General features: G+C 38.8%; 1 protein-coding gene across 1 annotated transcript; it reads left to right on the forward strand.

Moving 5' to 3' along the window:
• The first annotated feature begins 25,542 nt into the window (after positions 1–25,542).
• On the forward strand, positions 25,543–49,968 carry LOC101516677 (alcohol dehydrogenase 1-like). Its single transcript, XM_004590621.2, has 8 exons — positions 25,543–25,581; positions 26,537–26,638; positions 44,770–44,908; positions 45,763–45,850; positions 45,968–46,187; positions 46,369–46,629; positions 47,023–47,158; positions 49,826–49,968. Exons 1-8 carry the CDS (start codon positions 25,543–25,545, stop codon positions 49,966–49,968), a joined length of 1,128 nt encoding a protein of 375 aa, XP_004590678.2.
• The last annotated feature ends 22,121 nt before the right edge of the window (positions 49,969–72,089 follow it).

Here is a 72,089-nt window from a genome sequence, read left to right on the forward strand (position 1 = left end):
GCTGTTTCGTGTATCATTGCATGGTAGGTATGGACAATAGAAGATAGACTAGATCCTATTGCCAAGATATATATGTAAAAGTTTCATTGGGAATCTTTCTTTAACTCGAGTACAGATGCATACTGCAACACGTCTTCTCTTGTTGTTATGCTATTCGCCATTATACAGTTTCTCAAGATGAATATTCATATTTAAGTTATATATCTAATTATCTTGCATTTTCCATGAAAAGCAATCAGAGAGAAAATATGACACTTGTCCTTTTGGGATTGACTTATTTCACTGAGCATAATGGTCTTCAGTTGGGACCATTTTGTTGTAAATGGTAGAATTTCATTTTTAAATTTTATACATTTTATTTTTCATGATCTTTACATAGTCAATCAAGGTGGGAAGGTTTGAGGACTAGGAGAAAGTGCATGAGACGATTGTTCCCAAGTTTTCTTTTTCTTCTTCCTGTGTCTTAGGAAAGGAGGGAGATAGGAAGGTAAGCTGCTCCCAACCTCCCACCCACCTCAGTACCTGGGGATGGGGAACAGCCACCCAATGTCATCCCAGGGTCCTCAATGTGGAGCATGCTAAAGTGGTTTGAATAATTCAGAAAGGCTGTTGATCTCTTTTCCAAGGATGAGGAAATCCTTCCAAGTTCCACGAGCTGACATAGTCCATCTTAGAGTCTCCATTCAACTAGATATTTGCTGTCAATACTTGGCTAGAGGAGTTGCCCAATCTGTTCTCCCCTGCTTTATCTGCTACGGTCCCAGAGGTCCTCTGCAGGCTCCAATGAATTTGTCACATCCTCTGTGTGCATCTGTGCACGTCATCCAGTGTTTCATTTAAGACACTAAGGAGACCCAGATCTGACACACACACTCCAAGATAAGATCACAGATCCTGCAATTCTCTCCATGGTTGGAGTTCTGAGGCTAGTGGCTCAGTTGGGGGAATACTAAAAGAAACCTTGTGTGAAGTGATCTCAGACCTGAGTCTTAGGTGTGCTTGCCAGTACAGGGTCTGTCTCTGTCCATCACCCACATCAGCCTATGCACACGCTGCTGGCTGCAATTGCTAGATCAGTTCTGTCTCCAAACCCATATCTTATGTAATTCAGTGGGTGTTGCGGCTCAGCCCAACCCTACCCAGCACACATTTAGCCTTCACGTATGCCATCAGGAACTGTAACCCACTCAGAGCAAACCCAAATAACTCCCACCAGGACTGCCCCCAGGCCTGATTCCTATGCTTGTCAGTATGTTTTACTCAAATAGTTTGATAGTTAAAGCTAATTTGTTTTGTATATGTTGACAGGTGGAGGTCTTGGCTCTAACTTCCGCAGGCTACTATCCAGTGGTCCCACAGCATTTATTGAAGAGACCATGCATTTTCTCTGTATTATTTTCAGACTTATTGTTGAAGATTAGTTGGATGCATATATTTTGGCCCATTTCTGGGATTGTTATTTTGTTCCATTGATCTTCTCTGTTTCTGTACCAGTACCATACTATTTTGGTGACCATTGCCATGTAGTATGTCTTGAGGTCTGGAATTGTCACTTCTCCAGTTTGATTTTTATTCTTCATGATAGCTTTGCCTATTCATGTTCTATTGTGTTTCCAGATTGTCTATTCCTGAGCATGATGTTGTTACGATTTTTATCTGTAATCACATTGAATTTGTATATGGCTTTCTACTGAGCCAGGAACATGGTAAATTTCTCCATCTTTTAATGTCTTCTTATGTTTCTTATGTAAATCTTTTGTACTTTCATCACACAGGTCTTTCATATCATTGGTTGGGTTTACCCCAAGATATTTAAGATATTTCTCTACTATTAAAGGGGGCTGTACTTACAAATTATTTGTCAGCCACACAGTTAATTGTGTATATTAGGATCATTGATTTATGTGATTTATGTGATCATTGATTTATGATTTATGCTACCTTGAAAAGCGCTTAAATGTCCAAGGTCTATTTATTGAATCTTTTGGTTCTATGTACAGAATCATGTCATCTGTAAACAAATACAATTTTCAAATTTGAATTCCTTTAACTTCTTTGTTTTGCCTAATAGCTCTATTGAGGACTTTCAGTATTATGTTGAATAGTAATGATGATAGTGAATATTCTTGTCTAGTTGCTTATCTTAATGGAAAAGCTTCCAATCTTTCCCCTTTCAGAATTATGCTGGTAGTGTGTTTTCATAAGTTCTTTGATTGTATTGTAGAATGTTCCCTCCATGCCTATCCTGCTTATGGTTTTCAGCGTGAAGCGGTGTTGGATTTTATCAAATGCCTTCCCTGCATCTGTTGCGATAATCATATGATGTTTATTCTTCAATCTGTTAATGCAGTATATCACATTTATTGATTTGTATATGTTAAACCACCCCTGCATGCCAGGGGTAAATTCCAATGATCTGTGTGATGTACTATTGGTTGTGTTAGCAAGGCGTGAGGATTTTTGTGTCTGTGTTCACTAGTGATAATGGTCTGTAGTTCTTTTTCTCTGTTGTGTCTCTGTATCATTTTGGTATTAAGGTGATGTTGGCTTCATAGGCAAAGTTTGCAAGGATAGCCTCCCTTTCTGTTGTTTTCAATAGTTGTATAATTTCTTCTTAGAATGTTTGATAGGATTCAGCAGTAAAGCCATCCAGTCCCGGGATTTTTTTTTTCTTGAGAGGTATTTAATTACTGATTCAATTGCCATCTTTGTTATAGGTGTATTTTAGATTATTAATTACATCATGATTCAATTTTGATAAATTGTGTGTGTCCAGAAATCTATCCATTTCTTCAATGTCTTCCAACTTGTTGGCATACAATTGCTTGTAACAGCTACTAATTATTTTCTTTGTGTGATGTATGTCTTGTTATGTTCCCTATTTTGTCTCTAATTCTATTGATTTTCATTTTTTTTCTGCCTCTTTTGTTGATTAGTTGAGCTAGTTGGGAATCTATTTTGTTGAGTTTCTCAATGAACCAGATCTTTGATTCATTGATCTTATGTATTGTTCCTTTTGTCTCTATTTGGTTTATTTCCTCTCTTTTTTGCTTTTTTTCTCTGCTAATCTTGGGATTATTTTTCAATTTTCTAGCTCCTTTAGACATACTACTATGTCTAATGTTAGTCCATGGTGCCTTTCTACTCCATGACACATGCACTGATGCAGTAAACATTCCTCTTACCAAGGTTTTGACTGTGTCTGACAGGTTGTGAAGCATTGATGCCTTCATTCACTCCTAGTAGTTTTTTGTTTCCTCCTTGAATTCTTCTATAATTCCTTGTTCACTTAGCAGCATATTGTTCAGCCTCAAGGTATTTACATATCATATAACATTTTGACTTATTGGTCTCCAGTTTTATTCCATGATGATCTGAGAAGATGCATGGTATGATTTCAATTTTTAAAAATTTCCTGAGGCTTTTTCTGTGGTCTGTAAAGTGATGAGTTCTGGAGAAGGTTCACATGAACTGACAAAAAACAATTGTATTCTGCAGGATGAAAGGTTTTTTAGTCATCAATTAAGACCATTTTTTCTATTGTCTTGGTGAGCTCATTTGTTTCCTTTCTGAGTTTCTGTTTCATAGATCATTTCACTGATCTTAACGGGATGTTAAGATCCCCCACTACTGATTTTGAGGCTTCTCTCCCAAAAGTGCCCATAAACCTTGATTGAGGGGATAGAGGAGTTACATTTATGTATGCCAATCAGGTAAGAAATAATGAAGTGAAAACAAAACACATAAAATGGAAAGGATTATTACACATACCACAAAATTACATTATGGGAGGATGGTCGGACATGTGAAAGAAGTAAAGAGCTCATCATCAAATTGGGAACTGGACGGCTTTATTAAGGTCCGTGGGCATTACTGCATACGCTTTCCTTCAATAATTTTGAATTAATTAGTTTAAATAAAAAATGTGTTCAGAAGTGGGGATTTACCTAGTTAACTCTGGTGTTGATCACTAAGTTCTATCGTGGTCAGAAGTTATGGGATATGTTGGGTTTTGGACCAGCAGTATCAAAGGAACAAATAGAACATGTCATAAACCACAACACAGGGATGGAAAAGTTTTAAGTAGGCCAGGCCACTGGTATGATAAGGTTTAAAATTCATGTCAGACTTTTTCAAAATGCCAAGGCAGCAATTATATTAAATATGACACACCTTTACACTGAGAGGGTGTGAACAAGTTTATTACTTCTATAATGAGATTTTCTGGCAAGAACAGAGCAAGCTCTCAAGCACATCCAAAAATAACTTGCTATAGCAAATTAGAATAACTTGCTTGGGCTTTTATTTCAGTTAAGGGGTGGGGTTTAGGGAAATATTTCACAAGCTGGAGCTTGTATTGTTTGAATTTCAAGGCAACACCAATGGGGAAAGTCTACTTTCATACAGGTTTGTCTGGATGTGAGGCAATAAGGAGAGAGATGGGTACTCAAAAGTTCTTAGTACTCAAACACCAAATTGGAGTCAGATACTTTATTACAACATGCTTTACTGCTTGAGGGTTTTTATATGACAAGTATCATTTAATTTAACTTGAACCCAGGGAAGTCACAGGAATCTATGTGGCCTGCAGCACGACACTAGGAAAGGAGGTGAAAGTTCTATTGAATGCTTTGTTTCAAAACTTTGTATTGTGCATCTTGAAAAGTGAAGTGCAGAGCATGGCCTCTATTAATAATGTCTGTCACTCTGAGAAGGATAAGAAGTATCCCAGTGAGGTAGCGTGGTTTTAATATGTATACATCTAGGTGATCCTTTGCTTTATACTTTTAAGATCTGTGAAACAAATTTTTAGAGTACTTTATTCAAAATAGAGCAACCTTAGACAAGAAGTTTCACTGCATCAGATCAAATGCAATGTTATCAACAATATAGAAATTTATTTTAAAAACTATTAGATTGTGTCACGAGAAACTCTATCCCAAACATTCTATGTGCTCAAGCAATTTCCACTTAATACAAGATAGTGTAGGCTCTAGGAAGGAAGTTCCTTGTGTTAGAAGTCAGTATTAGATAAGTCACATGCCGTTCTATGGACTACAGCCTAATGCTGGTACAGAAGGTAGATTACTTGGGCGACCATGGGAACCCCGAGACCTAGTGGAGGTTGCTAAAGCTTCTACTGTGAAGGAACGTTTGGTGGACACTAGTGGAAGTGTCTCATATATTGTCCTTTGATAGACTACAGAGCTCTGTCGTGGAGGATATAAACATAACAGCATAAATACTCATGTCAAACTTACATGTGACGAGCATATTGCTTCTAAAACATAAAAATCCTTAAAATACACTGAGATTCTTTTAACACTGTTGGTCTTGGAAAGGATAGTTAATATTTCTTGAAAATATAGTGAATAGAAAGACCCTTAATTGGTCAAATAATGCTCTGAAATGTCATTAAGGTAGTACCAAGATTTTTTAAAGATTTATTTATTGCACTTGAAAAAAAAATTACAGAAATAGAACAGGACAGGGAGAAACAGAGAGAGAGAGAGATCTTCAACCCATTGGTTCACTCTCCAAAGAGCAACAACAGCCAGAGCTGGGTTGATCAGAAGCTGAGAGTCAATAACTTCTTCCATGTCTTCCCTGTGGGTTCAGGGATCCAAAGTCCTGGGGCATCTGCACTACTTTTCAGGCTATTAACAGAGAGATCGATGAGAAGTAGAGCAGCCAGGATTATAACAGACTCACCTGTGGGATGCTGACAACTTCAGGTGGATGATTAACCTCATATGCTACCATGCTGGGCCCACCCAGTACTATTTTCAAAAAAGATTTTATTTATTTTTATTGGAAATTCAGATTTCACAGAGAGAAGAGACAGAGAGAAAGATTTTCTATTTGCTGACTCACTCCTCAAGTGGCCACAACAGCTGGAGCTGATCCAAAGGCAGGAACCAGGAGCCTATGTGTCGCCCATGCAAGTACAGGGTCCCAAGGCATTAGGCCATCCTCTACTGCTTTCCCAGGCCACAAACAGGGAGCTGAATAGCAAGTGTAGCACTGAGGATCCAAACCGGCACCCATATTGCATCGCAGTGCAAGCAAGGTTAGGACTTCAGTCAATAGACTACTGTGCTGGGCTCAGTACTATGTTTTTAATATGAAAATTTAATGCCCACTGCAATTCTATTGACAGGTGAGGTCCAATGTAAAGTGTTTAGGACTTCAGGGATTTCACTTTGTTAATGAATTGATGTCATTATCAGGAGAGTGGTTAGTTTTTGTGAGGACATGCTTCTTATAAAGCTTAGTTTGCAATTCTCTTACTGTCTCACATTCTCTTGTCTATCCACTCTCCACTATAGAAAAACAACACAAAAGTCCCTTGACCTTGGGCTTCCCAGCTTCCAGAAGTGTAAGAAACATATTTCAGTTTAATAAGCTACCCAGTTTGAAATGTTCTGCTCCAGCACTACAAAACGGACCAAGACAGGTTGTAAGACTCTATTACATAATGTGGCGCAATGGCCTATCTCTGTTTTGAAACGGACCAAGACAGGTTGTAAGACTCTATTACATAATGTGGCGCAATGGCCTATCTCTGTTTTGAACTTGTTAGTGAGTACCTGAAGGTCTTTAATGAATGCAACCAAAATAAAAATGAAAACAAAACATAACAAAATGGATAAGATGCAGTCTGCTACAGCATACATCATTTTGTTTATTTTGATCATCAGAATCATAGCTAATTTCCTGTTTGCATTTTCAATAGCTGTCTTGTTTCAGTCTGTTACATGTTCGGTTTTTTAAAATTTTGATTGCACCTATTTAAGCAGTATAGCATTATAATTTGATACACACATTAAACATGTGATGATCAAATCAGGTTAGTTCGCAATATAACTTTCTTAAGCCATTAAAAATGTGTTCAACGCTAGAAACTGTTAAATACTAAAATTAAAATAGACATGAGACAGCTGAATAGTAATCTATAGCCATTTTAAGGAGTATAGAACCCGGTTGTATATAAACTAAAATTGAAATGTCAATGAAGAAGTCACAGGATGTGGTTCAGAAATTGCATTCATTTTTTTAAGATATTGGTTACTCAATACCATGTCAATTAATTCCATAACGTTATAAATTGTTACTGATGTTATGTCGGGGCTTTTAATTGAACGGGATGATACTCTGCCGGCTCTATCTTCAGACCAGAGATGGTCTCCCCAAGAAACCGTTGAACCTATCTGGACAATAAGATGCTGGACTTTATGCTCAACTGAATTTGAACTGTGGTAAAGCAACAAGGTGGAGGAATCCACCATGGGGGGAGGGGTTGAGAAGGGGTGGGGGGAATCCCAATGCCAACAAAACTGTGTCACATAATGCAATGTAATCAATAAAAAATGTGTTTTATTATATAAGTGTACATATATCTGGTATATAGTATGATATTTCAATAAATGTATACAGTGTAAACTACTGATCAGAGTAATTAACATTTATTTTTACTTGTTATAACTTTATGTTAGTAACCTTTGAGCTCATCTCTTCTATTTGTTCATAAAATATGTAACAGGTTATTGTGTGTTACACCTGCACAATGTATAGGTTATGGAATAGTAGTAATGTATTTCTTCTTTCTTTCACTACTTGTTCAGTTGGATATAAAGGGTCAATAAATGCTTTTCTAAGAAAAAAAAACCTGCAGGACGCTACTGTTACATGTCAAGGGATTAAAAACAAAAGAAAATAAGAAGAAAAACTAAGCCAAAATTCAGTAGAAGAGAAAAAACATTAAATAATAGAGTCAAGATAAGCAAAATACCTACTATAAAACATCCAAATAAAATCTCAGAGTTGAGGTTTTTTGAAAAGCAAATAAAATCTATAAACCTTAAACTTAGTGTAAGAAAAAAGAGATAAGATTCAAATAAATAAAATCAGAAATGAAGGTACATTTGGTATTGATATAAACAGAAATGTCAACAACATTACTCTGAGCAAATGTATTTAACAAATCAGATAATTCAGAAAAAAATGATAAATTATTAGAAAAATATAAGACTAATTCAAAAAAAGAAAATCTGAACAAACCAATAATGTGTAAAAAGATTAAACTAGTTTTTATCTTTCCCACCAAAGTTCAATTCCTGATGAATTTGCTGATGAGTTACATCAAGCATTTAAAAAATTAATATCATCCTTACCTAAAATTGAACACAAAGACTGCTAAACTCATCCTATGAAGAAAGCACTGCCCTGATACCACAGCTAGACAAGCATACTGTCAAAAAAACAAAAAAAAACTATAAGCCAATATCCGTGCTGAACTCAGATGTAAAAATTCTCAACAAAATACCAGCAAACTGAACTAGCCATCAGAAAGTAAAAGATTTATTGCTGTGATGCAAGAACATTTCAATACATGTAGATCAATATATGTGATATGCCACAGTAACAGAATGAATATCAACACCATACAATTATCCCAATAAATCTTGAAGAGATATTTAGCAAAAAAATGAATGTATTTCCATCATAAATTAGGTGTAGAAGTATATCCTAACCTAAACTTGTCATGTGAGATAGGCCCCATGGCTAACATCCTATCTAGTTGTGCAAACTCAAAAGACTTTCTTATAAAATCAGGAATAACTCACTGATGACTCATGGCTTAACATAGAACAAGACATATGATTCAATCTTTTTTGCGTGATTTAATCTTAAATACACAGGTAAAGGTCTTTATCAAGTTACAGCTAAGGGCCACTACCAAGAGGGCTATAAATCCATATTAGTTCCCCAAAATATAAGTTATCAAAACTTATGACAGGCCTGTCAAATTTGTAACTGATTCCCCTTAGGATTTGACAAGAGTGGCACTACACAACATAGCTCAATGCACAAGTTAGCCAGTAGGCAGCCTCGTAGATCAATAAAATATTAGCTACACAGCAGTGGTGCCAAAGGCAAGCTCTCCAACATGTAGTAGAGCCAGTAAACAAGAAAATATCCTGGTGACACAGGTCTTCATCAAGCAATATTTTTGCACCACCAATTGTCTTCATCATCCACCACTGAGTGATGGGACGATCCACCCACCCAAAATTGGTTTAAGTGTACAACTGATGATGCTACACATGTTCCAGAGGAGTATGATAAAGTGTGTTACTGGCATAAGGAAGCTTTCTGGATAGAAAGGAGCATGCTCTCAAGCTGATCCAAGCTCTCAAGCATACTCAAAAGCGGTTTGAGAGGGCCCGGTGCGATGATGTAGTGGTTAAAGTCCTTGCCTTGCACGGGCCAGGATCCCATACGGTCACCAGTTCTGATCCCGGCAGCCCTGCTTCCCATCCACCTCTCTAATTGTGGCCTGGGAAAGCAGTCGAGGATGGCCCAAAGCTTTGGGACCCTGAACCCATGAGGGAGACCCAGAAGATTCCTGGCTTCAAACTGGCTCAGCTCCAGCTGTTGGGGTCATTTAGGGAGTGAACCATCAGATGGAAGATCTTCCTCCCTGTCTCTCCTCCGGTCTGTTTATCTGACTTTCCAATAAAAATAAAATAAATCTTTTTTTAAAAAGTGGTTTGAGAAAGCAAGGTGAAGCTGCAGCTTTATTGTGGTGTAGGGGTGGATTAGGGTCAGAACATGCAAGGGTGTATTGTTTGAACTGTTCACCAGCACTGAAGGAGAGAGTGTACAAAATTTATTATAAGCTTCATCACATGTGAAGTGTATGGGAAATACAGATGGGTGAGGCTTTAAAGTGGTCAACAAACATAAAAGAGGATTAAAGCAGACTCTCCCTCTCATCTCTCATAAACGACTGTCAGTTTGACACATGCTATAGTACCTTTGACTTCTATGATGTCTCTTATTTCCTATTTGCACTAATATCTACTTTTTTCCCCCGTTTCAAAAGTGTCTGGCCTGGCGGCGTGACCTAGCAGCTAAAGTCCTCGCCTTGAACACACCGGGATCCCATATGCGCGCTGGTTCTAATTCCGGCAGCTCCACTTCCCATCCAGCTCCCTGCTTGTGGCTTGGGAAAACAGTCCAGGATGGCCCAATGCTTTGGGACCCTGCACCCGTGCGGGAAACCCGGAAGAGGTTCCTGGTTCCCGGCTTCGGATCAGCACAGCACCGGCCGTTGTGCTCACTTGGGGAGTGATTCATCGGACGGAAGATCTTCCTCTCTGTCTCTCCTCCTGTCTGTATATCTGACTTTGTAATAAAACAAAAAAATCTTTTAAAAAAAGTGTCAACAACTTTTGACTCTATTATCAAATTGACGACTTGCTCCCTGAATCAATATAAATCCACTTACAAGGCATAGTTTGTCATTAGACAAAACCACTAAAGAATTTCAAGTATATTAAGCCAGAAAATGCTAAAAAGAATTGTTTGGTAAAATCCTAAATTCCTCAAATTTGATTTGAAAATCTTAGTGTATATATCACATGGAGTCCTCTGACAAGAATTACCAAGATGGGATGAGAAGCATCACATGTTTATGGGGCTATGCCTATGAGGATCAAGTAGAAAGGATCAGGAAGCCTTTAAGACACAATGATTATTGACTAAAGGAGAGGAAAGACAGGACTGACTGGAAAGAACATTGTATCACAGAACAGCTTTAAGAAAAATCATAGGCATGTTGATAGCCAGTCCCCAGTGAAAAGTTTCCCATTTTAGGAAAAGTTGGCAAATTTTTCTTAACATGTCAGTGCTATGGGTTAATTGCGCCCTTCTAGATAAAAGATATGCTAAGGTCCTACTTATTGATGCCTCAGAATGTGAACTTACAGGTCAGGTGTGATTGGCATGATTGAGATGAAGTCATACTGGAGTGAGTTCCTTACCTGATAAGTTTTGCATACTAATAAGCAAACAGCCATGTGAAGATAGAGGCACACAGGGAAAATATCATCTGAAGAAGAGGACAGAGACTGCAATTTTTGGCAGCAGTTCAGGAAACCTAGAAAGCCAGGCTGGCCACTGTTTGCTAACAAACCATCAGAAGATAGGAAGATGTCAGGCAAAATTTCCTTGCAGTTTTTCAGAAGGAAACTAGCCCTCCTGACAGCTTGATTTTGTACTTCTATCATCCATGACATAAGACAGTAAGTTTCTGTTGTTTAAAGCCACTGGATTTGTGGTGTGTTGTTACAGTACATCAAGGAAACATACACAGCCTAGGAGTGACTAATGTAGGCTTCATAGTGCATGTTGTATCTGTCTGATATGGACTAATGTTTGTGTCTCCTGAAAATTAATATACTGTCATTCTAAATGCAGAGGAAGTGGTAAGAACTTTAAGAAGTAAGGTTATTGGATCATAAGTAGATCCCTCATAAAATGGATTAGTGTCTTTAGAGTGGAAAATCACCATCTACAAACCAAAAAATAGGCCTTTCTCAAACCAATGTACCTTGACCTTTGTTTTTCACTTTTTTAACTGACAAAAGATACGTGCTTATTATGCACAGCATGTTGATTGAAATGTGTAAATACTGTAGAATGACTAAAATGAACTAATTAGCATATATATATTGCCTTGCACATTTCCCTTTTGTGGTAAGTCCACTGGGTCTAGCCTGGTGGCTAGTACCTTAATGTTGATCAGAGGTTTCCTCTGGAAAGATCTAAGCCCATCTCCATTCCAGCATAGTCTGCCCTTTGCATCCCACAGAACCCTTTCAACATGTGTGATTAGGAAAAGTTCCTCTAAGAGAAACTGGATGTGGCTGATTGCCATATTGCAGTTTGTGTCAGGGTCACAGCCACTACTGATAGTCTGTCTCTGCTGACTCTCCACAGTCACAGCTCTCATCTAGTAATCTGATAGATCTGGACACTTGGAAAGCATAGTATTTCTGGACAATGGTCGTTGCATGTGCCCCTTTGTTGTGTCAACTAAAATAATCAGAGTCTGCTCTGATTATTATAATCAAATTTACTAGTAATATAAGTTCAACCATATTCATCTAGTCAAACTGAGAATTTAAAGTAAGAAACAGCTAGTCAGTTGCCTGAATTGGTTGTTCATAAGCCAGAGCTGGGTACAAATTTACTATTCTCTTACAAGGCAGGGTGCATGTGTCAAATTGGGTTTAAATAACACAAATTTGTGTGTGGCTACCAATCACACTGAAAATCAAAAAACAATTTTCAGACTTTATGGATTAAAGCCACATATTACATTCCGGGGCCCGGCACAATAGCCTAGCAGCTAAAGTCCTTGCCTTGAATGCACTAAGATCCCAAATGGGCACCAGTTCTGATCCCAGCGATTCTGCTTCCCATCCACCTCCCTGCTTGTGGCCTGGGAAAGCAGTAGAGGATGGCCCAAAGCTTTGGGACTCTGAACACACGCGGGAGACCCGAAAGAGGCTCCAGGCTTCTGGCTCAGATTGGCTCAGTTCCAGCCATTGTGGCCACTTGGGGAGTGAATCAGGGAATGGAAGATTTGCCTCTTGATCTCTCCTCTTCTCTGTATATCTGTCCAATAAAAATAAATCTTAAAAAAAAAGGCCACACATTCCATTCCTAAATGATACATGATTCATATGTAGAGAGAGGCAAACAATGGGTCGTGAAACAGTCTTCTCACTTTAGCCTTAAGTCGTACGTCTCTCTTCTTTATAAAGTAGAGAAAGTATTTCCTTGGTCACAATTATGGTTGTTGATAGGTTTTGTTATTCAGAGATCACCTGCAAGGCATCTTCACACCAAGGACAGTCTCGCATTTGACTTTGGCCTCTGCAATCTACAATCCACTCCTTTTAATTAATTAATTAATTTATTTATTTATTTATAAGTATTTATTCATTTTTACTTACACAAAAAGAAGACTGAGATAGAAAGAAGGAAAAAGCGAGAGAGAGTGCACCAGAACCTCATTGCAATGATTCACTCTCATAATGCCCACAACACAGGACAGGCCAAAGCCATAAGCCAGGAGTTTCACCCACATGTCTCCCAAGGACTACCTCTCCAGAACTTTAGCAAGAAATTATAGTGGAAACAGAGATGGGATTTTGTTCAAGGCACTCCAACATGGGATGCAGGAATTAAGCCCATTAGTGTCTTAATCCACAGAACCACAATGTCAACCTTACCATTCATCTCTTAAGATCACAAATCTTCCCTTGTCGTCGGAAAGCAACTTAAAATTGCATACCATGCCCACCAATCAGTGCATCCTCATCATAATGTTCATTGTGGATATGACTGGAACATTAAGAGCCTCAAGTTTTCTTTCCCTACTGAATATCATAAACTGCATTATTTATCATTTCTAATTTTTTTGTTAACATGACCAGGATTCCCCATTTCTGTCACCTTTTCCTGTATCCAGGTAACATCTGATTGGAATCATAAAGTAACGATGCCATTGCAAGGAAGACAGTAAGCAACAGCTAGTTGTAAACATTTAGAAATATAAAACATGATTGATTTGAAGACACAGAAAGTAGTCAGAATTCCCATGAGAACCATGATCATCATTTGTAATCCTTACTAGAAAACTTTCCTGAGATCTGAAGGTAGTTAGCTAAACAGGTCATGTAGCACTTTTTCTTTTTCTTTTTTTTAAGATTTATTTTATTTTTATTGCAAAGTCAGATAAACAGACAGGATGAGAGACAGAGAGGAAGATCTTTCGTCTGATGGTTCACTCCCAAGTGGCCGCAATGGCTAGAGCTGAGCCAATTCCAAGACAGGAGACTGGAGCCTCTTTCGGGTCTCGCACAAAGGTGTAGGGTCCCAAGGCTTTGGACCATCCTTGACTGCTTTCCCAGGCCACAAGCAGGGAGGTGAATGGGAAGCAGTGCCACCAGGATTAGAACCGGTGACCATATGGGATCCCAGCGCATTCAAGGTGAAGACTTTAGCTGATAAGCCACCACACCAGTCCTGCACTTTTTCTTATAGCTTGTCATCAGTTAGTTTTGGAGTGACTTTTTCTAATCTAATTTCCATACATATATATTTATATAAAATTAACAGAAGTCATAAATAATTGTATAAATTTTATCTTGATTTTTACTTGTTATAATCTGCTTTTTGTGCAAAATTAACAATAATAAGTACTTTGAGGCATTGCATTTCTATTCACCAGATATCTAAACAGCCATGAGTCCAGCCTTGCTGAGGCAAATCATTGCCTATATCATATATACTTACATATTTCTAAAGATAGCCAATTTAAAAATAAAGAAGGTAACCAGTGTGGTATAGTGTAATCAAAATTAACAATATTTTTAAAAATAAAATTGCTACATCAACTATAAAAAATTAGAAAATTATAAATAATCATAAAATATCCCAAACAATTACATATAGTGTCATTCAATAGTTGTGGGTCTGCCACTATGGCTCAGTTAGCTAAAGTCTCCTCTTGCAAGTGCCGGGATCCCATATGGGCACCAGTTAGTGTCCTTGCTCCTCTACTTCCCATCCAACTCCATGTTTATGGCGTGGGAGGGCAGTAGAGCATGGCCCAAGTGCTTGGGACTTTGCACCTTTGTGGGAGTCCCAGAAGAAGCTCCTGGATCCTGGCTTTGGATAGGCTCAGCTTTAGCCAATGAGGCCATATGTAGACTGAACCAGTGAATGGAAGGTCTTTCTATCTATTCTTTTCTCTGTAAATCTTCCTTTCCAATAAAAATAAATAAATAATAAGACTCAATAGTTGAGCTCTTAGAAGCTCAAATCCTAGAAAAGACCATCAGTGACTTTCTTGTCACTTGACCCTTAAGGTCCACGGTGAGACACTGCACCATTTAAGCAGTGAATTTTCGTTTTCTTTTTTGTGGAAAATACAGATAGGAGCAGCGCTTTAGATTGTTTACACAGATTTACAAAATGTACCTGGAAAGGCTATTTTTAGTGGGGTTGCATGGAATTGTTATAGGATATCCTTTTAAAGACATGAATTTACCAAAGTAGATTCTGTGATGTAAGAGATATTTTCTAGTATTTCCCAAAAGACAATTTTATAAAAAGAATAATTTTAACATCATTTTAGCTAGTTCTTAATAAAATATGATTATCCTTCCCCCTTTATAATTAAGGAGTCAAAGGTTGCAGGGGAAAGATGCATAATTAATTTTGTTTTGCTTGATGTTGGGCTAGTAATCTTCAAAGTCCAGTTTAACTTTTGAAGTTTTTACTTAGCCCAATAACAGGTCTCAAAGTTATCAGAAAATTGTATTAGTGGAATTATTACTGTCTATGGAGATCTTTTAAAAGAAACATCACATAAGGCATTTTAATTGTGGACTCTATGACTTATAATAGCCATGATTGAGCCTGCAGCAATGGCTCAACTGGCTAATCTTCCCCTTAAGCGCCAGGATCCCATATGGGTGCTGATTCATGTCCCGGCTGCTCCACTTCCCACTTGTGGAGTAATCCAGCAGATGGAAGATCTCTCTGTCTCTCCTTCTCTCTATAAATCTGTGTTTCAAATAAAAATAAATAAATCTTAAAAATAAAAAGTTGGCCATGGTTGAAGATCTGATAAGAGCTTACTATATTCAGCAATTATAAGGAAATGTTATTATTTTGCAACATTTAATATAATCATAATTAGAACCATTTACTTGTATTAACACATACATATTTAATTTTAAGAATTCTATAGTTTTTGGGCCCGGCGGCGTAGTCTAGCGGCTAAAGTCCTCACCTTGAAAGCCCCGGGATCCCATATGGGCGCCGGTTCTAATCCCAGCAGCTCCACTTCCCATCCAGCTCCCTGCTTGTGGCCTGGGAAAGCAGTTGAGGACGGCCCAATGCTTTGGGACACTGCACCCGCGTGGGAGACCCGGAAGAGGTTCCAGGTTCCCGGCATCGGATTGGCGTGCATCGGCCTGTTGCGGCTCACTTGGGGAGTGAATCATCGGACGGAAGATCTTCCTCTCTGTCTCTCCTCCTCTGTGTATATCTGGCTGTAATAAAATGAATAAATCTTTAAAAAAAAAAAAAGAATTCTATAGTTTTAAAACACATATTTTCAGCATTGATAGAAAGCAAGGAAAATTATCACTGAATTGACATTACTACCCATCAAATATGGAATCTCAGATAAGCCTATTTTCACATTATTTCTTTGTTTTTTTACATTATTTCTTTGTTTGAAAGTGATAGAGGGAGGGAGAGAGAGAGGGAGAGAAGAGAGGAGGAGTAATAGATTTTCTGTCTGCTAGTTGACTCCCCAGATGCCTTCCTCAGACAGGGCTTAATCAGGCCAAAATCAAGAGTCCAAAACTTCACCTGGGTCTCCACACAAGCGGCATGGGCCATTATTTGCTGCCACCCAGAATGTATTAGCAGGAACCTTATTCTTTAAGAGGCAGCATATCAGAGGCTCACACCAGCACTCCAATAAGGGATGTTAGTGTCCCAAGAGGTGGCTTAACCTGATGGGCCACAACTCCTATTCCAAACTAATTAACCTGCCTGATTATTTCAGTATCATTATATGGTGAAAGATACTGCCTTGGATATTTTCCAGAAGCCCAAATGGAAAATCCCAAAGTCAACTTTTGGTCAAAAAATAAATTTAAAATCTGATATGAACAAATCAGTCAAAAATGCTTCAAACATTTACAAAATTAAATTGAAATAACATCACAGGTCTTGTATATTAAATACTTAGTTATTCCTTTAACCATTATGACAATTAAAATAAAACTTTAAAGGAAAATACATTAATTTGCATAGGTCAAGGAAAATAAACCCTGCATTTTTAAACAGAGATGGTTCTGTGCTTCCTTCTTTTTTGAAAGCTTTATTTATGTGCGAAGCAGAGATCTAAAAGGCAAGGAGATCTTCCATTTGCTACTTCACTCCTCAAAGGGCTGCAGAGATCACGTTTGGGCCAGGCTGAAGCCAGGAACCAAGAGCTTCAGTTGGGTCTTCCACAGAGGCAGCAGGGACCCAATGACTTGGACCACCTTGCACTGGTTTTGCAGGCCAGTAGGAAGGAACTGGATCAGAAGTGGAGCAGCCAGGATTGAACTCGTGCCCACAAGGGATGTTAGCAGTAATTAACCTCACTTTTCTAATGTCAAAAATCTTAAGAAAAGCAACACAAAAGCACACAAAATTGTTTTGATAAAATATGTTTTGTTGTTTAAAGGAAAATTAAGCCTCTAAATGCTTTATTATGTACAGAAAATATTTGAAGAAAAAATTTTGTTTGATAGAAGCAAAATAGTTTTCATTTTTTATCCATGTGTATTTAATATCAAAACTTAACTTTTACAAAACCAAAAATGGTTCACTTTCAATAGTTGTTCATTTAGAAAGAAAATTTCTAATATTCTATATTTTATAAACCTGTTTATAACATGATCAGACCTTTATTTTTGTCTAATATATTTTTCCTCATTGGAACTCAATCACTTTGCGTTAACATTAAACTTGCTTTACTTTTTTCACTTTGATTTTATTACATTCTCTCCCATATAAAAATTATTTTAAAAATGTTTTTATAATATGTATCCTTGTAACTTTATTTTCTCTCCCAATTATTTCTTTGTACTTTTTTATTTCTTTTATTTCCCACCAGAGTATTTTTCCTTTTTTTCTTTTTCCTATCAGTTGTTTTCATCTGTTCATTTGCTTTGTTTCCAGTAATTGGTGTTTGGATCAACTGGCATAAATCAAAATACCCTGGTTAATATACCCTAACAGTTAAGTCAATTTTTTTAATAAACATAGCAAACTCTCACACAAGATTTGGAGATTCCTACTATCATATATGTCAGTTCAGGTCAAGTATAAGAGATGTAAGTTGTTAGGAACTTGTATTTACCTCTAACAGGTTTCTGCTTTAGAACAGATACCAATCTTTTCAGCTCTGGATTTTTTCCAGTTCTTCTGAGTTAGGAGAGGGTAGGAGTGAGAGAAACAGAACCTGGCCCCAGCAGTTCAGAGCAAAGGATGAGGGAGTAGGAGTTGGCAAGTGGGAGACTATCATTACGGCTGCAGTGATTGCAACAGTTCTATGGCTCCTCTCATTACCAAGTTTCCTCTCTTGAATTCTGAGACAGTTTCAATTATAGTCTAGCTAACTTCTTAAAAGGAACAATCCTATCATTTTCCCCTTTGATGTTTCCAAGTATCAATCCAAATAATTGTCCCATTCTGGTCCCAAGTATCAATTCAAATAATTGTCCACTCTGATTGCTTAATTTTATCATTGGCCTTTCAAGTTGTGTGCATAAAACAACAGTTTAGGCATATCAAAGGTACCCCTTCCTGGTCATTTAAGGTTGAGTCATCTCTGGTATTAATCCTCCAGTTAGACTGACACTGACAATTTGATTTCCATATGTATTTAATCTGAATGGTGCTGAACTACTGGCAAGAGGTTTGTGGTGTTTTAATATCGGATATGTTGTTTCTTGATCCAGTTTCATAAGAAAAAGTCTAAGGATTTGAAGGTGGAGAATCGAGTGTGTAGCCTTAAGGTCTCTATGTACTATACTCATTCGCTTCTCCTCACCATTTTTTTTTCTGTGTTTACAGTTTATTTTTTTTTAAATGCATGCTTTTTTATTGTATTATTGTTGACAATCTTTACATAGTTAATTGCGGTTAAAAAAAAAGGTTCAGGGGGTATAAGGAAGTGGGTAATACTATTATGTCCATACTGTTTCCATCATGTATCTGAGGTAAAGGGGGATATTGAGGGAGAAGCCCCACCCGGTTTCCCACCCACCCCAAGTCCCGGATGTGGGGCATGCTCTGAGATATTTGCTCAAGTGGTTTTAATAGTTCTCCAGTTATGAATCACTGCCAGTTTTGCTCAATGAGGTCGTCCATTGATTGATATGGTCCATCATAAAGTCACCGTTTGCCCCATATTTCGCTGCCAACATATAGCTGAGATGAATGATTGACCTGTTCTGTCTTCTGTCTTTTCTTGGTTAGAGTTCTGAGTCCAGCAGTTCGATTGGGGAGATCTCCAAAGAAACCTTGAGGTATTCCCAGACCAGATTCTTGTATGTTCTAGCAAGCACAGGGCCCGGCACAGTCCATCGCCACGATCAGCTGGTGGTTGCAATTGCTGGGTTGGTTCTGTTTTCAGTCCCAACTTCCACTGGAACCAATGGGAGTTGCAGTCCAGTCTGGTTCTGCCCAGCACATACTCGGCCCTTACATCAACCAGTGGGAGCTGCAGCCTAGTCGGGGCGACCCACAATAACCCCCATCAGGCCCACCCCCTACCCTGGTTTGCCAGTATGTGTAGCAGTAGACCAGTCTGTCCCCCATCCCATTTGGCTCTTGTACTTGTCAATGGGTATTAAAGCTTAGTTCCATCTAACCAACTCAACCATCCAGCCGTCACGCATGTTGTTGAGTGCCTCTCTGTCTAGCCACCTCAGCCCCCGTCCTAGTTTTCATGCCCTTCCGCGGGACTAGTGACCCAGGAAGGGGGAACCCACTTTTTCCCTCCCAGGTCTCTCTCACTCCCGGTTTATACACTCTTTAGGTGGTTCTGTGATTTGACTTGACAGAATTAGTCCCCAGTGCCAGCTTCTGCCAGCTGATGCTGCGGCCAAGCCCAAACATCCCTCAGCCGCTCTAATTTATGCTTGCACCAGTAGGAATAATCAGCCCAGCCTGGATTTTCCCTAATCTGGTCCACTTGAGGTGCACAGGTGTTGCAGCCTTGCTTAGTCTGGTCTGTCCCCATCCCAGCCCGAGCTCTCCAGTGGGAGTAGCTGTCTGGCGAGGGGACCAGCCCCTTAATCCCCCTGCCAGCTCTGTCCCTCTCTTCCTGGATCTCACGTGTGCTGGTTGGGTGCTGCAGTCAAATCCAGTACAGGCAACCTCACCCTGGCATTCCATAATGTGTACTGGTTTTGTCGCAACCAAACCCGGCTAAACCCACACTCTGTTCTGGTGTTCAGATTTGCCAGTTCTCCTCACCATTTGATGTCTTTCCTGGGCCAGCCAATTTATTACATGTGTCTGGAGGAGTCCCATAAGACTGCTGCTCATCTTGAGATTAATCTGTGTGCCCAAACCTCTAGCTACCTGGAAGTGCCAGCAACATAATGGGAGGAAGCAAAGATATTCTTTAGATTTGGAGTGAGGGGGGTCTTATTTTATTTCATGATTTTTTGTTGTTCATTTATCTCAGTTAAGTAAATTTCTAGACTTTGTTTTGATCATGGTGAAAACCTACTGATTTCTTTTCCCAGCTGACTCCCTTCCTAAGTGCCCTTTTTAACAGATGAATATCTGTACACTAAAATATGAAATTCCTTTCCCTCTCAGTTCAAACACAGGGTCATCTGCCCTGACTACATGAATGAACACAGCATCTTCAACCAATAAGTGATCCATGACTCAGGAGAGACCTCCTGCCAACTGGGGCTCCAGATGAGCCAGTGGGCTGACAATGGGCCATTCCTGGTACCGAAAAACCAGGTGCCATCTGGCACTCAGTCAGTCTCAAGTCTGCTCTGGGTTCTTCTTTAGTGACCAAGATGATTGACTGAACAGCCAAAGTCTGACTGGAAAAGGAAAGTGAAAGTTTATTCTGTTAGTCAAAAAGATAATTTAAACCCAGAAAAATAAAAATAAAAATAACAGTTGCCTGACTTGACTGTTTCACAGCCTGATTTTGTTTATAAGTTTACTTTTCTTACAGAATGAACACATACACAAAGTTAGGTTTAAACAATACAGATTATGTGCAGTTATCAATCACATTGAAAACCAAAGAATACTTGGTACTTGTTAACAAAACACTCCATATTCTGGGAGAAGCAAACAGTGGATCAGTGATCACTCTTCTACAATGCTGATAAGATAAAGCCCACTCCTTAAAGTACAGTAGATGATTCTTTGGTCACAGTGAGTTTCCAGACCCTGTTGCTTGGGGAAAAGCTGCAGGGTATCATTACAACACAAATAGTATTCCTTTGCAGTCTTCATTCCATTCTTAAATCAACAAAAATAATCAGATGGCAGAGTATAGCTAAGTGGATCCTCTGAAAGTCACAAATATCCTTCTCTGCCTATACAGTGCAAAAATAGACTTGCAAGGTCACAGTAAAACTGGCAAGATATGGTTTTAAAACAGGGGTAGAAGTTTAAATTACCAGAGCATCAGACCTGATTGTATGAAATATCAATACAGATTCCAGATAAAAAATAAGCTAATTTTCTCTATATATGCAGTCTGAAAGATAATTTTTCTCCGGTACCTACATCACCCTTAGCCATCTTAAGCAAGATAACTCAAGAGATAAAATGCAAACACACAAAATTAGGACAAAAGGAAACTAACCAAAGATATTTTATTTTCACTATATAGGAATGGTATATACTGTCGTGTAAATCTGTCTGAAACCCCTCATGAATAATGATCTGAGGAAACATAAATCAGTTAAAAATTACTGAAAAGACAGAAAATTACACAAGCATCTAGGGAAAACTCCCTAAGATGCTTTCACCAAGAATTTTGCAGGGGTGCCTCTTTCTGGTCACTCAGTTCTCAGTCAAATGTCAGTTATTCAAAGCAGCTTTCCAAATATTTAGTAAGCCTCCTTATCAAAAGCTGCTTCAGCACTCTGCTTCAGGAAAATGACCCCCCAAGTAATCACTGATTTGTCTTTTTACACAGATTGGAGATGTACAAACTAGAATCACCAACAAAGTGCCTTCCTTCAAAATCACCCTCCTGAGGGACCAGGCTTTTCTGTCTCATCCACTACTGAGTCCCGAGGAACCTATAAGAGCTCAGTAAATACAGGCTAAATGTACAAATGGGAAAAAAAGTAGCACTGCATCCTCTATCCCTCAGGCTGATCAACACCAATTATTATTGCCATTAGAGTGACTTGCTTGCATGTCTGCTGATCCTCAACATAAGGACTCTAAAATGCCTTAGTAGTAGTCACTTTTAACACAGTTCATGAGAACATGATCTGTGTCTTCTGGAAAAAGCATACCCCTTTGGAGATCAGCACCTCCAGTCCTATAAAGATTGGAATAGTAGAAACCAAAAGTACAAAATCTTTGGTGGCTCAGTTTTTTTCTTCATTATTTATTTAAGAGGCGCACACACATATGCACACACATGTGCAAACACACATGTGCAAACTCACATTTGGAGATATTCCAAATGCTAGTTTACTCCCCAAATCCCAGAAACAACCCTCACTGGGGCGAAAGTCAGGATCTGGGAAACCATCCCAGGTCTCCCACAAAAGTGACATGAACTCAATCACTTGATCTATAGTTGCTGCCAAAGTCAAGAGTGGAACCAGGTATTGAACCCAGGTACTCCAACATGGGACGTGGGAAACATTCAATTGTTAGGGCCTACATTTTCCAATCTCCCCACAAGCCTGGAATGAGTCTTTAGGAGTGAGAGAAGATGTTTACTTCTTGGTTCCTGCACTCACATGGTAGTACATCCCCAGTATAACTGGGGACACAGCCCCACTCACATGTTTGTGATTTAATATGGATACTGTACCACAGGGGCTGCTGTCGTGGTATAATGAGAAAAGCCAACACCTGTAACACTGATGTCCCATATCAGAGCCAGTTCAGAACCTCCAATAAACAATTTTTTAAAAAAATACATATCAGTAGGACCTATGTTAGCATTGTAACTTTCATCCACGTTTCACCTTTACACCTGCACATTTATAAGTTTGCTTTCTATGCAATGATCTCATGTACAATCTTCCAAAACAAGAAAGTCATTTATAAATAACTTTTTTGGAAAAATAATGCATGGTTGGAAAGACTTGTTGGAAAAGAAGCCAAATGTGCAGAGAGTCAAAGACAAAGTAAACAAATGGAACTACATCAAACTAACAAGCTTCTGCACAGCAAAGGAGACAATCAAAAAAATGAAGAAGCAACCAACAGAATGGGAGAGAATGTTTGTACAATACACAACTGATATGAGGCTAAAATTTCAAATTTACAAAGAGCTTCAGAAACTCACTGGCAGCAAAACATACAACCCTGTGAAGAAATCAGCAAAGCAAATTAAGAGACATGTTTCAAAAGAACAGATTCAAATAGCTAATAGATATATGAAAAAATGTTCAAGCTCCCTCACTGTAAAAAAAAAAAAAAATAGAAATGAAAATCACACTGAGGTTCCACCTAACTCCAGTACCTTCAGAACTCTGAAAAAGGTACCCTTCTTCATTGCTGGTGGGAATGTAGGTCCATACAACTACAATGGAAGTCAGAATGGAAGGCCTAAGAGAATTGCAAATAAATCTGCCAAAAAACCAAGCTATCCTACAACTGGAAATATACCCAAAGGAAATAATAACTGCTTATGAAAAAGGGATCTGTAATCCTATATTTACAGCAGCACAATCTACAATAGTGAAGACATGGAAACAACCCAGATGGCCATCCATAGAGGAGTGGTTAAAGAAACAGTGGTACATCTATGCCATGGAATACTACTCAGCCATTAAAAAGAATGAAATATTACTATTTGTAACTAGATGGCCCCAACTAGAGACCATTGTGCTCAGTGAAATAAGTCAATCCCAAAATGACCAATAGCATATGTTCTCTCTGAGATAAGGCAAACTTCAGACAAAATACAAGATCAATAGCCCTTTCAATCCTGTTTTTGTTACATCTCAGGGGATTTGATATTTTTGTTTTTATTTTCATTCATTCAAAATAGTTCCTTTTCTCTTATTAAATTTTTAACAGACTCATAGGTCAAACAGGAGCATCATTTTCTCCAAGAAGGTTCTTAATTTTCATTTTCATTTCTTCAGCAACATATTGTTCATTTACTAGTACATTATTTAACTTCATGGTGTTGTTAGTTTTCTAATTTTTCTTCTTGTCATTGATTTTGTTTTATGGCTTTTCACTTAAGAGGGATGTATAATAACTGTGTACTAGAAAATACCATAGCCAAATTTGAATATACAATGCAGTGTGCATCTCTACTTTCATGTCAAAAATGAACTCCCAATAAAAGTGTTAAATAATATCTTGACAATTGGATGCTACACTATCTACCATTGTATGAACCTGCAATGTCAGGATACACTTAATAACAGATTGATGGACTTATGACTGTTTATGAAGAACTATACTACTGTAATAATATAGGGGAGATATGGGGGTTGTGATTTGAGTAAGAGGTAAAGGAAACCCCAGAACCTTTGGACCTGTATCATAAAACTAAAAATAAAATTAAAAGATAATGTATGTTTAAATAATAAAAGAAAGCAGCAGAATAAAAGTTTAAATGAAAATTTTTAGACAGAAAATAGAGTGGCAAATTAAAAATACATGAAGTAAATTAATTTTCTGATAAAGTATACACTGTGGCAAGTTTCAACTAGGTACAAATAGACATGTATATACTTACATCATATTTGCTTATCACTGTTTGCATAAACACAGTGAGTACCTAAGAGATACTAGCAGCCAATAAATATGCATTTGAAGTTTGTCAAGTTTGAGAAAAATATTTTCCACATTCTGCTATTTCTAAAGCAAGATAACCAACAGGTTACATGGTTACCTAAATCAAAAATATCTTTTTTATTTTGCACTAAGCTGTTTGAGTTAGGTTTCTGTCCTGACAAATCCAATTCCTTTTTAGCAATCTACTTAATTTTGTTCCTTAAAGTCATTCTTACTCCCTTTCACCAATATTTATCATTCTTTCTAAATTTATACTTCTCATTATTTCTTACATTTCTCTTCACTGTACTTGCCAGAGAACTGAAATTAAAAACTTTGGGCCCGGCGGCGTGGCCTAGCGGCTAAAGTCCTCACCTTGAAAGCCCCGGGATCCCATATGGGCGCCGGTTCTAATCCCAGCAGCTCCACTTCCCATCCAGCTCCCTGCTTGTGGCCTGGGAAAGCAGGAGAGGACGGCCCAAAGCTTTTGGGACCCTGCATCCTTGTGGGAGACCCGGAAGAGGTTCCTGGTTCCCAGCATCGGATCGGCGCGCACCGGCCCGTTGCGGCTCACTTGGGGAGTGAATCATCGGACGGAAGATCTTCCTCTCTGTCTCTCCTCCTCTGTGTATATCTGGCTGTAATAAAAATGAATAAATCTTAAAAAAAAAAGAAATTAAAAACTTTGTATCAATTCTAAAATTAATACACAACTTCTGTGAAACTCAATTTCCTATGAAGAGGTATCACAGCAATTGCTCAAAAGATTGTGTGAAGGATCCATGAGATTACGGATGTAGAGGAATTTCCAAGCTACAAACCATAGATTCTTTGGGGAAGCTTATTTTTCTTTCATTTCTTTTTCAATTTCTTTTAAAAATGCTTACTTATACTGCTCTTTTGGTTCACTAACCTTTTCCTCAACTCGGTCCCTTCCTTCTCCTTCCTCTTCCATTTCACATCTTCCATTTTCCTTGCTGTGTCGTTCAGGTTTCATTCTCCCATTCCTCCCTCCCACTCTCAATTGGTGCATGGTGCCTGTGAGTCACTCTGAGGTGTGAGGAAACCCTAATATTCTGTCTGGGTTGATGAGAAGAGTCACAGGAGCTCTCATTTCTGCACCATCCAGAAAGAAAAATGGAGCCAGCAAAACTCTCCCCAGAAACTGCTAGCAAAGTAAGTATGGCTTATTCTCAAAATGTCCTGTCATACCTCATCTTATTTGCAGTTACAATTTTATTATCTAAGGCAGTGCTGAAGACACCATGGGAAGATATTGAAGGCATTATTCCTGCTAATTTATAAGTAAAGTTCAAATTCATTATAAGCAGTCATATTTTAATTTATAAAATTTAATATCAAGGATTAAATTGTGGGAAGATTTGAAATTTAAAATGCCACACATAAATAAGTAGTATGACACAGGAACTAAGTACCAAGGCAGGATACAATGTTACACATGTTATTTACTACAATGGACTTCGACTACTGAAGCAGAATTAATACTGTTTCCTTCTTTATTTCCAAAGTAATAACCAGAACTTATCATTTCTTTGTATGATGGATTCTCATCTTCTCTATTATAAGTATGTGATTACTACTAGAAATTACATTGCAGAAAGACAGACTGTAAGAACTTAACTCCATATATAAGTTGATGAATATTAATAATTTGTGACGTTTGTAATTCAGAAAATAAATTATTTAAGAATAAATAGCATAATCAGATATCAGAACAATTTTTTAAAATATTTTACAAATGTGTATATGAGGTATCTTCAAATAGTTCGTGGAAATGCTTATGCATGGATTTTAATTTTTCAGCAAAAGTAACCTATCTTTTAACTTCATTTTTCTATGAACTTGCTAAAGTACATTCATATTAAAGTGGCATAATATATATGAAATTACATATATCACAGATTTCACACAAAACTTGATGTTACTATTCAGACATATTTAAAATATATACAAGATTATTTTCAGTAGATAGGTTATCTGTACTTCAGAGACATAAGCAGAGTGACTAGTGAGTACAGTAGATGTGAATCAAATATATGTCTCACCAGATTTTAGTTTAAAAGCACTGAGCCCACTTCATCACTCTGTCTTTCTATATATATCCATATAGGTCATCACATGCCGGGCAGCTATTGCCTGGAAACCAAATGCTCCTCTGTCCATTGAGAAGATTGAAGTTGATCCACCACAGACTGGTGAGGTTCGAATTAAGGTAAATATGAACATAAGTTTTAGAGGATATAGCTATAAATGTATGGTGGCAATGATTTTAGAAGAACAAGTGGTATATTTTATTAAAAGAGAATAAAGATTTATTTCCTACAATGTATAACTACATGTATGTTACCATATTTATTAATGAAATTATTGCATTTTTAGTGTCACTAACCCCAGAGATAATCACTGAAATTTCATTAAATGTTTAAATACATTGTTATTTTAAGGTATTTTGAGGGAAAAATATACCAATACAAGTAATTGTTGATTCATAAATCTTTGATCTAATATACAGTTATGTAATTTTATTATTTGAATACCCCTCCAAAACTCATGCTGGAATTTAATTGCCAAAATAATAGTGTTGACCACTGAAGTCCTTAAAACTTGATTAGGTCATGGAAACACCACTCTCAAAAATGGACTATGACTATCATTTCAAAAGCAGGTTACTTATCACACAGTGGGCTCTTAAAAAGAGGATAAATTCAGCAACTCTGCCTTATATCTATCATACATCCTTTTATCTTCTTCCACAGCATTATGACACACATAGTAACAATCACCAAATGTGGATTCCACATGCTTGGACTTTCCAGCCTCTAAAAACACAAGCAAAATAAAGTTCTATTGTATATAAACTGCCCAATCTGTAACACTCTGTTGCAGCAGCAGAAAATAAAGATGATGGAAGAGTAGATACTCTATTCCTAATGGGAGTGGCTAAGAAGTTGGGGCTCCTTTTCCCAACCCCAATCCCTCTGTTTAAGACTCCAATTCAGCTATAGAAGATTATGTCACTCTAATTCAAAAAGCAGAATTTCAAACCAGGCAGTGTAAAGGTGAGAAAAAACCTTGGTCTTTTAAGTTTTTCTTATATAGTCTTTTTAGACAATCATAGTAGAACACCATAGATTGTATGGTTTAAGCAAAACAGCTATTTTCTCAAGTTTTGGGACTAGAAATTCAGGATCAAGGTGTCATCAGGGTGAGGTACATGTGAAGGCTTCTTCCTGGCTTACACATTACCATCTTCTTGCTGTGCCTTCACACACTAGAAAGCAAGCAAGTAATCTCTGGTATCTCTTCCCACAAATTTAATGAAGTTTTAGTATACAAAAGCAAAATATAACATAAGCTGCATTAATATATGCTAATAGCCAACTATCTAGAAAGCAAATTAGGGAAGTAATTCCCTTTAAAAACAAAAATGAAAGAACAAAATACCTGAAAATAAAACTTAACTCTGGAAGTAAAAATATTTTGAATGGAAAACCACAAAATATTGTACTTTGACAGGGGCCAATGAATATTAAATGGAGAAAAGATACTCAGTTCACAGACTCAAAGGGTAGAATGGTAGTTTTCAGGGATGGGAGAAGAGGTACTTCTGTAGCTTTCAGTCCACATGCATACTTTCAGCTATGTAAGATTATTTAAATACTATATATATGATGTATAATACTGTATCCAGAGTCAACAACAGTATATCATAAACTTAAAGACCTGCTGAGATGATATAAGTTGTTGCAAGTGTTCTTACCACAATAGAGTAAAATAAAATAAAAAGACAAGCAAAATGGGGAAATTATTAAAAGAAAAAAACACATCTCCAATAAGACTTACAATTGACTTCACAGCAAATGCATTAAATTTCAGAGAACAATGCAGTGAGAAATTCAAAGTAAAATCCTCTACTCTCATGATTAATACAATCTGCATTTAGATATATATGTTCCTTCCAAACCCTTACAATTAATCATGTTAAATTCTCAGGATTTCAATTTGCATTTGCTGAAAGTGGAGTTTTTAATAGGCTGATCAATTTTACAAGAGCAAACACAATGTATAATAGATACTGGATGCCGTTCTAGGAAGAAATTTTTTCTCTGTGTTGCCCACATTCTAATGAAGTCGTTTATGGAGAGGCAACAAAATAAACTGCTTACATAGAAATTACAAAGTGGTAAGTGCTGAGAAAAAAAATAAAATCAAAGAGGGGATCAGAGAGAGAGGTTCCTGGAAGAGAACACAACTGCAATTTCAGGAACTTTTGCGAATATTCCATGTCTGCACAGACTTGACAGAGTTGTATGAGAGACACCCAGCCATCTGAGCAAAGATCCTTCCAAAGTGAATAGGAGACTCCCTCAGAGACTCCCAGGCAGGCTCTGGGGCTAGCAAGGGAAAGCAGTGGACTGGGCACATGGGGGAGCGAGGGAGGAAGGGAGAGAGGAAGTGAAAGAGGAGAACTCAGAGCAATAATGGGGGAGAAAGCTCATGTGAGCACCAAGGCCATTTTGAGAAGATTCTGTTTTTATTATAATTGCAATAGAAAGACACAGGAAGGTTTCAAGAAGGGACATGAGCTAGCCTGATGATAAATGAATTATTCTATCAGATGAGAACAGACTTGTTTTATGGTGAGTTAGGAGAAGGAGGCAAAGGATGCAAAAGATGAGTTAGGAAGCAAAACATGAGAATTTCCTAGCTATAGGCAACTGCCTAGATTGCCTTGTACCTGGGAAAGCATTACACTGCTGAGACAAAAGCTGCAAGTAGCTGATAGGCACCCTGGGCCTGGCTGATGCAAAATTTGTGTTAACTATACCAATGTGCCAGCATAATTGCCTATTCTAGAAAGAAATAAAGAAATGGAATGGAAGGGAAGGGAAAGGAAAGGAAGAGGAAAAATGTGGGGAACGCAGGGAATGTAAAGTCAGGACACAACACCTGGGCCCCAAGGCAGGTAGAGCGAGAGTGGTGTGGAGGCCCTGTAGACTATCCAGGGAGCAGCTGAGGGCATGTTTGACAGGGAAGGAACAACTTCTGGATTCTTCCACAAACAGTAACACTACACTCACATGTAGTGGAATGGAGCTGAAATAGATTGCATTTGATGGGGAGGCTGGGAGGGTATGTCTGGGACAGGCAAAGACATCCTCCAACATGGGAGACCTGGGCTGGGCTAAACAGCATCACCCACTGCCAGTTAGCGCTTACAAAAGCTAGAGTAGGGGCATACCTGGCTGGGCCAGTCTGCAGTATCTAGACTACAACACCTACCAGAACATGAAAGAATGGGATCTGGGGGTAAACCCTTTGGGAGAATTGTGGGTTTGCCTCTGTGAGACTGAAGCACCCACCAGTTTACATACAGAGCAGGGATCAGTGTTGGACTGAGTAAGGCTGGACCATGGAAATCATCTGACAGAAACCCACCTAACATTCATGGAGTTGTGACTAGAAGGAGACCGGGTAAAGCTAGGGACCAGCATCCACTGGCACATGCAAGGGCTGGGGCTTGGGACAGAAAATGCCAAGCAGGGAGGTTGTCCCCACTGGCATGTGTGAGATGAGGCTGGTAAGGGAAATTGAGAAACTCCCTTACTAGGCCAAGCATGGTAAGGCCACAGCACTAGTCAGGGTTTGTGTGGGTTAGATCTGGGGATAGACTAGGCTAGGCCAGGCCTGAACACCTGGTAGCACACAGGAGAGTCAGGACAGGGTGTGAGCTATGCCCAGCTGGGTTAGGTTGCAAAACCCATCAGCAAGAGCTCAATCTGAGGGTGGGCCATGCAAGGCTTGGTCAAAGCTCTTGCCAGCAGGAGCAGGAGCAAGACCTGGGGCTAGGAGCAGGCCTGGTAGGAGTACTTTGGGGACTCCCTTGCTGAGCTGCTTCCACTGGCGAGTATGAGAGCTGGCACTGGGGGTGAACTGGTCTTGTAGCAGGCCAGGGTAAGCTAGGCTGTTGTACCTGCTGATGTACATGAGAGTCAGAATGGGTGTGGACCAGCAAGGCTAGGCCACAGCACCTGCTTGCATGTGCTAGGACTGAGTGTGGGTCTTGTCAGGCTTCATGGAAGGACTTCCTGGAAGGAACAAGATCCAGGGCTTGGAACATTCCTGACACAGTAACTCTGAGCAGACCCTTACTAGACTGTACCAATCGCTGATGAGTAAGAAATAGGGCTAGGTGTGGGCCAGGCTGTACAAGACAGCAGCGCCTGTCACCATACATGAGGGCATGATCTGCTGGCAGGGCTAGCTGAGCCTTAGCAGCTTACTGCAGTACTCATGGGTGTGCAGCAAACTGGACAGGATACTAATTGGGCTGGGCTAGGTCACAGCAGAGGCTGGCACACACAAAAATTATGGCTAGGGTGTGTATGGTGTGGGTTATTGAGGGGTCGCCCCACTTAGGCTATAGTATCCACTTGTATACATGAGGACTGAGTCTGTGGTAGGCTGGCTGGGTTGAGCTGGGATGTAGCACCCATTGGTTTGCATGAGATATGGGGCTGGGGCATAACTAACCAGGCAACATCATCCACTTCAATGTGCATTGGCTGATGCAGGTGATGGGCCAAACCTGATCCAGCACTGGCTGCTTAGCTCACACAAGAATCAAGTCTGAGGCACCCCAGGCAAGTTTTCTTGGGTGAATCCTCAAGTAGACCACTGAAGTCATACCCTGGCCACAGGAAAAATTACAGGACATGTGGTCCAATCTTCAAATGCATGTGTTGAGACTGGGCCTCCTCAGTTGCTAAAATAGGAGGAGGCAAGATGGTGGTTTATGGTACAAACAAATTTGGGATGATGGAGAATCATTAGACAGGGTGAAGCACAAGAAGATTCCAAGAAAAAATAGAGGTTAGGAACTTGTCGTGGGGTACCTGGAGACCCCCTGGAAGCAGCAGCAACAGCAAAGCAGTGTTGCAGTGAATAGAAAAGCCACCAGCAGTCAGTAAACAGCAATCTGGACTCCAGCGATCCAGACTCCAGCAGAAGCCAGAGATCCAGTAATAGCCAGAACACTTGCAGCAACCATGTGGAAGCAGGAATTCACCGGGAATTCGGTAGGCAAATACAGGCTAAGAATTGCCCATCCAGCTGCTTTGTTTAAACCAATAATGAGCAGAGAAAGAGTAGCAGACTACAAGGGGTGGTTCAGGGACAGGATAGATCTCACAACACAGACTCCAAGTAGTGCCAGATCAAGTGACATCTGTGTAGTGGGGCATAGTGTGCAGATTTGAAGGGATGGCCTGGAGCAGGTTCATTTCTAGCTAATCACACTGAGCTGATATTACAGGGAAAGCAGCACCATCTTCACATGCTACAGGACCTGTGTGGTCCCCAGATCTGACAGCCAGCAGCCTCAGATCTCCATTTGTGCCCCGCCGGGAGCCATCTTGCACAGAGGAGCAAGGGCTGAGAGGATGGGATGAGCAGTGGTAAAATGCACATGCACAAAATCAGTAGGGCACAGGAACCATTTTCATGGGACCAGACATTGTTAAATAGAAGGGACAGCAGCTGAGCTGCACAAGCACTAAACTGGGAATAAAATCACTTCCAGCTTAGCACATTGCACAGGCCCCTCAAAGAATACGGTTCCATCATGCCACACTACAGGCTCCTTCCCAAATAGCCCCAGTTGGCCCTCAGATTAACAGCCAGCAGGTGTTGGCAAGATCAGTGCCACTGACAACCCAGCTATTTAGGACAGCTGGTATTTTCCCAATCCGGGACACTGCATGAACATAAAATTGTCTTGTAAACATATGAGTAACACATCTGAGAAACCTGCCCTATGGAGAAGAATCTGCCAACCCAGAATTGCAATGACAGAAGGCAAAGAACAGACAGAGGCACTATGAATGTTACTGAAGATTCTCTAGCAAAGGAGCAAAACCCTCTACCACCCTCAGAGTTAACTGAGGAAAAAACTGAGAAAATGAAGGATACAGAATACAGAAAACTCACTACAAAGCTTCTGAATAACAATGAGAAGCACATACAGCAGTTCAAGAAATTTTAACAGTATGTCACACAGAGAATAGCAGCAATGAATCAAATGAAAGCTGATATATCAGAAATAAAGAACACAGTGGAGGGATTCGGGGCCTTGGGGTTGGGGGCGGATGGCAGCCCCCCACAGAGTGGCATCTGTGGGGGTGCCTCTGCCGGGCCAGATCCAAGACTGAGGACTCAGCAGGCCAAGACCACTGCCAAAAGGCAGTGACTGAGTCCTTGACTTTGGGCGGCCAGTGTGCCTACTGGGCTCCAGGCTCTGCCTGCTTGCCATCCAGCTGCTAGCTCTGGGGTTTTTAGGATATGAAATTGCTGCTTAGGAAACTTTCGAGTAAGCGTGGGGACTGAGACCTGATGATTTGGAGGGGAGTGTCCATAAGATCTATTTGAGCCAGATTGAATCACCAGCCAAATTAGGAATCCTGAGAAGCGCTATTAGCATAGAGCATCACTGACTGCCACACACAGGTCCACACCAAAGCTATGGAGGGGAGCCTGTTTAGCTGGGCACCATTACTTGACTGGGTGGTAGAACAGTGGACTGGTCACATTCGGCAGGGTCAAGACACTTACCAGCATGCCAGAGAATTTGGTCCGGGGGTAAACTCTATGGGGGAAGTGTGGGCCTAACCCTGTGGAAATACAAGTCCCGCAGGTTAGCTCATGAGCTGGGGTGGCGAGGGGCTAAGCTAGGAGTGACCATGTCACCTGCTATCACTTATGGGTAAAGGAACCAATGGCATTCTGGGCAGGTCAAGGCAGCATCACCCGAAGGAGCATCCTAAAACAGGATATGGAGTGGGCCAAGCTGCAACTGGAAGGGGGCAGACTGGGCAGGGCCAAACAAATTTCAACTCACAAAAAAAGAACAGAAATCAGGATGGAGCACATGTCATTCCAACCCAGGCTCTTACCACAATTGGTCTACAGGAGGCAGGGATACTATGCCACAGCATTGAAAGCAAAGGCTGAGACAGGTGAGGTGAACACCTGTGGGCCTCATGTGAGCTAGATTGGGGAAGGGCCTGATTGGGCTGACTGTTCCGAATAGTGCAAGCAAAATTGGAGTGGGCAAGAGTTGGTAGGGCTTTGCCACATCATCAGATGGCAGAGACTGACACCGGGGCAAATTCTGTTAAGTTAAATGCCAGAACCACCTGGAGAGTGCATAATCCAGAAGTTGGAGTGGCCTAGTAGAGAGATAGGGGGCACATCCCTGGTGGATAACCACTCCCACTGGAAAGCACGAAAACAAGGACTGGGGCAGGGGTTGCTAAACAGAAAGGCATCTGCCAGTATGGGTGTGGGCTGGACACCCATAGTGGGTGGTTGGGTTGAACTAGGCTTCAATGTCCATTGACAAGTACCAGAGCTTAATGGGATGTGGGACAGACTAAACAAGCCTGCAGTACATACTGGCATGATTGGGAACTAGGGAAGGGAGCAGGCCTGGTGGGGGTTATGGGGAGTCGCCTCAACTAGGCTACAGTTCCCACTGGTTTACATGAGGACCGAGTATGAAGTGGGTAGGATTGAGCTGGACCACAATACTCATTGGTCCAAGTGGATGACAGGGCTGGAAACAGAACCAGCAGAGACTGGTCACATTAAGCAGGGCCATGACATTAACAAACATGCTAGAGAACCATAACTGGGGGAAGATTCTGTGGGGGATGTGTGGGCCAAACCCTATGGAAATTCTAGCCCCATAGGTTACTTCAAAAGATGGAGTGGTGAGCCGTTGAACTTGACGGGACAATAAGATGCTGGACTCTATGTTTGGTATACGCTTGCAATGGGGAAATCTCAACTGAACTTGAGCTGTGGTTATGCAACAAGGTGGAAGAATCCACCATGGTGGGAGGGTTTGGGGAGGGGTGGGGAGAACCCAAGTATCTATGTAATTGTGTCACATAATACAATGTAATTACTGAAGTTAAACAATAAATAATTTAAAAAAAAAAAAAAGATGGAGTGGTGGTGGACTAAGCTAGGTGTGATCGGGGAGCCTGCCATCGATCACAGATTGGAGAACCGATGGCAGTCTGGACTGGTCGGGGCAGCAGCATCCAAATGTGCATCCTGAGTGGAGTGTGGGGTGGGCCGGGCTGCAACATTCACCAGCTCATGCAAGGCCAAGGGAAGGGCCAGACTGCACTGGGCACTGGCCTAAAGCCCAGTGGCAAGTATAAGAACTGGGTCTGGGAGAGATCAGGGGGAGAAACTTGGGAAGCTCCCCTGGCGAGTCATAGCTCCCACTGGTGAACAGGTGGTCCAGACCTGGGGGTTGGACAGGCTGGGGAAAGTAGCTCCAATGGCTCATCAATGTATGAAACGGTGATGGAACGGGCGCACTGGGCAGTACTGAGCAAATCTTAGCCCACAAGTAAGATTGGAAACCAGGATGGACCACAGGACATGCCCAGCCAGGTTCTTGCACCAACTAGTCTGCGTCAGCCACAGACGCTGAGCCACAGTGTCTAAGGCAGGGGTTGCGACAGGTGATGGGCTGTGCCAAGCTGAGTCAGAGCAACCACTGGCATGCTGCTGAACACTGGCTGGGAACAGGCCCAGCTGGGGAGCTAAGGGAACACCCTAACTGGGTGGAGGTTCCCACCAAGGGGCACATGAGCTGGAAAGTGGCTGCGTTCTGGTCAGGATACAGTTGTAGTCTCTCTTGGCACAAGTGTGGACTGGGCCAAGACGCACCAGGCCGGGCCAGACTGCAACACCTTCTGGTGTTCTGGAGGACCAGGATAGATGTGGGACGGACTAGGCTAGGTCTCAACTCCAACTGAGCCATGTATGAGCTATATGTGAGCATGGACGAGCTGTGGCTGGGCTGAAACATCCAACAGCAAGAACCAGAATGGGCTGAAGGACAGTTAGGAAAAGCCACTGTTCCTGCTAGGACAGGAGGTGAACTGAGTAGTGCTGGCACAATGACCTACTAGTATGCGTGAAATCTGGCATTGGGAGGGGTTCTCATGGAGGAGCCTGGGCAACTCCTCTGGCAGGACACAGTCTGCAGGTAACTGCAAGAAGCATGGAGGGAAACAGCCCAGGAGAGGAAATGGAAAGTGTCCCACTGGCATACATTTGGCATGGGTTGGGGGAAGAGCAGGCTGAATCAATTCTCGTCATCCACTGGCAACTCTGAATGCCAGAACAGAGTGTGGGTTGAGCCGAGTTTGGTTGCGACAAAACCAGTACACATTATGGAATGCCAGGGTGAGGTTGCCTGTACTGGATTTGACTGCAGCACCCAACCAGCACACGTGAGATCCAGAAAGGGAGGGACAGAGCTGGCAGGGGGATTAAGGGGCTGGTCCCCTCGCCGGACAGCTACTCCCACTGGAGAGTATGAGCTGGAATGGAGGCACACCAGACTAAGCAGGGCTACAACACCTGTGCACCTCAAGTGGAGCAGATCAGGGAAAATCCAGGCTGGGCTGATTATTCCTACTGGTGCAATCTACAATTAGAGTGAGTGAGGGTTGTTGTGGCTTAACCACAGCATCAGCTGGCAGAAGCTGGCACTAGGGGCTAGTTCTGTCAAGTTAAACCACAGAACCACCTGGAGAGTGCATAATCCGGGAGTGGGAGAGGCCTGGGAGGGAAATAGTGGGCTCCTCCCTCTTGGGTTACCACTACCACAGAAGGGCACGAAAACTAGGACAGGGGTTGCGGTGGCTAGACAGAGACACCCAACAACATCCGTGAAGGCTGGATAGTTGAGCTGGTTAGATGGAACAAGTTTTAATACCCATTGATATGTATGAGGGCAGAAGGGGATGTGGGACAGACTGGACTAGTCTACCACACATACTGGCAAACCAGGGCAGGGGGTGGGCCTGATGGGGATTGTTGTGGGTCGCTCCAACTAGGCTGCAGCTCCCACTAGTTTATGTGAGGGCCGAGTATGTGCTGGGCAGAACCAGGTTGAACTACAACACCCATTGGTTCCAGTGGAAGACAGGGATGGCAACAGAACCAACCCAGCAATTGCAACTACCAGCTGATCGGGGCAATGGACTGTGCCAGGCCCTGTGCTTGCTAGTACATACAAGAATCTGGTCTGGGAACACCTCAGACAAAGTTTCTTTGGGGATCCCCCCAATCAAAATGCCGGACTCAGAACCCCAACCATCAAAAGATAAGAGGACAGAACAAGTCAATCAACCATCTCAGCTATATGTTGGCAATGAAAATACTGGGCAAATGGAGACTTTATGATGGACTATGTCAATCAGTGGATTCTTCAATGACCTCATCGTGCTTGGAGTGGTGAGATTGTTACCAATTCATAACTGGTGAACTATCAAAACCACCTGAGCAAGACCCTCAGAGCATGCCCCACATCTGGGACCTGGGGTGGGTGGGAGACTGGGTGGGGCCTCTCCCTTAAAATCCCCTTTTACATCAGATATATGAAGGAAACAATATGGAACTAATTGTCTTGCCCATCTTCCTGTAGTGCTTGAAGGTTTTTTACCATAATTATGTCAAAATTGTCAAAAAAAAAAAAAAAGAAAAAGACTAACATACAACCTAAAAAATTAATAAATAAATAAATTAAAAAGAAAGTTTAAAAAAAGAGATTTCTAACTAAAAAAAAACACAGTGGAGCAAATTAAAAATACAGTGGAGAGTGTCAATAATAGATTGAAGAAAGCAGAAGAAAGAATTTCAGAATTGGAAGATGTTTCCTGTCACCATGTGGAAACAAACAAAAAGCTGGAAACGGAGCTGGGTGAAGCTAAAAAAAGTATCCAAGAATTTTAAAAATACCACTAAAAGGTCTAATATAAGAGTTATGGGAGTCCCAGAAGACACAGAAAGATAAGCTGGAATTAAAGATGAAATAATTAATGAAAACTTCTCTAATCTGGAGAAAGAATTGCAAAACAATATACAGGAGGGTCACAGAACTCCCAACAGAGTTGATCAAAAGCAAACTTCACCATGACACATGATAATCAAGCTCTCTTCAGCTGAACACAAAGAAAAGATCCTTAAATGTACACATGAAAAAAAAATTAAGTGACCTATAGAGGAACCCCAATCAAACTCACAGCTGACCTCTCAGAGGAAACATTATAGGCCAAAAGAAAATGGAGCGACATATGCCACATTCTAAAAGGGAAAAATTTTCAGCCCAGAATAATGTATACAGCAAAGCACTCCTTGTTTTAAAAATGAAATAAAATTCTTCCACAGTAAAGAGTATCTCCAAGAATTCGCCCTTCTAAACCTGCCCTACAAATGATACGCAAAGATGTTCTCTTGAAAGAGAAAAGGAAAAGCAACTACAAAAAACAGAAGCAAATGTGGAGAACATCCCAGTAAAAGGACAGGAGAAGACTAAATCAAAGAATAAGCCATTGCTAAAATGACAGGACCAAGCTACCACCTATCCATAAAAATATTGCATGTAAATGGCTTAAACTCATCAATCAAACACCATAGATTAGAGGACTGTATCAAAAAACAAATCCCACCTATCTGTTGCTAACAGGAGACACATTTCATCAACAAAGATTAGAGGAAACTAAAAGTGAAAAGCTGAAAACAAATATTTCAAGCAAATAGTAAGGGAAAACATGCGGGTGTAGCCATTCTTAGATGATATAGATTTTGATGTGAAAAACATTAAGAGTTGAAGAAGGACATCACATGATGATCAAAGGATCCAGTCAGTAAGAAGAGATCACCATAATAAATATATATGTGCCAAATGCCAAACCATCTAGCTATGTGAAACAAATATTAATGGATTTAAAAGGAGAAAAAGACTCTAGTACAGTCATAGAGGGATATTTTAACACCCCTTTAACATCAATGGACAGATCAGCAAAGAAGCAACAGAACTCACCCAGACACTAGAGCAAAAGGACTTAGTTGATACCTACCGAACCTTTCATCCTAAAAGAATACCTTTTTCATCAGTACATAGAACCTTCTCCAATTGTCCGTGTTATAGGCCACAAAACAAGCCTCAGAAAATTTTAAAAAATTGAAATTATATCATGCATCTACTCAGATTATCATGGAGTGAAACTAGAGACCAATAAGTCAAAACACCCAGGAAGACATGCAAACACGTGGAAGCTGAATAATATGCTACAAAATGAGCAACGGATTAGAGAGAAAAATCAAAGAGCAAATTTAAAAATTGCTTGAAACAAATGAAGGTATCAATATAACATATCAAAACTTATGGGACACAATCAAGGCATTGTTAAGAGGAAAGTTCATCTCAATCAATGCTTATGTTAAGAAATTAGAAAAACATCAAGTAAATTAGCTAACCTTATCATTGAAGGAGCTAGAAAAACAACATCAAAACAATCCCAAGATTAGCAGGAAAAAATAAATAATCAAAATAAAGGAGGAAATAAATCAAATAGAGACCAAGAGAATTGTACATAATATCAATGAGTCAAAGAATTGACTTTTTGGGAAAAATCACCAAAATAGACTCCCCACTAGCCCAGTGAATCAAAAAAAGGAAGGAGAAGATAAGCATCAATAGCATCAGAGATGACAAAGGAAACATAACAATAGATACCTCGGACATACAGAGAATTATTAGCACCTATTACAAGCAACTATATGTGAACAAATCAAAAAAGATGGATATATTTCTGGACACATACAGCCCACCAAAATTGAGTCAGGAAGCAATTAATAACCTAAATAGACCTGTAACATAGACTGAGATTGAACTGGTAATTAAAGCCCTCCCAACCAAGAAAAGTCCTGCACCAGATGACTTCACTGCTGAATTCTACCAAACGTTTCAAGAGGAACTTACTCCAATTCTCCACAAGCTTTTCCAAACACTAATACAAAGGAAGGCAATCCTTCCAAACTCATTCTATGAAACCATTATCACCTTAATACCAAAGCCAGATAGAGACACAACAGAAAAACAGAACTACAGACCGATATCTTTGATGAACACAGATGCAAAGATCCTCAACAAAATACTAGCTAACAGGATCCAATAGTACATCAGGCAGATAATTCACCCAGACCAGGGGGATTCATGCCAGGCATGCAGGGATGTTTCAACATTCACAAATCAATACATGTGATACACCACATCAACAAATTGAAAAATAAAAACCAATATGATCATCTCAATAGATGCAGTGAAGGCATTTGATAATATCCAATACCACCTCATACTAAAAATCTGAAACAAGACAGGCATAAAAGGAACATTCCAAAACACTATCAAAGCAATTAACCAAAAAAAAAAAAAAAGCCAGTATTATACTCAATGGGAAAAGATTGGAAACTTTTCCACTACAGTCTGAAACTATACAGGGATGTCCACCGTCACCACTACTCATAAATATAGTATTAGAAGTCCATGCCAGATGTATTAGGCAATAAAAAGGAATTAAAGGAATACATATTGGAAAGGAGAAAACAAAATTATCTCTATTTGCAGATGACATGATTCCCTACAAAGGAGAACCAAAAGATTCAGTCAAGAGATTATTGGAACTAATAAGAGAGTTTGCTAGGGCAGCATGATATAAAATGATTGAACACAAATCAATGGCACTAGTGTACACAAATAATGGCTGAGAAAGAAATTGTAAGTACAGTCACCTTTAAAATAGTGGAGAAGATTTTTAAATACCTAGAAACTAAGCTAACTAAATATGTGGAAGACCTCTATGATGAAAACTATGAAACATTTAAAAAGAAACAGAAGAAATTGAAAAATAGAAACTTACCTTGTTCCTGGATTGAAGGAACAACATCAGCAGAATGTCCATATTACCAAATATACAGATTCAACAGAGTCCCAATCAAAACTCCAACAACCTTCTTCTCATAAATAGAAAAGATGATACAAAAGTTCATCTTTAAACACAAGCTGGAAAGATCAAACTGGAGGAATCACAATTCCAGACCTCAAGAAATACTACAGAGCAGTAGTCATCAAAAAAGTCTTGTACTAGTACAAAAACAGAGAAGAAAATCAATGAAACAAAATAGAAATAACAGAATGCAGGCCACACATGTAAGCCAACTAATCTTTGAAAAAAAAATGAAAACAATCCAGGGGAAAAGCCTGGTGTATTCAACAAATACTGTTGGGACAACAGGATAGCAGCTTGTAGAATTAAGAAGCAAGACCTGCATCTGTCACATTATACAATCATCAGCTCTAAATAAATCAAGGACCTAAATTTACACCCAGAAACCATCAAACTCTTAAAGGAAAACATAGGAAACACTCTCCAAGATATAGGAATGGGGAAAGACTTCTTGGAAAAGAAGCCCAAAGCACAGGCAGTCAAACACAGAATAAACAAACGGGACTACATCAAACTAAAAAGCTTCTGTACAGCAAAGGAGATGATCAATAAAGTGAAGAAGCAACCAACAGAATGGAAGAAAATGTTTGCACACTACATAACTGATAGGGGACTAATATACAGAATTTACAAAGAGCTTCAGAAACCCAGGAACAGTAAACAAACAAACAAACCCTGTGAAGAAATGCGCGAAAGAAATGAATTGACAAGTTTCAAAAGAACAAATTCAAATGGCTAACAGATATATGAAAAGATGCTCAGGTTTCCTAGTCATCAGAGAAATACAAATGAAAACCACACTGAGGTTCCACCTAACTCTAGTAATGTTGGCCTACATTCAGAACTCTGCTAACATCACCGGCTGGCATGGATGTGGGGAGAAAGGTACCCTCCCTCGTTGCTGGTGGAAATGTAGGCTCATACAACTACTATAGAAATCAGTATGAAGAGTGCTTAGAGAATTGCAAATAAACTTGCCATATAATCCAGCTATCCCACTCCTAGGAATACACCCAAAGGAAGTGAAAACTAAATATGAAATGTGGATCTGTAATCTTATGTAATCCTAAATTTACAGCAGCACAATCTACAATAGCAAAGACATGGAAACAATCCAGATGCCCTTCCAAAGAGAAGTGATTAGAAAGACTGGTACATTTATTGCAAGGAATATTACTCAGCCATCAAAAAGAATGAAATATTACCATTTGCAACTACATGGCCCTAACTAGAGACTACTAGCACAGTGAAATAAGTCAATCTCAAAAGGACACTTTATATTCTCTCTGATATAAGGTAGCATTCATGCAAATTATAATATCAATAACCCTCTCCATACTGTTTTTGCTGCATCCCATGTGTTTTGATGCTTTTGTTTTCATTTTCCTTTCTTCCAAATAGTTTCTTTTCTTCTTGTCAAATTCAAAGGTGGCTCATGGATTGCATGGTGGCATCATTTTATTCAATAGGCTTTTGTGTTTTCTCTTCCTCACCCATGGTTTGGTTATTCAGTGGCACATTTTTTGACTCCATGGTGCTATAATTTTTTGTTTTAACTTCATCCCTGTTGTTGACATTATTTTGTGGCTTCTCTTTTAAGGGAATGTATAGTGATGGTATAACAGAGACTATCATATCCAGATGTGAAGATACAATGCAGTATGCATCCCTACTTCCAAATTAAAGATGGACTCCCAGTGAAACTGTTGGACATATCTAGACAATGGAATGCTGGACTGTCTGACATTGTCTGCACCAGCAATGTCGAGACACACTTAAATAACAGACTGTTGGACTTATGATTGCTTATGAAGTAATATACTATTCTATTATATGGGGAATATCAGTAGAGGGGTAAGAATTGGGAGGGGTGGGGAATCCCAGGCCCTCTGGAATTGTACCATAAAATTCAAAATTTAAAAAAAGAATTAAATTTAAAAAGTATTTAAATTAACATACTCAGAACATTCTTTCCTGCATCAGGGTCTCTAAGAGGTCATCAAATGATCGCCCTGATCCCAAGATGCTGATGTAGTTTAATAAAAAGGAGCAGTTTCCTCCCCTCCCCTTCCTTCCTTGCGAACAAAGGAGAAAAAAAAAAAATTGAAACAAATGTATTACAACATATTCCTGCAAACATTAAATAGTAAGACATACTTATTTTTATGTAAAACATATTTGAAATTCATACATATGAAGGGTGTTTTAAAAGGTTGTGGAAAATATATAGTATAAAATGTATACATGAATTACCTACTTTTGCATCAAAATAAACATTTTAATTATATTTTTCTATGAACGTTTTGGAGTATTCTCACATATCAAGTTGATCTGGCATTAAAAGAAAAGTTTGTATCCTCCCACTGCCGCTCCCTTATACACACATATTCAGTGTAACTGTCGTAAATCACAAGACAGACTGTCCAGTCTTTTTCTTGACCTTTCACTCTGACCCACTCATCTATTAGCCTGTTAATCTATCCTTGCACTAATGCCAAATGAGCATAATATTGTAGCCTTATCACAAGTCTTGGTAACTTGTGAAGTTTCTTTATTTTTCCTTGGTATTTTGTTCTGTCACATTGAAATGTCTTAGAGCATTCTAATCTTTTATTGCAAATTTTATCAGAACTGTCTTTTGTTTCATAGCTTCCTCTCCCCTACCTGTCACTAGAAAATGCTATTTGACCATTAGACATTTTTAGATAAATTTCACACTTATTCTATAGAATGACATTCAATTCACTTGGAATGTAATCTCCCAAATAGACTCAAGTTTTGTTCATCTTATCAGTTGATTGGTATTATATTTTATTTATTCTGTTACTAATGGTGCATCTACTGCACTGAGCTTTCCTACTTATCCTTAAAAGAAAGTTGAATCCAAAAAAGCCTAGCTTGGCACAGCTGGAAGCTGAACTACTTATGTATAATTGTTAAGTTATGCTTAACAAAAATCTTGCTAGTTCACTGCTAAAAAAAAAAAAAGGTTTACCAATAAGATACCTAATGTTTCTATATTTTCAATTACTTTATTGAAAGAGCTGAATTCTGCCAGCATGGTGGCAGCAGGAAAAAGGCCATGACTGCAGCGCCAGCATCCTACATAGGTGCCAGTTTGAGTCCCGGCTGCTCCTCTATTCCAAATCCCTGCTTATGGCATGTTTTAGGAAAGCAGCACAGACTGGCCCAAATGGAAAACCCAAAGGAAGTTCCTGGTTCCTGGCTTTAGATAAGATCAGCTCAGTTCTGGATATTGGTAGCCAGGTAGGAAGTGAACCAGTGAATGGAAGATCTCTCTCCCTGTTTCTCCATCTCTAACTCTGCCTTTGCAATAATAAATAATTCTTGTTTTTAAAAAAAAGGAAAAGGGAGCTGAATCCTAATCACTATACGACAATGGAATTCTTTACTAGTTCAGTTGTAATAATAAAAATGTAACAAAAATCCATTCAGAGTACAAAAATTGGGAGAAGAGCCTAACATAGCTTAGAAAACAGACATAAATAGAAAGCAACCTAATTTTAGTTACGGGATGCAGAGCTAGCAAGTTGTTTCTCTCTGAGAACCAAACAGGATGTTGAACTCCAATAACCAGCATACATAATTACAGATTTCCTACAAGCAAAATCTGTAGGAAAGATATGAGCTTGCTTGGACAATGATTTTGGCTAAAAGCCTGAACAAACAGACCAGAAATCACAAAATGAAATTTCATCTTCTTGCAGAGATAAGAAGGAATAAATGAAATAAACTAGCAATGAACTAAACAATCAGATTGACAAAAAGTACAGAGCACACAAGACCAAATGTCTACTGACTAGAAAAAAACAGTAAAGAAAATATCTAGATGGAATTTGTTAGTGGGTTCCAGATGTACTAAGTTAAGTAATAAGAGAACTGAACTTGCAATTTGACTCCATTCCATTCAGCTGTGGAAAATCCTTGTCCTGGGGTACAGCTAACTGACCTTTTGTACTGCAACATTCCAAGAACCAAGTACAAGAAGAGAGAAAAAGAAAGAAGGAAAGAAAACTACAAATCAAGGCACAATCTTCAAAGAAAACCCTTTTCCATTAATCCTTTCACATATGCTACAAGTCAGGTTAACACGTAAAGAATAGGGAACTTAACCTGAAAAGCCTTCCATTTTAGCCCCACTTACTAGCAGGTAGGGGCAGACAGAGAAAATTGGGTTATTTGCTTCAAAGAGCTAGAAAATAATTCACTGCGTGTTTATGATTTGAACAGGTTTAGGGAAAATTACAGCCACAGAAATAAACTGTGTTGTAATCATTTTCCTAAAACAGCTATACTACAGGAGCACAATCAATAACAAATCAAATACATAGCCTAACCTTGAAGGAATATATTCTATCTCCAGACCAGGAAATAACTGCATTTTTCTGGACAACTGCCTTTTATGACAAAGCATTTTATCTCCAGCCATTTGATCATTTTTCAGATTATATCCTCTGGAATCTGTGGCACTGATACACACATTCTGGAAGGAAAAAATGATGTCCCATTTCCTATTATCTTGGGACATGAAGGGGCTGGAATTGTAGAGAGTATTGGAAAAGGAGTAACCACTGTGAAACCAGGTAAGTTCCAGGATGGATACGGTGCTTCTCCTTCCTAACTTGCTTCCTGATTCTTCCCAAGAGCTTCATATGAATAGCTGAACTCATTATATGCTAAAAAACAAGAAACATTAAAGTGCATTCTCATAGCAGATAAAAGAAACAGCAACTTAAGACTTAGAATGTTTTAGTTCTGTGTTTGAGGCTACTGATGTAAAACACTGACCAAAATAGACAAACCTTATATCATGAATATCAGTGAAACTCTCAGAATTCGCTATCATCCTTGATTATCAGTGTTATCAGAGACAGAAATGTCCAAATTCTTTTTGTAGTTCAAAGGTCCATTTGCATGAAAACTGATTTATTTCCATTTAAAATGAAATCATATTTCAAAAATAATGATGGGAATGTGATTTTTACCTAACCACTAAAGTGACAGTTGAAACACTGCATTCCGTACACAACGATTCCTGGGTTCAAGTCTCAGCTGGACTCTTCATTATAGCTTCCTACTAATTTGTACTCTGGGAAGTAATCTGTGATGGCTCAAGAATTGGGGCCCTAGGCCCCCCCTGGAGGACATGGATTGAGTTTCAAGTTCCCAGCTTCAGCTTGGTCTATCAGAGACCTTTGCTAGCATTTGGAAAGTAGAGCAGCAGATGACGGGGGTTTCTCTCTCTCTCTCTCTCTCTTCTCTCTCTCTCTTTCTCTGTCACTCTTTCTCCCCATGCTTGTCCGTTTCTTCAAAAAAAATACAGTTTGAATATATAAATTAAAATGATAACTTTCCTTCTAACAAATAATTTTGTATAAAAAAACATGATGTTGACTAAATTTCAACCCAGTAATCTTTTGTTGTTCTTTTTTCTTAGGAGACAAAGTCATAATGTTCCCTCTTCCAGAGTGTAAAGAATGCAACTCTTGCTTGAATCCCAAAGGCAACCTCTGCTTGAAGGGAGAGTTAGTTTTGATTTTTTTACTTCCTATCATCCCATTATTTTTCTTTGGTACAGGTATTTAACTCAGAGCTAAAATCCTTTGTTTCTCTCCTTGTCAATCTATGTTTCTGTGCAATAGTGTTCTTTCTCCAACTGGGTTAATGTTAGATGGAACCAGCAGATTTACCTGCAGAGGAAAGAAGATTTATAATCTTTACCGCACAAGCACATTCACTGAATATACTGTTGTGCATGAAATAGCAGTAGGGAAAATCGATGCTGCTGCTCCTTTGGATAAAGTCTGCATCATGAGCTGTGAGGTGCCCACAAGCTTTGGAGCTGTGTTTAACACTGCAAAGGTAAGAACATGCCTGTTCACATGATGTTTGTGACTGTCTATACAATGTCAAACCAAGAGCTAGGCATCCAGAGTACTCTTCCACTACACATAAACTCAATATGGATTTTTTTTTCTTCTCTCCTCAAAACAAGAGCATGAATTCTGGGTATCTAAGAGAAGTTTATTCTTGGAATTTTTAGGTCACTCCAGGTTCCACCTGTGTGGTCTTTGGACTTGGAGGAATTGGAGCAGCCATTGTAATGGCTTGCAAAGCTTCTGGTGCTTCTAGGATCATTGGGGTTGACATCAATGAGCAGAAGTTTCCCCGGGCAAGAGCATTAGGCGTCACTGATTGTCTCAACCCTCGAAACTTCAAGAAACCAGTCCAGGAGGTGGTGATGGAAATGACACGTGTTGGTGTTGACTTTGCCTTTGAGGCCATTGGACTCACTGATACCATGGTATGTGGTCCTGGGCACAGTGAGGGGGTACTGCTAGTCCACATCTAGGTATAAGTTAAATTAACTTCCTAACAAAATAAAATTACTATAAGTGAAATGTTTTGAGTACACGTAAAAAGCCTTACACCATGCTCAAGTATTTATACATATTATTCTATTCAGCCAACACCTTCCAAACAATTTGAATGCTACCAGTATCTTTATTCCAAAGATTGGATGATTTAACTGTAGTTAATGCAGTTAATTTAAACAGTTTGCCCTAGATCTTATGAGGAATATACCACATAATATTCTGTTATTTTTCCCTTATAGCTACCATAAAAACATATTTCATGGTTGCCCAGAAGTGACTTGAGTCTACTAATAAGCTAATAAATCTGTCTCTTAAATTAGCTTGCAGCTTTGGAATCATGCAATCTGAGCTATGGAGTGTGTGTGATTGTTGGAGCAGCACCCTCAAATTCAAAACTCTCCTTTGATCCCATGCTGATTCTCTCTGGGAGAATTCTGAAAGGTGGAATTTTGGGAGGTAGGTCTTGCATGCTCTCTTTGTTTTTTCCAGAAATCTAGACAACTTCCATGCTCTTTGGCAAGGTATGGAAGGGAGGAAATATAGAAAAAATTCTTCTCTATGACAGGAAATAAAGATAGCATATCAAAAACAAAGAAAGTATTTAACCTTTAAGTAAGTCAATAGATATTGACTAGGATAAAAAGAGTTTGATAGTTCATTAAAAGAGTTTGATAATTCATTACTTGTAAGATACTCAGAACAGTCACAGGGTAGAGTGTTTATTGTACCCAAACATACCATAACTGGGAAGCAGGGCATGTAATGCCTCTGAACCACTCCCCAATACAGAATAAGATGAGGAGAAACTCTCACTATATTAATTGATTCTCACCATGGCAATCGTCCTAACTTGGTATTTAAGAACAAATCAGACAGCTCTAATGTGGTATGTTATTTGAATATCTCTTTTGCAAAAAATACTTTTGAATTCCTTTCCTGCCACACCTAAGACCCACTGCCAGTGTGTGTGCAAAGTAAAACTAACCAAGACAGCCTTTTGCAATGATGAAAATACTCTTCAGTTGTTTTTTGCTAATGGTATCCAATAACCATATGTGGCTTTTGAACACTCAAAGTGTGGTTAGCAGGACTAAAAAACCTGACTGTTTAATTACAATTAATTTCAATGAATTATTTAAATAGCTTAATATGACTCTAAGCCCTCTGACTTTAGCTAGGAAGCTCATATATCATAAATTAATTTGAGGTATTTATAGTATATGGCTTAAAATCATTCTCTAACATGACTTAAATCAAGCAATTTAAAGTCTTTAGTTGTCAGACCTGTGACATGGACGAGGGTAAATAGTATTCCTTTCTAGTATAGTATCGTGAAAACTAAATGAAATAATGCAGGAAAGTGATAACAGTGGTAACAGAAGTGTTGATCCCAACAAAAGATTGGGAGAAAGAAATTTACACATGGTAAAAAGATAACATATTTGTTGCTGTTTTCTCCTTCAGTTATTCATCTGGCAACACTGTATAATTTGTTATTAAAATTACATTAGTCCCTAGTTATCAATACTAGAAAAACTTTCACAAAACTTTCATTATAAAAATTACTTCTTTCAGAAATCCTATATATCTGAATTGTTCTAATTCAGTAAAAATCCACTTTTAAAATTAAAATATTTCATAAGCAACTGGGCTGCAGGTGAGAATGACTATGCATAACTGACACAGATATTTCTTTTAATTGCTAACCATTTATATTGGTCCATTTCTGTTACTATCAAAAAGCACCTGAGCTAGGTAATCTCTACAGAAAGAGGTTTATTTAGGCTCACAGTTCTGTCCAAGGTTGAAACTTCATACCTGATGAGGATCTTCCTGCTGGCCAAGTCCTCAGGTGGTATAGGATATCACTTGACAAGAGATAGGGAGTACATGTCATCTGGTCTCTCCCTTTTCATGAAGCTAACAGTGTTCAGTTATGAAAACTCCACCCCAACGAGGTTTTCTAATCCTGAACACCTCCTAAAGGATCTGCCTCCATGCTTTTTTATATCAAAAAAGCATCCATGCTCCTGAAATTTCAAATAGGAACTAAGTAACAAAACCTGAGTGTAAACCTTTAGCCCAGTGATTCAGAATACTGTTTGGAGAATCGATATGCCATAACAAGTCCCAGGGTTAGAGTTGTGGCTCCAGTCCCAATTCTAGTTTCCTCCAAATACATGCTCTGGGAGGCAGCAGGACTTTTGAAAGATTTATTTAATCTCAGTTGAAATGCACATTTACAGAGGGAAAGAGAATTGAGGCTGGGGGGGGGGTCATGGAGGAGAAGAGAGAAAGAGATCTTTAACCTACAGGTTCACTCCCCAAATGGCAGCAAGACCATAGCTGGGCTGGTTGAAAGCCAGGAGCCAGGAGCTCCATCCAAGTCTCTCAAATGTGACCAGGAGCCCAATGTCTTGAACTATTTTCTGCTGCTTCCCCAGGCATATCAGAGGAAACTGGATTGGAAGTAGAGCAGCTAGGACACAAACCAATGCCCATATGTGATGCTGGTGCAGCAGACTGAAGCTTAGCTTATGATGTCATGGTGTCAGTCCCCCAGCATTTGTTTTAATCTGGTTTGGAAAGATGGCACAGACAGCTGCACTGATAGAAGAGCTTGGCCTTTATGACTTCCATGAAGACAGCTACTCCACCCCATGCAGGAACCCAAAGAAATCACTAGGCTCATTCAGGAGACAGAATGAATGAGGGGAGAGAATAGGGTCAGAGACATATAACTACAGATTTGAACAGAGTAAGAATATGGTAAATTAAGCAAGCTGGAGTCACACTATTACAGGGTATCACTGATGCCCTGAGATTAAGGATAGCCACAGACTTGAGGGCAGTGACAGCAACTGAGAGTTGGCTCTAGCAGCCCACTTGACTCACAAATGTAAAGCTTTTCTATGACACCTGGAGACCTTATACTCCAGAGCTTTGCCTGAGACCTGTGATGAAACACATTGACTTGCTTTTGATGAATAGGAAAAGGAGCAAAATGTGAATACTACATCATTTTCCATGAGTGTGCTTACCAGTTTTATAAATAGATCAATTGTTGAATTCTTTGTTTAGTTTTCATATTATTCATGTCCTGTTATTACCCCCCTTCTACAGTATATAAAACCAGAGACTGTATTCCACAACTGGTAACAGACTACCTACAAAACAAAATCAACATAGACCCACTTATAACTCATCGGTTGCCTTTTGAAAAAATCAATGATGCATTTAAATTGCTGCAGCATGAATCTTGGTGAGTATTTGTGTGTGAACAGCCCCTGAGGGGTATGCGTGTGTAAAATGCTTCTGTATGAAATATACATGTGACTTTCATCCAATATTTTATGAAATTTAAGAGCATGCAGAGTGAGAATGTGAGCAATTTTAAATAGTAGTTTGGGCAACAGCTACAAAAGGTTTTTTTTTTTGAGTCAGTTATGAGGAATTTCAGCCCTGTCTTAACATGATTGCTGTGTGACACAGAATGACTTTCTTGATCTACATCTGTTTTAATTTTCTTAAATGGACAATAATAATATCTCCTCACTTTGGAGACTCCTAAGAAGGTTAAGTGAGAAAATCAAAATCAAAGACCAGGGAAAGATAAAGTGTTAGTAAAACAGGTTAAAATAATGGTTGTGCTATCATTAGCTTGAATACTAGTACATATTACCAAGAAATTAGATCTTTGCAGCAACCTGCAAAGAATAACACAATCTTAAAATGATTTGAATTCAAATAGGAAATTATTTTCAAGTTACAAATTATGCCTTTATGGACTTAGGAGTCCTTCAAAAAGCTCAAGTAAAAGACAAGGTTTTTTGGTTTTAAAAAAAAAAGTTTGACATAACTGCAGTTTTTTCCGCAATACTAATTTTCCATGGCCTTTTTGAGTGCCCCTCATATTTTCAAGCAATTTTCTGTTTAACATTCCATGGTCTATCTAATCAGTATGTATTAATTAAGCAGCTAATAATGTGCTGACACACTGGCAAACGCAGTTCAGTATAATCACTGTCTTTAGGTTCATGATGGCTCAGACTTACAGTGTCAGACACTGCAAACATAAGTCAGTATAATGCAGGGCAGGATGCTATGTCTGGCGAAGAGATACAAGCCCCAAGATTCAGGCTATGGAGACATCATTGTTCACTGCCTAGAGTACAGGAAGACCTGGGGGAACAGGTCACCAATGTTCTGGGCCCTGGAGCTTGCAAGGTCTGAAACATGAACATATATAGGAAGTAAAGATGATGTGGAGATTGGAGCTGTGCACAAGGACTCACAGGAGAGAAAATAAAACCCACATATGGTAAATAGCAAAGAATTCAGTTTGAAAGAAGCAATTTGCATTTGTTAAAGTGAATGTAAAGGTCTTGACTATACATTTTTTTAAATATTACCATAAATAACTAAGACTTCCATGTTTGAAGAACTTCAAGTAAGAAATTTTCCATCTAAAGAAAACTGAATTTGCTTAGGATATTAGTTTGTCTTTCCAGGTCCTTAACTATATTATATTATTATGAAATACCACCACAGAATGACTAAATTAATCAGCAAGTTTTCCTTAGAATTACTACACCCACTGAGTAGCATGAATGAAGCATACATATACTGCTATAAATTTAAGTGCATTTTCAATATAGCATTCTGAAAAAGAATTTAAAAACAAAGGTTTAAAAATTTGAAGGGAAAGACAAAGGTATGGCTAATTATTTGAGAAAATTAGATAGCTCTTTATGACCATCTATTGGACAGATGCATTTAAATATGGGAAGGCCACAATTGCAATTACAAGCACATAAAAAGGACAGAGATGTTGCTGTTTCTACCCTTCACATTAATTATGATTTGTAAGTTCTGACCACAAATAAGCTCGATATATTAACCCTAGAAAAAGGCAACTTTCATCAACTTACTCATTAATGCCTCATACAATTTACATTGCCAAAATAGACTGTCAGGAAACATTAAATTTTTTAATTACCTTTGTTAGAATTGGATTAATAATCATTTATGACAGGAACATTAGACTGTAAGACCAGTGCTGAAAAATAAATATTGCCCCTTGAAACATTAGCAGTGTATATGGCAACGGAACAAAGTGTGGCATGGTATCTGGATAAACCTTCCTTAAGAAACAAAATCTAGACTGAGACTCTGGAGCTTTTACAAACATTCCTGATTAGAACAGTATTAACTTGTTTCAACCTCACTAACAGAAAAACATTTGAAGAAGCCTTTTTATACAAGGACTTCCTAAGCCTGGATTGAAAGATTATGAGTTGTATAAAATCTAAGGTCACCCCTATTTTCACCTTCATTTATGGAAAACCAAATGAAGCACCAAGGAGTCATTGTCCAGGATCACATAGCCAACTACCAGCTGAGTAGATTTTCCTGGATTCTCTATACTCCTTTCTCTACATGAGTCTTTCCCACTGTTCTCGTGTTTTGGCATTTTTGAGTCTTGCACTCTATGTCTCAGTTACAACAAATTTCTTTCCTTCCTGTCCTCACACCCTACCTCTTAAAGGAAGATGTTAGGCTCTCCTGTCTTTGACTCTTCATACTTGCTCTGGAACCCCACCTACATCACACTGTTTCCCTCTTTAGCTACCTGGCAGTATACAACTCAATTTAGAAGGGCCTGCAGCTCCCAGAATTCCAAATTACATTTACTTCCTCTCTGGTTCTCTTTCTACCCTCACCTTCCCTTAAGATGCCTAATAGTGCATGTAATTGTCTGTTTAGTTATTTGTCTGATGAAAAATCCCTGAATGTCACATTCTTCATAATAACCCCAGCCTCAGGTGAAATGCTTGAAACATGTAAATTGCTTGGTGACCAACTTGTTGAAATGAATGAAATTATCAACACGAATAATGAGAAAGCATCCTTAATGCAAATGTATCAGACCAGTGGATTTAGAATAAAGTATACATCTACAGAGTGTACCAATACACTATATATATATATATATATATATATATATAGAGAGAGAGAGAGAGAGAGAGAGAGAGAGAGTGTATATTATTCTGACAGCTCTCATAAATAGAGGCAGTGTAAACAAAACTACACAACTATAACATCACAGGAGCAAAACAAAAACAAAACAAAACAAAACAAAGGAAGCAGCTGACATTTGAATCGAAATAACACCACTGTCCTCATGTTGCCTTCTGTAATTAGAAAGCAGAAAAAGCCTGTGGAAGTCCCCCCTTTACCATCAGATTAGCTTGGGGCCAGCTGAAGATAGATCAGAAATCATAGCGCAAAGGAGATCCTGTAACTGGGGAGCCACATGGCATGACTATGACATCTCTCTTGCCTTATTATTTCTCTGTCTTGATACTAAAATCAGAATCTGGATAGCCAGTTACAAACTGAACTTGATCCCAGAGACATTTTCTGGGAACTAGTACTGGTGGAGGGAAGAAGAATTAAGCTAAGAAAAGAAAAGAGGGAAGCTAGACAATTTGGTAACACAGACGCTATAATTATTGTGTACAATTTGCATTTGTGCAGCCAAGTCCTTGTTTCAGTATTTGTATTTTTGTGTGTTTCAGTATCCGCTGTGTCCTCCTGTTTTGAGACCCCAGAGCATGAAAACGGAGCCTAAGTATCCTCAGCAAAGCCCTGTTTAGCCTTTGTCCATCTTCTTGATGATTTAATTAGTATACACAGAGCCCCAAAGTGGGAAGAGGGCTCTTTTAGAAATTTCAGAAATGAATCAATTGTGAAGCAGTGCTGTGGCTCCACAGGTTAATCCTCCACCTTTCAAGTGCACCATCCCATATGGGCACTGGTTCATGTCTCAGCTTCTTTGCTTCCCATCCAGCTCTCTACTTGTGGCCTGGGAAAGCAGTGGAGGAAGGTCCAAGGCCTTGAGACCCTGCTCCAATGTGGGAGGCCTAATTGAAGCTCCTAGCTCCTGGCTTTAGATTGTTTCAATCCCAGCCATTGCAGTCATTTGGGAAGCGAACCAATGGATTGAAGATATTTGTCTCTATTTCTCCTTCTCTGTATAAACTGGACTTTCCAATAAAAATAAATAAATCTTTAAAAAGAGATGAATAAATGAATCAATTATAATAAAACTAATTTGAGATCATGTTTACATTTCAACATAATGATGAAGACAAGAAGATGGAATTGGTTGTTGATGAACAGACTTTTATCCACAATAATTTTCATTTTAAATTTGTTTTATTTTGGATAGGCCTCAATCCAACTTGTGTTTATTATTTTAAAATTTACATATGCTGTAATGCTTTTCCAATCCACATGTAATAAGTTGCCCTGTCTGAGAAAAAACTCCCAATTGTCTGCCTTCTAGAACAAGTACTGGGAAGAGGAGTGACCAGTGGTTTGAATTTGAGCTTAACAAATCTTGGGGCAAATTTCCCCAGCTGGGATGGTATGGAGGATGATCTTAACTGTGCTTCAAAACTGATAAAACCACTTGACATTAAATCCCACCTGCCTTTCACAGAGACACATCTTTTGTATTGTTGCTCACCACGCTGTTTTCCCCTTGGTAGGCCTGCAGTCTTGGAGTAGAACTGAGTCATTTTATTTCTCTGCCCAATTCCTCAGTTTACATGTAAACTACTTGAAACCACTGCATCTACTGGCACTTGTAGCAACTGGGCTGGGGGCTGACCTAGTAGGAGTTCCAGACGATCCCCTCTACCAAACCAACACACCCACAGTTACTTACAGAAGACAGTGCAGGCAGCAGTCTACACCAGGCTTCAGTACCCACAAAGGACAGCAAAAATCAGGGCTGGGGATGGACAAAGTAGAGTGACCTGGCTAGCAGAGAGCCCCCTGAATCACAAGAGCTCCTTGTACAACATGATCCTCAGTCTCAGAGGAAAGCCCCTGGACATGTGGTCCGACTATGGAGCACATGTTGCAGGATGAGGTCACTCCTGTTGCTGAGTCCAGATAAAGGATGAAGAGTATACCCAGATGCAAATGAAGGAACAGCCAGATCCTCTAACCCAATAAAATACCTCTGTACCTTTTCAAAGGATAGAAAGAAAGGTAAGTGGCATGACACTTCAGGTCAAATTCTACAGAAAGTATTTAGGCCTGTGGACACTCTGAGGTGGACACGGACAGCCAACAGGCCTTAGAACTTATACAGAGAAAATAATTAAGAGTCCCTGTGGGAACAGACGGAATACGTCAGCTCTTGTGCAATGGCCACTGAGCTCTCAGAATGTTCTCCCCACTCCCACTCTGATTGTCCTGAGGGAGCATCAACAGACCATCTCTGCTCCATTCCACTAACGTCGTCTGACAACAATCAGCAGCATACCCTTTCCACTCTCTCCCCTACCACAGACATATCTCTTTTACCTCTTCTAGTTTCCCTGATCCTCTCATTCCCTGCCAGAAGTTCCTATGGGCCTGCAATTTTCATCCCCTCAGTTCTGTAATGATCACTTAAAAATTAGCAGTTAAAAAATAAACAATTAGAATTTAATAGAATACAATGATTTTTGTTTCAAAAGATCAGTTTCCAAAGAAGAGAGCTGCATCTTTCAGTATAAAATAAAAGTGGCCTCAAAGAGAACAACGAATGGGGCAGGGGTTGGCTTCTGCTCAGTAAGTTCCTGCCTAGCTTCCACTCCAGTCCACTATGCAAATGAAAGATGCCAGATGTAAGTTTGCAGGTAAGAAGCAACCAGTCAGGACTGGTTGATATTTAAAACCAACTGCAGATAACACTCATTGTTCAGGTCCAGGATGCAAAATAAAATGTTTAGAGGCTATTTGGGCAACTGAAACAGGAACATGCCTGGGCAAGGACCACAGCTATACAGAGCATACAGAAACAAGTTCAGTTCTGACTGGAATTTTAGGCCAATTGTGTGATTCTGTGTGTCTCTTAAAAATTCTGCTTTTCACAGGCTTTACAAACTTTAGTGCACTAAATCTATCAGCTAAACACTATGAAAAGAAGGAATGGTAACTGCCAAGATTCAGGAGAAAATAAGACCATTTAAATAAATTTTTTAAAATTATTTATTTTTATGTCAATGAAGAAGTCACAGGATGTGGTTAAGAACTTGCATTTTTTTAACATATTGGTTACTCAATACCACGTCAATTAATTCCATAACGTTATAAATTGTTGCTGATGTTATGTTGGGGCTTTTAATTGATCGGGATGATACTCTGACAGCTCTACCTTCAGACCAGAGATGGTCTCCCCAACAAGCTGTTGAACTTATCTGGATAATAAGATGCTGGACTCTGTGCTTGGTATGTGCTTGCAATGAAAGAATCTCAACTGAACTTGAACTGTGGTAATGCAACAAGGTGGGGAGGATTTGCGGGGGGGGGGGGAATCCCAGTACCAATAAAACTGTGTCACATAATGCAATGTAATTAATAATAATAAAAAAACAGCAAAAAATTATTTATTTTATTTACTTGAAATACAGGGTTATAGAGAAATATGGAGAGAGAAACAATCTTTCACTCACTGATTGTCTTTCCAAATATCTGCAATGGAGAAGCTGATTTGAATCAGTGCCTATATCTGATGCAATCCGTAGCTTAACCCACAACACTACAATGCCAGTCTCACTAAATCAAATCTTTACATCAAGATAATGAAATGATTCTTTAGCTATTCTTGGCTAGAAAGTAGTTTCTGGTAGGAAATGCCTAGAAATGTAAAATCATATGCAACAAACATATTTAAAGACACCTAAGACTTTTAAAGTCTGTATCTCTCAAATAAGTAAATAAATGAAACATAGGATATTACAAATTAGATAATTCAAATGAAATTGTTAAGGCAGCAAGATAGATATTACCTTATATGTGTAATAGGGTTCAAATAACATTAGAAGTTTTTTCAACCCCATCTGAGCCTGCCCCTCCCCTTCTCCAGTGAAGATCTCACCCAGCCAAGTCATTACCATATGCTTGCTATTAAAGAGCCTTCCAAACTCCAAAAAAAAAAAAAAAAAAGACTGTTTTATTTATTTGAATGGCAGAGTTACGGAGTAGTTGGGAGGTAGGGAAAGAGAGAGAAAGAGAGCTTCCATCTGCTGGTTTACTTATCATCATCTTAAATTATACTTGATAATTCAGTATTTAACCACCACGAGGCAAATATTGTCATATAACAGGTCAACCTATTCACACTACTATTATGATAAATATAGGTAATAGAAATAAAACAAAAGAAGTTTCTGAACTGGTAATTCAAGAAGTTGACAGAGTCCAAGCCTGAATGGTTTCATTGGAGAATTTATCCAATGCTGAATTAAAATTTAATACTATGTTTTACAAACATTTCCAAGAATACACAAGGAAGTACATTCCAGAATCATTGATGGGGCCAACAACATTTTCTATGTTTTTTTGCTAATAATTTTGCCTTTATGATTTTAAATATCTATCAAAAGTAAATTTAACATAGGATGAACAGCCAACCCAGACACAACTGCATAGTAATCATTCTGAAAATCTTTTTTTTTTAATTTTTTTTTATAGTCTAAAACTTACTTTTATTTATTTATTTACTTACTTATTTGACAACAAGTTTTCTAAGCGTCTGTTCCCATACATTGCTTTGGCCTGCTACGCAGTCATCATCTTGGGATACGTCTCCCCTCTGTTAGCTGCCTTGATTCCTTGAACCATATTATTAAAAAAATTTTTTTATTGTTTTTTGATACAATTTAGTTGGCAATGGGCTCTCCGCTCCTCCTCCCCCCAAATTCCTTCCCCGAACCAAATCATTTTTTTTATTATTATTTTTACTTCATTAATTACATTGTATTATGTGACACAGTTACATAGGTACTTGGGTTCTCCCCACCCCTCCCCAAACCCTCCCACCATGGTGGATTCCTCCACCTTGTTGCATAACCACAGCTCAAGTTCAGTTGAGATTCCCCCATTGCAAGTGTATACCAAACATAGAGTCCAGCATCTTATTGTCCAGTCAAGTTCAACGGCTTTTTAGGTATACCCTCTCTGGTCTGAAGACAGAGCCAGCAGAGTATCATCCCAGTCAATTGAAAGCTCCAACATACCATCAGCAAAATATCTTTAACACACTTCACTCTTAAGGTAGATTATGTAACATAGATATAAGTCATTGAACCAACAAGGATTTCTGTTAATTTAATTATTTTTAACCCATTATTCTAGATTTATTTAAGTTCCTCTATATTGACTATCTTTGCTAGAATAGGTTCAAAAGCTTGGATATGTAAATTTTTTACTACTCTCCTTTCACAAAATAACTCTAGCCCAAAAAAGGTAACATAACTGAAGAGATTCGTTAAGTGGTTTCTTTTATTCAGTCTCAGAGAGTACAATGAGATATGACTGTTCATTTTTTATCTATAGATTCATAAATTAAAATCTCCAGTTTTGCAAAATGCACCCTAGGGGACTTTAAGAATAGAGCTCTGAGTGCCCATCATCTTTTATGGCAAGACCTGTCAACACTGAACCAAATTTAAAAAACAAATTTTTTTAATTATAAAGCAAATTTGTAAAATCACAAAAGTTCTCCAAGTTAAAAGTGAACAAGTTGACCATGCCACAAAGCATTCAAAGAATGTTTAAGAAAGGAAGAGGATCTTTCTCGCTCCAAAGAGGTAAAGTCCTTATAAAGCCAATGCCCAGTCACTGCTGAGCCAGATCAACACCTTGGAATAATCACACTGATTGTTTCCAAAGATCAAAAACATTTTCAGATTTTAAGTTACAATTGAGCCTAGTTTATTTTGCTTGAAAACACATTAGACAAATGATACCAGGTCAGCAATCATCAAGCAGAGAATAATCCCTGATGTTAGCAAGAGTGCAGCTATCTTCAGAACAGCCCCCAAGTGTGACCACCAGATGGGAGCCCATGTACTATGTATGAGACATCTCTTAGGACTAGACTCTCTTTGTGGTCAGCAGTTTGTTATAGAACACCACACCTGGACGTGCTCACCCCATGTAGCAAGCTAATCACTGACATAATGATGGATGAAGAAAGCAGGAGTTTGTTTAGCAATGAATGCACAGAACAAAGCAGTCAGTAATTTATTGTTCAGCTCCTGAACTCTACAAGGAATTATGCATGGCAAATATTATAGAGTTGGGGTTGGGCAGTGCAGGGTCAGCACATTTTCCAATTACTGGTTGGCCCACAGTGCTGTGACCTTCCTTGAGTTAGTCAGTGATGAGAAGTTGGCATGTATTTCTGAAAATTCATTTACGGCAAACAGCCGGGGCCTCCTTGGGATCTATGTATAGATTGTTTATTATATTATTTGATCAGGGTCTGAGGTTTCTGCAAAGCATCTCAATATAGGGTTTTGCATTACAATGTTAATGTACAGGTGATAGTTTAATTCTATTTTTTTTTTAAAGATTTATTTTATTTCTATTACAAAGTCAGATATACTGAGAGGAGGAGAGACAGAGAGGAAGTGGAGCTGCCGGGATTAGAACCAGCAGCCATATGGGATCAAGGCGAGGACCTTAGCCACTAGGCCACACTGCCGAGCCCAATAGTTTAATTCTAAATCCCATGATTCAAAATCCTGCCAGGCTGGCCTGACCTTTCTAGCATTCCCTTAATTAGTGATCTAACATCTAGTAAAGGAGTTCTCTTGTAATCTTCAAAGTGAAGAAAGAGTAACTTAATTAAGGGAGAGGAATTAGAGGGTTAAAAAAATTCTGCATCAAAGGCACTACTGGAGCTTGGTTGTAAAGGCAGAAATTGCTAGAAGGCAGATTACTGATTTATTTAGAAATTAGGGATCCTCCTTTTAAATTCACTCCTGTGTCTCTCAGAAACAAAGTCCAACAAAGAAATGTCATTTGGGAGACCCTGATGGATTTACATGTTTGAACTGTACCCACAATTTGTAGCATGGGTTTTTTTTTTCCTTTTTTAAAAAGGTCAGATTTACAGAGAAAAGGAGAGCTGATAGAAAGAGCTTCAATTCACTGGTTCACTCCCCAAGTGACTGCAATGACTGAAGCTGAGCCCATCCAAAGTCAGGAGCCAGTCTGGATTTATCACACTTCCTGATCCAGAGAATATTACAAAGCTGTAGTAATCACAACCATGTGGTACTATAGTGGAATATGCAGGTGATTAGTTTAGACCTGCTAAACTGGAAGTTTCCACAAGCCCCTAAATGTAATTCTATGTAGTTACTTGCGAGTCAAAATACTCCCTTTCCTAGGATTGACCTTCTTTGGGGACCTAAGGGGAGGATCTCATTTAAAGATGAATATTGAGTTCCACGTGGAACCTGCAGAGATACTATATCATTTCCAAGTGGCTTTATGCTCAGAGAGGCTTTATGCCCTAATTCAAAAAAGGAATGGCATTAGGGAGGGGCTTTCTCTTTCACAACACACCATGGCCATGGAGTTGTTTGTGTTTACAAAAGCTATTGACTTCTGTGTGCTAACTTTCTATCCTGAAATTTTATCACACTGTTTTATGAGTTCCAGTAGTCTCTTAGTAGTGTTGCTTAGATCCCCCTGATCAAGAATCATGTCATCTGCAAACAGGGATAGCTTAATTTTCTCCTTTCCAGTTTTTATTCCTATGATTTCTTTTCTTGCCTAATAGCTCTGGCTGAAATTTTCAGGGCAATATTGAATAGGTGGTGACAGTGAGCATTCTTGCCTGGCTCTGCATTTAGTGGGAATGCCTACAACTTTCCCCCTTTCAATATGATGCTGGCAATGGATTTTTCATATATTGCATTGGTTGTGCTGAGGAATATTCCTTCTATGCCATATTCGCTTAAGGTTTTTATTGTGAAAGAATGATGGTCTTCACCTATGTTCATTGAGATAACCATATGGTTTTCATTCTTCAGCTTGTTAATGTGATATATTACATGTATTGATTTTGTATGTTTAACCATTTCTGCATACCAGGGATAAATCCTACTTGGTCAGGTGAATGATCTTTCTAAAGTGTTGCTGGATTTGGTTAGGTAGAATTCTTTTGAGGATTTTGCATCTACATTCATCAAGAATATTGATCTACCATTCTCTTTTTTATATCTTTTGCTGGTTTTAAAATTAAGGTGGTGCAGCTCTCATAGAACATGCTTCAGAAAATTCCCTCCCTTTCGATTATTTTGAACAATTTGAGAAGAATTGGAATTAGTTTGACTTTGGTAGAATTCAGTAGTGAAGCTATTCAATCCTGGGATTTTCTTTGTTAGGATCTTCATTACTGATTCAATACCCATTTAGTTATTAGTTTACTTAGGTTTTCTTCATCATTATGCTAAATTTGGGCAGATTGTATCTGTCCAGAAATTGATCCTTTTCTGCTAGATTTTCCAGTGTGTTAGCATATAGCTGTTGTAGTAATTCTTCATGATTCTTTGTGTATCTATTGTGTCCTTTGTTGTATTTCCCTTTTCATTTCTGATTTTATTGATTTAGGCTCTTTGCCTCTTTTTCTTTTTCATTAGTTGTGTTAATGGCTTATAAATATTGTTTATTTTTTTCACAAGACCAGCTCTTCAATTAACTGAACTTATGTATCCATTTTTTAACTTCAGTTTTGCTTCTCTACAATTTTAATCATTTCTTTCTTTCTGGTAACCTTAAATTTGGTTTGTTTTTCTTTTCTATGTCCATGAGATGCATTAAGAGATCATTTATTTGATGATTTCCTGGTTCCTTGACAATTACATAATTACTATGAATTTCCATCTTAACATTGCCTTTGCAGAATCTCGTAAGTTTTAATCTCTTAACTTATTTCCAAAAATGTGTTTCCCTTTTTATTTCTTCTAAGGCCCATCATTCATTCAGCACCATATTTTTCACTATACCTTGTTTGCATATTTTCTAGTGTCTTGAGTTGTTGATTTCCAGCTCCATTCCCTGTTGTACAAGAAATATACATGGTACAATTGCAATTGTGAATTTCTGAGAGTTGCTTATGGTTTAGTGTGTGGTTTATCCTAGAGTGGGTTCCATCAAAAGAATGTGTATCATGCAACTATGGGATGAAATATTCTATAGATATAAATGAGATCCATTTGGTTTTATTTATATATTATATATTGTATGTTGTATATTGTATGTTGTATATTTATGATACATATAAAAGCTTTATTATATATGTGTTACATATAAGCTCCATTGCTTCTCTGTAGTCAATCTGTACATTGAAGAAAGTGGAGTATTTAAGTATTTGTCATCTATTATTATTGCATTAGAGTCTGTGTTTGTGTTTATCTTTAGGTCCATTAACAGTTATTAAAATGGCCACGTTCTCTGGTACTGGGTACATACACATTCACTATAGTCATATATTCTTGTAGAATTGGTCCATCAATCAATATGTAATTCCCTTATGTGTTTATTTTAATAGTTTTGTGTAAAGTCTGTTTTTTTTCTGATATTAGGATGGCTACACCTTCTTATTGGCATGGAATAACTTATCCATCCTTTCACTTTCACTCTGAGTGTATCCTTGTTAGTGAGCTGTGTGTCTTAGGAAGCAAGATTCATCTTAGTTCTTAATCATTAGGCTACTCCATATCTTTTAATTGGAGAATATAGATCATTTGCATTCAGGAATATTATTGAAATGTAATGACTTGGTCCTCCTGTTTTTCCATAAATTATACCGATTGTGGCATCATATGGGTCAAAATAGGTCTGTCTGGCATCCAGACCTAACAGCCAACAGGTTCCTGCAAGATCAGCCCCAACAACCACCTAACTAGATAGGACACCTGGTGTCTCCCTAATCCTGGGACCTGCTCCAACCAGAAATGGGAAAAAGGTTGCAGAGACAACGGTGCATCCTCAGCACAGTATCACAGGAGGTGGAGACTGGTGAGCCAGGAGTTGGGACTATGGAGACCATGGTGGAAATCTAACATAAGAACCCAGACCTGAAACTTGCTGGAGGTTGTGGCACAAGTGGCTGCAAGCAAAGGGTTGTGTACCAATGGCAATAAGTAAAATCAAACTGTAGACCTGTGGGTGACAGGGCTGAGAAACCTCCCCTAAGGAGAAGACTGCTAACCAGAAGTACAATGACCAAGAGCAAAAGAAGAGGCTGAGGTACAATGAATAATACTGAAAACTCCCATGCAAAGGAGCAAAACCCTTTGCCAACATTAGAGTTACCTGAGGAAGACATCGAGAAAATGGGGGATACAGAATTCAGAAAACTCATTTTAAAGCTTCTGATCAAAAATGAGAAACACATACAAGAGTTCAAAGAATTTAAGGAAGCAATAAAGCAAATCAAGGCTGGTATATCAGAAATTAGGAACAATTAGAGCAAACTAAAAGTGCAGTGGAAAGTCTCCAAAGTAGAATGAAGCAAGCAGAAGAAAGAATCTCAGAATTTTTTTTTAAGACTTCTCCCACTTTTCCTAGCGTACAAGAGACTTGTTAATTTAATTTCCCTTTGCAAAGAAACAGATTATCTATTCTACTTATTTTTAAAATTCAGTTATTTTTAAAGATAAACAGATGGAGAGAGACAACTGAGGGCACAGATCTCCAGTCAAATAATTCACTCCTAACATGCCAACACTCAAAGTCAGAAGCCACAAACACAATCTAGATTTCTCATAGAGGTGACAGGCATCCAACTACAGTCATTATTGGCAGAACCCCTTTGTGCACATTAGCAGGAAACTGGAATTGGAAATGGAGCTGGAACTAGAACACATGTATCCCAACATGGGTTGGGGCATCCCATGTGACTCTAACTCTTTGCCAAACAGCCCCCTGATGTGTATGTGTGTGCTTGCCTCAGATTCTTTTATTCCTTTTCTAAGTTTTGTTATAGTCTTCCTCCACTAATTTTTAAATTGGTTTTTCCTTATTTTTAAAGTGTAGCTATCAGTTCTTTATCTCAGAGATTTCCTCTATTAAATTAGGCACTGTTTGTTATAAACTTACCTCTTAATACTGATTTTTTTTTGTTTCCCTCTAGCTTTAAGATGTTATGGCTTAATTTTTATTTATTGTAAGAAACTTTTAAAAATCCTTCTCAATTTCTTCCTTGCTCCACTGGCCTTGCAGGAATATTATTTTTGCAGTTGGGCTCTCTCTTGTTAATTCTATTGGTATTTGCTCTATATAATTGTGTATAGAGTTTTTGTGTTTTCCCCATTGTTACACTGAACCCTTTACAATTATCTAGCGACCTTATCTCTTTCACTGCTTCTAATTTAAAATTCTTTTAATTAAGTAGAAAAATTGTTCCATTTGCTTACTTTCAGTTTCTAATTGCATGAACTACATTACTCAAATATTTCATGAATACTGTAATATATCCTTAGGCATTACATTTCTTGCTTTCATTAGTAAAAACTGTTTTTAGAATATCTTGTTATAAAGATCTGGTGGTGAGAAGTGTTCTCAGCCTTTGTTCAACTTGGAATTTTTTATCTCTTTTAGATCTGAAAAATAGTTTTGTTGTGGAAAATATTCTTGGCTAACAGATTTTTTAATCATTAGTATTTATAAAATCTCACTACACTCCCTGTTTATTTCTACCAAGAAATCTTCAGTCAGGAATACTGGGACTTCTTTTTTGTGTTGTTTGCTCGTTTTCTCTTGGAATTTTGATAATCCTTCATTTATTTTTAACTTTGGAGGATTAGATTATAAATGCCTTGGAGTAGATTTAATTGGAAGGAATCTGACTGATGATCTCTGACCTTCTTGTACCCTGATACTTATACTAGCTCAGACTCAGGAAGATTTCTGTAATCATATGTTGGATATACTCCAATCCCTTCAGCATTCTAAAGTCCCTCTTAAACCACAACAGTTTAGATGTTTGCTCTTTTTGTGGAGTCCCAAAGTTCCCATGCGCTTCCTACATTCTTTATTAATCTTTTTTATCTCACTGTGTTTTTCCAGATATTCTGACATCAGGCTTATTTAATCTTCCTTCAGTTTGCTCTCTTTTAATACCTTCACCATATTTTAAATTTTTTTTTAGAATGGAAAATATAGGCAGACTGAATGGTTGCATGAAAAAAACCATTTGATGATTCTAGAGGAATTTACAAGGAGGTAATTCTGAGGACAGCTCAAGATTCAGCCTTGAGTACAGTCACATGAGAAAAAAATTCTGTTATCATCATCTTTGGTGCCTTGATGTGAAAATTCTGAAATGAGATTATATAATTACTCCACAAAGCACTTTCTCAATAGAAAAACTTCCATTTTCCTAGGTGATAATGTTGTCACTCTTTTTCTAATACAATGTGGAGAGTGTTCCCCTTGCCTGGATTCTGGGGACAATTATTGTATGAAATTGAAGTAAGACTTTACCGATATTTTCTCTTTGAAAAAAATTACTCAATTTAGTGAGAGAAAAACTAAGCTTTTTAATTAAATAAAAATGTTTTTTGCTTAAAAGACAATCCAAAACCCCACTGAAGTCTCACGGTACCATAGGTTATCTGCAAAGGAAAATCAGTTAAGCACTTTACTGTTACAAGCAATCTTTACTGAATACATAGTGGTAAGAGATATGTCCGCTGTCAACACTGATATAGTCGCACCTCTGAACAAAGTCTGCCTAATCAGCTGTGGGTTTGCCACTGGATTTGGCCCTGCAACATAACAGCCAAGGTGAAGGGCTTTTATATGCAGTTTGAATGAAATATTGGGATGTCAATTAAAATTACTTCTCTACAAAAATTCTTCGGATGACACTGTCCACTTGCAGATTGTTTTTTCTTCAGAAACAAGAATATCCCACATCTATAAATGTCTCGAGAAACTAACACTTTCCAGTTATGCTTTACTTGAAAATGTTCCTTGCTTTTATCTCATATAATAATACAGTCTTGGCCTCGCCAACTAAATAGAAGTATCTGTTCCTTTTGCTTTTAATGTTTACGCTCTTCAGTGACTCCAGGCTCTACCAGTGATGTCTAGTCCTTTAGGGGTTGGCCTGTCATCATGGGCTGGAGCAGAAAGGATCATCGGGGTGGACATTAACAAAGACAAATTTAAAAAGGCAAAACAAATAGGTGCCACTAAGTGCATCAAGCCACAAAACCTCAAGGAACCAATTCAAGAAGTTGTATTTAATATGATCGGTGCTGGTGTTGAATTTTCCTTTGAGGTCACTGGAAAACCAGACACTCTGGTATGTGATCATCTGAAGTAAAAATTAGCAATAGCTCTCCCTATCCCTGACTTAGATTTTATTTGAATGAGTATTATTACATTCTTTCCAACTTCTCCCATTTAATTTTTCTTCTTCCTTATGATATTACATCTCAGCTGATTCCCACTGTGCATTCTGGACACTGAATCTAGAATTTCCATACTGAGTTTTTCTCACTCTCAGTTTTGTACATTATCATTCTTTCAGATACAAACCTACATCCTTCAACAGACACAACAGTAGAACTCTATAAAGAATGCTCATAAATTGTTTCATAAGTAGTAGCAAATCTCCTAACCTCCAGACCAGAAGATTCATGTGAGATAAGATTAAAGTTAGATTAATGAGTGAACTTATCACTTTCAGGGAAAGTTTTTGTTTTGAATCTTGGTTTCCAAGAAAAATATTTACAGTTTACAGTTCAATTCAAAAATGAAGGATAAAGTGGTTGTTTCTCTACTTGAGCATGATTTATGTAAGAGGCTAGAAATTGAGAAGAAATTATTATACATCTGCTGATTATTTTCTTTAGTAAAGAAATAGCATACTCTTGGATTATATAATTCCATCTTCTGCTCACCAATTTGCACACACAAGAACCATCCTTTCAAACCTGGACCTTTATCAGCTAGAAAATGCTTTCATTACTCACTGTAGATAAAATTCTCTCATCTGTGAAAAGATATAGTTATCACAGAGCCAGTTAAGCCAGCATTGGGATGCCTGCATCCCATATTGGAGTGCCAGTTAAAGTCACTGCTCTTTTGTTCCTGATCCAGACTCTTGTTAGTGTATTCTAGAAAGCATCATATGCCGACTCATGTACTTGGGTCACCCACTTGGAAGACCCAGAGAGCATTTTAGTCCCCCAGCTTTGGCCTGTCCCTGGCTCTTGTGAGCATTTGAGGAATGAATCAGGAGATGGAAGACTGATCTCTCTTTCCCTCTCTATACACACTCGTGTGTGTGTGTGTGTGTGTGTGTGGTGTGTGTAAATGTGAGATAATCCTACCATCCCTTCTCCTCTCCTGCTTCTCCAGGGAAATGAGTCACACCCGGCTGCTGCCCTTGATATGATGTTTGATATTCTGAATGCCCATCAGTGCTGCACAGTAGGATGATGTCAGCGCAGTTGACATTGTTAGATCCCTGCTCTGCTTACATCAACTCCCTGTCGCTCAGCATCAGATGAGTGTGGTGAAAGGGAGGAGGCAGCATCTTCTTAGCACCATGCCCACATGCCCAGGATCAGAAACGACATCTGCACTTTGCTTTAGGGATTTCCAGCACTTCCCAGAATTTCAGCAGATTGGAACACTGCAGTTCTGAGTTAAAAAGAAATTGCTTACTCTCTCCCCCTACAATCTGAAGTCAAAAGCCAGGATTCTCCTCTGAGTCTCCCACATGCTTATAAGGTCCCAAGGTTTAGAGCTAGCCTCTACTGCTTTCCCAGGCCATAAACAGGGAGTCAAATGGGATTAGGAGCAACCAGGACACAAACACGTAACCATATGGAATCCAGGCACTTACAAAGTGAATCACCCAATAACAGACTCTTGAGACATACAAATGTATCCCAAGATGCTCCATTAAAGTAGATTTTGCCTCTACTTCCAGATCTGTTGTTCCTTGAACACTTCTCTCCACCACTAATTATTTTCTAAGTAGTGCCTATTTTATACCAAAAAAATGAATGTCTCCAGTCATAACATGGCTGAAAATTCACATTAACCTTAGCCAATTTAATGCAGCCGCAAACTATCACTTAGGAAAACTATAAATATTTCCTCAGTTTTCACCTCATCTATACTAAATAGCTGATGGAATTTCAAAATCCTTTTCAGCTGGCCAGGACAACATAATTTCCAGTAGTTCATATTACCTGGCTTCACAAATAATCCATCTAGAAGCTGAGAAGAAGAGAAAGAGGGAGTTGGGATACTATTCTAGTCATCAAGATCCACACTCTGTAGGTGGCAGTTGCAGCAATAAACAAGGCCAGTTTTAACTCCACACTCCAAAAAAGGCAGATGATTGCAACAGCTTATACTGATAATAAATTCTTGCTCCAAGAAGTGGCTTATGGGAAAACAAGAGCCAATACTGGTTTGTGACATCAGTATCCTCTGCCCAGACCATGTGACTTGTCTTTCTTCCCAAAGCTTCTGGATTCTCCTGGAAGTCAGATCAAGGCGAGTGAGTCTCTTGGGAATATCCTTTCATTCTTCCTTCCCGCCTCCCATCCCTTTCGTAGTTACAAAGTCTTTACGAACTCCCATACACAAAGAAGAAACTCCCTTCCTACTTAAACTCTTCTGCTCCAGTTTGGGCATGCCTCAACCTGGGACTTTCAATCAAACAGGGGCATTTACATGACAGGAAACCATCCTTGTACTTAAAAGACCAGGACATGAAACACTGTACCTTCACGATTCAAGCTTGCCCAGCAAAGTTGGCTGCACCTCTAGCCAAAATAGCCAACTGTGGTTATTATATGAGGTCAGGGGACTGGTGTAAAATTCCCAAACTGAAATGGAAAATTCCTAAACTGAGGTGGGAACCTTGTCTTTCTCTGCAGCATGTCTGCTTTCTGAGATGTTGAGTGCCCTCATACCTATTTAGCCTGCACTTGTATTGGTTCTTATCTGTCCCCCTAAATCTGAGCCAGGATGTCTACGCCCATATCTATTTCCCGAGGACTGCTATAGTCTCAAACTTAACAAGTGTGAGAAAATGTAGGAGTATTCAGAAGTTGGAAAATTTGACCTTTCCTAGAAATATTTTGTTGTACACAGTGACCACATTTTTGCTTCAATAAATCCAATCTTTAACATATTTTGAATGTGGGCTTGGTGTAATAGTGTAGCCTAGCGGCTAAAGTTCTCACCTTGAACATGCCAGGATCCCATATGGGCACTGGTTCTAATTCCGGCGGCCCTGCTTCTCATCCAGCTCCTTTCTTGTGGCCTGGGAAAGCAGTAAAGGACGGCACAAAGCCTTGGGACCCTGCACCCATGTGGGAGACCAGAAGAGGCTCTGGGCTCCTGGCTTCAGATTGGCTCAGATCCAGTCATTGTGGCTGCTTGGGGAGTGAACCATCAGACAGAAGATCTTCCTCTCTGTCTTCTCTGTATATATACCTTTCCAAAAAAAATAAATATATTTTTAAAAGATATTTTGAATGTGTGCTTGTGTTATAGATCATTGAAAAATTCTCTCAAGTTTGACCATTATTGCACAGTTTTCTCCTTTTTGTCCATACATAACCAAAAACATCACATAAATATTGGTGAATATACATGCCACTCTATACCCATTCACTGTTATTGTAGGTTCTAATTGACAGCTTACTACTAACATCATGCCCTGTGACTTTGTTTGAATATATTATGCAACCGGTCTCTACAGACCCCAACATTTAAAATACACTCAAGGGTCCTGAACAAGCTGAGCAAAATCCTTTTCAATCTCCGGGCACTGCGCTTCCCTGAATGAACACTAGATGGAGCACTTTCTAGACTCAGCTAAAGCTTTCCTAATCTATCAGATAAGAATTAAGCCTCCAAAGAAAACTACAAATTTTACCTGCAAATTAAGAATGTGCAATTTTTTTCAGACTTTTACTTCAATATATACATAACTCCATTAAAAGCTATGATAATAGAATGTTTCTATATGATATAGAAGCCCAGGTTTAAAAAAAAAAAAGTGTAGGATGATCCCCAGTCCTGGCACTACATTCTTTGCAGGCACTACCACGTTAATAGTTAATGTTCCCTGATAATTTGTGACAACTATCAGCTCTTGTCTATTCAACAGAAAGAAGTCTCAGATATTAGTGTTGGCACATGATCCTAAAGATGCTGTAGCTCCTGTACACATTCCCAATTGTCCACTAAAGGTTCTAAGTTAATACTTTGGCTCTCTCTAGTGGTGAAATCTAACACTTATTGCACTCTGACATCATTTATAAACCAGAGGACCAATATCAATAACAACTAACATGATCCCAAAGAACTCACTCCTTTTTTATTGTTGTTGTTGTTTCCTTGGTGAGTTTTAAAAATCATTTATTCAATCACTCATTGCAAATGCATTTACTCAGTAATGCAGGTGGCACTGAAAATGAATAAATCACTGATACAGCTTATATATGCTTGTAAAAAGCTGAAATCTGGGTCCTGATGCAATAGCCTGAGGGCTAAAGTCCTTGCCTTGCATGTGCCAGGATACCATATGGGCACCGGTTCTAATTCTGATGGCCTCACTTCCAATCCAGCTCCCTGCTTGTGGCCTGGGAAAGCAGTCGAGGAAAGCCCAAAGCCTTGAGACCCTGCACCCACGTGGAAGACCCAGCAGAGGCTCTGGGCTCCTATCTTCAAATCAGTTCAGATCCAGCAATTGGGGAGTGAATCAGCAGACAGAAGATTTTTTTCTCTGTCTCGCCCCCTTCTGTCCATCTGACTTTCCAATAAAAAAATAAGTAAATCTTTTTTAAAAAGCTAAAATCTGATAAAACAAACTTTATAGAAGAGGAATAACCAACCAATAATAGAAAGAGAAAATTAATTCTACCTAGGACAGATTAGAGAAAACCTCATAGACAAAGGGAGTTTCAGTGGGAACTTTGGGTTTTATAAAATGAAAAAGAGTGGCAATGGCATTTTTTAAAAAGTTCAGGATATGAAAGAATACATCCTTCATGGTGCACATAATAAAATAGGGAGACAGGTTAGGCATGGGTGGATCTATAGTGAAGAGGCAGAGAACTTAAGATTATTCAGATCCTATTTAATCACTGAAGTTCTTTAAGGATTTAACAACATACAGAAAAGGAAAACTGACATAGGGCTTAATGGAAAGATTGGCAATGTTTCAATGGGTGTCTGAAAAAACATAGGTTTTGTGAGCACTGTTTAAGAGTTACTGAAGTGGATTGGAAAACATCTTGGAACTAAAAACCAGTTGTGACTGTAGCCATCACTGGGAACTCTACACATTGGGCCTTGTTGCCTTCCCACTGCCAGTGCTGGCACTGCCATGACTGAGTTTCTCTGACAGAACCACAAGTCTATATGCTCACTTGAGTAGTACAGACATTTCAGGGAATTTACATCCTCTCTAAAAGCCCTCAACAAATGACTAGTAGAAACTGTGATATGATACATAAGCCACAAAGTAACCCCATAAAATTACTAAATACCCACATGTAGCTGGTTTAAAATCCATCTCCATGATCACATTCATAACAGCATTACTCATAACAGTCATGACTGAGGAAACTGCTGTCTACATTGATGAATGGATAAACAACATGTATATATATAAGCAATGGACTTACTTATCAACTTTAAAAAGGAAAGTTCAAAAAAAGCTACAACATGAGTGTATATTAAGAACATTATGCTAAGTGAAATGAAACAGTCATGAAAGTACAACTATCACACTGCTCCACTTACGTGAAGTTCTTGGAGTAGTCAAGTTCATTCAGAGAGTATAATGATTGCTACCAAGAGCTAAGGGGAGAGTAGAATGCGGAATGCATATTTTAGAGATATTTGGGCAAAGGAAAAGGTCCTAGAGATGATGTACAGATTATTTCAAAAATGATGACAATGCATTAAATTTCATCAAACATTAAAAATGCCCAAAATGATAAATTTTATGTTAAAAATACTTTACTACAACAAAACATATATTATTTTTTGGTAACATTTTCTTCTTTGTAACACATTCCTCCACTTCACAATTAGTGCTCACTTATCTTTCTTTGTTTTATTTCATTTTGTGACAATTTCATAGGCTCTGGAATTCCCCCAACCCCTTCCTATGCCCTCCCCCCATGGTGGATTCCTCCATATTGTTGCAGTAGTACAGTTCATATCCAGTCATGATTCAATCATTGTAAGCATGTACCATGCATAGAGTCCAGCATCTTATTGTCCAGATAAATTCACCAGTTTCTTGGGGAGACCATCTCTGGTCTGAAAGCAGAGCTGGCAAAATATCATCCCCTCCAATGAAAAGCCACAACACAACATCAACAATTTACAACATTATGGAGTTAATTGGCATGGTATTGAGTGACCAATATGTTAGAAAATGCAAGTTCTTAACCACATCCTGTGACTACTTCATTGACATTTCAATTTTAGTTTATACACAAGCGGCTCCTATACCCCTTAAAAT

Source organism: Ochotona princeps, chromosome 7 (assembly GCF_030435755.1).
Source record: "Ochotona princeps isolate mOchPri1 chromosome 7, mOchPri1.hap1, whole genome shotgun sequence".
Taxonomy (NCBI): domain Eukaryota; kingdom Metazoa; phylum Chordata; class Mammalia; order Lagomorpha; family Ochotonidae; genus Ochotona; species Ochotona princeps.

Bases quoted from the DNA above. Each gene is read 5' to 3' on its own strand.
- LOC101516677 (XM_004590621.2), top strand. From the start codon at position 25,543: ATGGAGCCAGCAAAACTCTCCCCAGAAACTGCTAGCAAA. The intron at 25,582-26,536 runs GTAAGTATGGCT...ATATCCATATAG, and splicing joins CCCCAGAAACTGCTAGCAAA to GTCATCACATGCCGGGCAGC. The intron at 46,630-47,022 runs GTATGTGGTCCT...CTCTTAAATTAG, and splicing joins TTGGACTCACTGATACCATG to CTTGCAGCTTTGGAATCATG.